The sequence below is a fragment of the Spea bombifrons genome, chromosome 9 (assembly GCF_027358695.1).
Source record: "Spea bombifrons isolate aSpeBom1 chromosome 9, aSpeBom1.2.pri, whole genome shotgun sequence".
NCBI classification, from domain to species: domain Eukaryota; kingdom Metazoa; phylum Chordata; class Amphibia; order Anura; family Pelobatidae; genus Spea; species Spea bombifrons.
In genome coordinates, this window is record NC_071095.1 from 22,588,414 (window position 1) to 22,649,361 (window position 60,948).

The 60,948-nt window shown below is 44.4% G+C and overlaps 3 protein-coding genes across 3 annotated transcripts; all 3 read left to right on the plus strand.

The window, feature by feature from the left end:
* Positions 1 to 26,828: 26,828 nt before the first annotated feature.
* NDUFS2 (NADH:ubiquinone oxidoreductase core subunit S2) lies at positions 26,829 to 32,167 on the plus strand. Its single transcript, XM_053475083.1, has 14 exons — positions 26,829 to 26,975; positions 27,320 to 27,423; positions 27,654 to 27,844; positions 28,170 to 28,290; positions 28,449 to 28,561; positions 29,628 to 29,702; positions 29,983 to 30,060; positions 30,247 to 30,332; positions 30,615 to 30,734; positions 31,026 to 31,155; positions 31,328 to 31,423; positions 31,637 to 31,720; positions 31,828 to 31,885; positions 31,971 to 32,167. The coding sequence occupies exons 1-14, from the start codon at positions 26,890 to 26,892 to the stop codon at positions 32,006 to 32,008; spliced, it is 1,380 nt and encodes a 459-aa protein (XP_053331058.1). The 5' UTR covers positions 26,829 to 26,889; the 3' UTR covers positions 32,009 to 32,167.
* Positions 32,168 to 33,496: 1,329 nt separating this feature from the next.
* FCER1G (Fc epsilon receptor Ig) lies at positions 33,497 to 37,816 on the plus strand. The gene is made up of 7 exons (XM_053474419.1): positions 33,497 to 33,836; positions 35,092 to 35,183; positions 35,309 to 35,353; positions 36,194 to 36,262; positions 37,032 to 37,058; positions 37,460 to 37,520; positions 37,710 to 37,816. Exons 1-7 carry the CDS (start codon positions 33,785 to 33,787, stop codon positions 37,814 to 37,816), a joined length of 453 nt encoding a protein of 150 aa, XP_053330394.1. The 5' UTR covers positions 33,497 to 33,784.
* A 10,874-nt stretch (positions 37,817 to 48,690) lies between these two features.
* On the plus strand, positions 48,691 to 59,532 carry MEX3A (mex-3 RNA binding family member A). Its single transcript, XM_053475082.1, has 2 exons — positions 48,691 to 49,032; positions 58,350 to 59,532. The coding sequence occupies exons 1-2, from the start codon at positions 48,717 to 48,719 to the stop codon at positions 59,423 to 59,425; spliced, it is 1,392 nt and encodes a 463-aa protein (XP_053331057.1). The 5' UTR covers positions 48,691 to 48,716; the 3' UTR covers positions 59,426 to 59,532.
* Positions 59,533 to 60,948: the final 1,416 nt, after the last annotated feature.

The window sequence follows — 60,948 nt, forward strand, 5'->3', positions numbered from 1 at the left end:
CATTCAATATCACTCAACTTTATACTCGCCCGACGTTGGTACCCCTTGCTAGTACTGGGTTGGGCCCCCTTTTGCCTTCATAACTGCCTTCATTCATCGTGGCATATTTTCTACAAGGTGCTGGAAACATTCCTCAGAGGTTTTGGTCCATATGGACATGATGGCATCATGCAGTTGCTACAGATTTGTTGGCTGCATATGATGCAAATCTCCCGTTCCACCGCATCCCAAAGGTGCTCCATTGGATTGAGATCAGGTGACTGTGGAGGCCGTTGGAGTTCAGTGAAGTCATTGTCATATTCAAGAAACCAGTTTGAGATGATGTGAGCTTTGTGACGCGGTGCATTATCCTGCTGGAAGTAGCCATCAGAAGATGGGGACACTGTGGTCATAAAGGGATGGACATGGTCAGCAACAATACTCAGGTAGGCTGTCACGTTGTAACGATGCTCCATTGGTACTTAGGGGCCCAAAGTGTGCCAAGAAAATGTCCCACACACCATTACACCACCACTACCAGCCTGAACCGTTACACAAGGCAGGATGGATCCATCACTTCATGTCATTTACACCAAAGTCTGACCTTGCCATCTGAATGTGGCAGCTGGAATCAAGATCAGACCAGCCAACGTTCATCCAGTCTTCCATTGTCTTGCGACTTGTAGCCTGAGTTTCCTGTTCTTAGCTGACAGGAGCGGCACCCGGTGTGGTCTTCTGCTGCTGTAGCCCATCTGCTTCAGGGTTCGACCAGTTGTGCGTTCAGAGATGGGATTCTGCATACGTTGGTTGTAATGAGTGGTTATTTGAGTTACTGTCGCCTTTCTGTCTTCTCGAACCAGTCTGCCCATTCTCCTCTGACCTCTGACATCAACAAGGCATTTCCGTCCACACAGCTGCCGTTTTTTCTAGAGATGGTTGTGTGTGAAAATCCAGTAGATCGGCAGTTTCTGAAATACTCAGACCAGCCCGCCTGGCACTAACAACCGTGCCTCGTTCCAAGTCACCTAAATCCCCTTAAATTCTCCATTCTGATGCTCGGTTTGAACTTCAGCAAGTTGTCTTGACCACGTCTACATGCCTAAATGGATTGAGTTGCTATCATGTGATGAGCTATTTGTGTTAAGTGAGCCAGTGTCACAGTGCATACTCCCATGCCACATTACACACAACCACGTCTATACCGCACTGCATACTCCCATGTCACATACAAACACCCATGTCACACTGCATACTCCCATGCTGCATTACATACATCTATGCCACGGTGCATACTCCCATGCCACATTACATACATCTATGCCACGGTGCATACACCTACGCCGCGCTGAATACTCCCATGCCAGATAACACACACCTATGCTGTACTGCATATTTCCACGGCACATTACATACTGCCATGCTACACTGCATACAACTACATCTATAGCGCATTGCGTATTCCGATGCTGCGCTGCAATAGAATGTGTTCTGAGCTAGTTGTTGGTTTACTGTTTGGGGTTCACTTAAGTGAGCAAAGTTAATTCATACCCCTGGTTTCAGAAACCGTATAACATGCCCCAGACAGTGAACACCCAGACAAAAGGCTGAACGCAGACAACAGGGTGATGACTGCTATTTGCTTCAAGGGAGGCAGCTTCTAAGCAGACTATAAATCAGACAAAGAAAGGACCTCCATTGTTACTTTCCCTTTATAAATCAGAGGCCTTCGGTTAACGTTGGCTTATTATGGTCGCGTAACTCTTCACTGTCTGGCATCCCTGAACTTTTAAACGGTGCTTTCATTAGGGAAGCAATTAAGTTTTGTGAAGTCGTCCAGGTGCAAACCGACTCACGCCTATGTCATCATACATTGTAACCCATCTCATCAAAAACCTCCAGAGCTACTGGAGCCAGACACTGCTTACTAGTTTCAGCAGCAATGCAGTGCAGGCGCAGTGATCATGTTTGCTCTTCTTTTAATATCAATGTCTTCCTCAGCACCTAAGGGTCTGGTGCATTTGCTGGATTCAGAGGATTCTCTTGGCCCGTCATATTACTGGAATCCAGTGGCTCCAGTAACTATGGTGCCCATTCATCCGTTTCGGATGCCCCCATTTTATAAAATATAACTTGACTTGTCACACGGATGTGTCCACTGATCCCGCCATGATTAACATTGGCTTAGAGACCAAAGTTTTTATTAAACAACTATGTATGCTGGACGTGCCTGTCAGATACCAAAATTCCTAAAAACCCAAATCCTAAGACCAATAACAATGTTCTTCCTGCATGTGAGTTTGGAAAAGGAGATAAGGGAATGCTGGACATTAAAGGCTGAATTTCTGTCCTCGATGATGGCGTACGTGAGTCCCGCTAGACATTTTCTGCCCTAAAGACATTAAATAGTCTGGTGTTTGTCTCTGAGATCTGCAGTTAGTTAGCATGGCTCTAGATCACGTGATTGCGACCTTGTGTTCCTGACCAATCCCTCCAAACATCTGTAATCACAATACACTCCCTGATTCCAGCTGTATATGTATTTTTGTTGTTTCTATCTCTTTTTTTTTTTTAAATAAACCCAGACAGAATAGCGGGAAATGTGGTCGAGATTCTGCAAAGCCTGCAGTTCATTAAACATGTTTGATGATTTGTGTTGCATATATACAGTGGGATATAACCCCCAACCCCCTAGACTGTAAGGTCACTTTCCGGTAAGAACTGATGGAGCCAGCTGGAGTTTGACCCGGAGGTCAGAAAGTTTAACCCTTCTGTTGCTGCTGTTTATGAAATGGGGGGGGGCACGCTGCACACTATGTTGCAGAACGACATGTATGAAGTATAGGCTTCCAGGCCACTGAGGAAGTGGATTTGTTTGACGGCGCCTGAAATCGGTGCCAATATAGCTGTAGATTGTAAGCTCCCAGGAGCAGGGCCCTCTGCGCCTCTATCTGTTCATCTACCACCTTCTCATTAAAGTAAAACTTGTGTCGATCTAAGTATGAAAAAACTTTAAGGAATCTTGTCAGACTTATCACCCATCCATGATAGGAAAACCTCTTTCAACAGCTACGCCGTGCAGACTTCGCATAACATTGGGCCCCAAAGGCAACTCAAAGCAGATTTCTGGAAAACCCTCTCCATGTTTGCCATCCCAGGAAGTGAAGGGAAAGCTTAAACCTCTAGGCACCAAGAAAGTTGTGTTTTAATTAGCAAGTATTTCTTACGTTACTATGTATATTCCAGTTGTTACACACCGATTCTAAGAAAATCTTCTGAGAGCTGCTTTAAACTTTTTCTGAGCATTTCCCTTTAATCGTCTTGTTTTTCTTTAAGAATTAATCCCGGTATCTCCGAATTTACTTACTTTACATCTCCAGCCGCCCCCCTCTTCTGACCAACCTATTTAATCCCAGGTTGAGGTAATGGGAAAGTACGTTTCAGCTTCAAGCGACTGATACTAGAGAGCGCTGAGCCCACGGGGTCACAATCACAGCCTATGGATTAAACAGGAGCCTGCCCTGTCCTTGTTCAGTTATACCTCTAGGGCATAAGCTTGTAACCGTCAAATCAGGGCGAATTAGGGAGAGTTGGTATAAGGAAGTGGATGGTAGATACAGACGTGCGAAAAAGAAAATGCAACCTCTTTGAAATCTATGATTTTACAAATTAAGACATAACAATCATCTGTTCCTTAGCAGGTCTAAAATATCATACCATGTCATGATTGATTCAACAAAAATAAAGCCAAAATGGAGAAGCCATGTGGGAAAAATTAAGTACATCTTATCATTCAATAGCTTGTGGAACCACCTTTAGTAGCAATAACATGAAGTAGTTGTTTTCTGTATGACTATCAGTATCCCACATCATTGTAGAGGAATTAAGGCCCACTCTTCACACAGTGCCATGTTTGTGGAAAACTAAACACGGTATATCAGCACAAAGACATCTCATCCAGACATCTCCACCTTGGTCTCGTCTGTCCGAAGGATATTGTTCCTTTGACATGCTAAGATTCTATAGAGTGCCAAGGAGGAAAGACTTTGGCTTCTATATGGGTGGTCACACTGGCTGATGATTAATCAAGAGCATTTGATTAGCAGCACCTGTCACATGTTACTGTTCATCTGAAGTTTTATTTACCTCATTTTTAAATCTGCTAAGGAACAGGTGATTCTTATTATTATGCCCTGATATGTAAAACCATAGAATTCAAAGAGGTTGCACTTTCTTTTTCGCATGACTGTACATGGCAGAGGATGGTAGCTACATTGTATGAGATAACCACACATTATATACACAACATACTAAAGCACCAACATAAGAATGACATTCACACCCCATGCATATGTGTATTAAAACCCCCTTAAGTTTAAACTGTTTACTTTTTCCCCAGCTTCTGCCTCCTTGAAACATAGAATCTGCCGGCAGATCAGCCCCATCAAGTGTCCCTTTTCTCTTGCTGTAAAGACTCAAATATTAATCAGTCGTTGGTCTTGTCTTAGATTCAGAAGCCATACGAAGCATGAATGCTTAAATTCCCTCACTGTATTAACCTCTACCACTTTTCCTGGGAGGCAGTTCCACTTATGTACCACTGTCTCAGTACAGTAAAACTTCCATTCCAGCTAAGCCTCTGACCCACTTGCCCTCTGCCCCTCTTCAGTTAGACAGTTTAGAAACGTAGAATGGAAAATGTATCGCAAAAATTAGATTGGAACATTTATTGTAAAAATGAAGGTTTTAGGTTCAAGTCCTGTGAGACCGCGTGACTCACTGACCAGTTGTTCATGACAGCCTATCAGTCACATCTATTAGCGTCCATTCGGAAGCCACCCCCCCCACACTATGATTTGCAATCAGTTAATGATTGTAGCCTCACCTTTTTCCTTTTGAGATCCCATTACTGAGAGCGCAGCCTTCTTCTCAGAACAATTCTCTGACTTCTTTCTTCTTCCTCAGGAAACTGGAAATTAGGCCTTTACTGAATACAATGAGTAAGAACCCACCTATGAGTTTTTCACACCCCTTTGCTGCGGACAGAAATATACGTGGTTTGACTTATAAACCGGGTAAAAATTTCCACAAAGTCTGAAATAATTATTAAAAGGGAAATGCAAAAGTTATTCTTGTCCCGGGAGAGAACTTTATCGGAAAATGTAACACATACAGATTGGTTGGGAAATATTACATATACATACCAAGGCTTCCAGCTTTGGGAACAGTTTGGGGAAGACCCTTTTCTATTCCAGCATGACTGCGCCCCAGCGCACAAAGCGACCTCCATAAAGACATAGTTGGATGAGTTTGGTGTGGAAGAACTTGACCGGCCGCACAGAGCCCTGACCTCAACCCCATCGAGCACCTTTGGGATGACTGAAACAGAGATTGCTAGCCCCGCATCTCATCCAACATCAGTGCCTGACCTCACGAATGCTCTAATGGATGAATGGACAAAAAGTCCCATAGAAACTCTCCAAAATCTTGTGGAAAGCCTTCCCAGAAGAGTGGAAGCCGTTACGACTTCATATTAATGTCTATGTATTTAGAAAGACCCTCTTGGTGTAATGGCCAGGTGTCCCAATACACAAGGATGGAACTTGTGGATTGGGAACAAAGGATCAGATACCCACCATTGTCCTCTTACACTCATTTGTCTTCTGTAATGGTCATATAGGTAGTTAAATGCCTTCCTTCATATGGAATGCTGTCTCGCATCAGTGGCCCCCAGAACCAAGTGGAAGGACCACTTGGTCTTTTGTCTTGCGTTATTTCTTTTCTGTAAGCCCCTAATACATGGGCTTCTGCATATTCGACCTCAACAAATGCCATAATGGGGAAATCTGTTGGGCTCACAGCTTGCCCTACAGCATGAAAATGTTGAAATGGAGTCTGAAAAGCACATGGTAAAGGATTCCTGCGTCTCTGGAGAGCAAAACGATGATCATATCTATTCGAAAATACATATTACCAAGAAAAAAAAATTAAAACGCCAGTGAAAATCACAGCGTTTAACTCCAGACGTTCAGTGGAAAACTTCACAGAGAAGTCATCTGCTGGAAAGAATAACCCACCGCCTTGCCAGATAAAATTACAATGTTTCATGATGAGATGTAACCGCTCTCCAGTTTACCCAGAAAATAGCTTTAGTGTCGCCACAGCAAAGTTGGGATTTATTTAGAGCTTAATGCTCATTGGAAAAGTACCACGGGGGCACCAGAATCGGGGCAGATACTTTGGAGAAGCCCTAAAGGGGGTCAAAACTGGCCTGATTGCAGCCAAAATTGCATGCTCGTCCTATGTGTGGTCAATGGAAGGTCCTCCGTTCAAGACAAAGCCATGGGAACTTGTGGTAAAAGCCAGCCTTTGATTAATGGGCACTCAGGGCACGGTTACCAGTGTGGGAGTAGGTGAGTGAACCAAAGCTCATCTTTATTCTTCACTGACTCACTCCTTGTATGCTTCGAGTATATATTTTCCTTCCAGCTGCAAGTCTTCTTAAACCCCCCTCATCCAGTCTCCCTGAGAAAGAGGAGGGGTGTCCGTCCAAAAGACGAGAGACAGATGGACATCGGGGATAAAAACAAACAGGACCGTTCCAAAAAGGATTTGCCTTTGTATACATCCAAAGCCACAGAAGGCCCACCAAAGACATGTTCCCATTTTTCAGTGTGACTCGGGGTTATTTAGAAGACCAGGGGATAATGTACAGGCAGTTAGGGCAGGACAGGCTTTTTATCAGTTAACAAAAGATAAATGGATGTTCTGTTGCGTTTACTGTTAGAAAAGTCCACAGGTCAATTGGTGGACCGTTCTTTGGGAAGAATAGTAGAAAAAGAAGAAAAAGAGGGCTTATATGTGAATTCTGCTCCTCGTAGGTCAGTTTGTGGTATCGGCGGTGGTGGTAATGTGAGTAAGAGGACCAGCTGCACTGTGAGTCACTACTAAAGCAGGTAATGACACAAATGTTTGGTGAGGTCAATGGCCTGGAGACCATGAAGGAAAACCTTAGATGTTTTAGAAGGATTGATATCTTCCACTGTTTTAAGAGTCAGACGTCTTTGGCCAATTTCTGAACATAAGGCATCCGTGCAAGGAAGTAAACAAATTTGATGTACTGCGGATAGAAGTCTTAACGAAGATTAGCAACCACCTTCCGCTAGACGAGTTTTGAGTGAGGGCCTCGGAGTGATTCAGCTCAGAACCTCGGATAAAAATTGTGTTTCGTTATGGAGAATTCTACACAGAAAGACGCTGGGATTCACTTTAAGAAAGCTTGCTCTCTCCTGTATTCTTGCATTTTAATATACATAGTGAGCATCTTCAATATATTTATATACATCTTCAATACAAACAGGTTAAAAATTCGGATCATTTTTGTCCACGGTAGACTCAGATGATCCCTTCAAATTATGCATCATGTGAATTAACTGCAGCGATAACTCATTCCTCACGTAGGAACCGTGTCCGATCAGCATCTACATCCCTGCGCTCCTGGCAAACGGCTCCGGTCTATCAGACTTGGCATGCGCCGTGTGGCTCGGCTGGGAACGCCAAAAAGCCTACACTGGAATCCAAGACGCTACTTAAAATAATGAACTTGAAGCTAAAACAAATGGGTTTCATGTTACAAAGTCTGGGATTTTCTCTGACAGGTCTCTCTAGGGCATCCGAGAGGAATGTTTTAATACTGCTTAGTTTAGCTGTTTGGATTTCTGAGGTTAGGATAAAGGTTCATCCAAGACCCGGCTGCATGAAGCCGCAGTCCCCGATCTCTCTTATTGTTGTTATTCTGCACAATTGAATTAATGAAACTCAACAGAGCAGATGCTCCAAAATGTTATTTGCCTTGTTGGCTAAAGGTCTTGAAACATTTCATTGGAGACCTGGAATTGGCTCTTTCGATGGGGGCCGGGGTGACCATGTGTTGTGAGGTCACCTTAAACTTGTCTGCCTGTCTGTTAAGTCGGGACTGGGAAAATTCTGATGTTTGACTCAGGGGAGTGAACCGCTGAGGTCTGCCAATCCATTGTAGGAAAGTGTATTTTCTCCAGTAGATATCGTTCTACCTATATCCATCACTCCTTACTGTGATTACAAGCCTGCTATATCAGCTTCTCCTTTAATACACAACTGCGCAAGTGAGCGTTTAAACATGGCTGTAAAAGTTGGGTAACGGTGAGCATCCTCCTATTAATTTTCATTACTGAGTCAACATAAACACTTACTATTGGAGCAGATTGCCTTTTTCATTTCACTTGGTTGACCCAAGCGATGACGTCTTTGCTTTATCATGTCTGTAGATGACTTGAAGTTGTGACGGGCGTTGATACAATGCGTCTTGCAGACCTCTTGTGTTATCATTGTATCAGCCCTGTGTAGATGACTTGTGACAGGCATTGACACAATATATCATGCAGACCTCCTGTTATAGTTGTGTCTATCGTATATATACGTGACTTATATGCCGTGATGGGCATTGATACAATGTATCTTGGAGCCAGAGGCACTGCCTGCGCTTCAAAAGCTTTGACCAGAGCAAAATGTTTTTTAACCGATTTCCGAACTTCCTCGTACGTAGCCACTTACCATAGATGAACCGTAATCTCACCCTACAACCGGCATCCCCTAACGAGAACCACATGTCAGCTGCGATACCTAGACGCTGTGGGGTGAAGTAAGGACGTTGCCGAAGCCCTAAATGTTAAGCCCCATGGCGTTTGCGGGATTCTTTTTGCGTTCCTACCGCCCCTGTTATTTCAACATGTGTTTCTTTGGCCATACTCCCGCCGAAGAGGAGAGACGCTCAGAGGTAGAAATGACTGTATTTTGCTTGGTTCAGTCTGTTTTTCTTTAAAATGAAAAAAAAAAAAGAAAAAAAAAACATTCGGCAGAGCTTCAAAAATGCCCAAGTGCAGTTCTACGGGGGAGATGGGTTTCAGAGTGCATGCGGGGACAGCGAGGGAACTCTCACACTGTTACGAGCATGTTTCAGGCCGCGCAGGTTAATACAGTTCAATGTTGCAAAGCAAGTGTTATTAAAAGCCATTGTCATTTATAACAGAGTAACTGTCTGGAAGCGCCACGGATTCCAGGATTGGACAAAGTCTCAGCGTTGTGATTGGTCGAAAGAACAAAAGCTGGCCTGGGAGATTTCGGGACTAAATTAAGCATTGGATGAATGTGTATGTATTTCTTTGTTTCCTCTTCTCGGTTTCACTTAGACTCTCCCATCTTTTTTTTTCTGTTTTTTTTTTTTCTTAAAGGGGAATGAATTGGAAATGTGAATTTCATCCGTGCTGCAGACACCCAGACAACTGAATCTCCTGTTTCTTTCCAAGTTTATCAGCCGCATTAATTGTGAGCTTTTTCGCATCAGTTGGGATGACAAAACCCGACGCCGTTTAACTCTTTCCCGCGATTTGGTGGCTGGGAAATCTCGGTTCTGTAAGCATCGATTTTTTTTGAAGGGATGTGGAAAAAAATGATAAAAGATACACAAGTGCAGGGATTTGGGGTTTAAATAAAAGAAGGAAGCTAGGATCTTCATGTCCCAAAAATAGATTTATAAGAGAAGCATCATTTGGACGCCCGTCGCAGTAATCTCAGCCAGGGCCGGTCATAGTTATAAAGCACACCATGAATAAACCATACTAAAAACACCCTCCCCCACACGTGCGGCACCGCTATGCGGGTCTCGTGATTCAGCATCATGGTGTGACACGGGTCTTGCTCCCACCTCCTCTGGCATAACCCACAACAGACAGCTGCCCCCAGCCGATAGCGGGAGACAACATAAACGCATGTATCCAGCATGGCCCCATCCAGGTCCTGCACGGCCCCACTGAAAGATGGGTCTCAACCCTAGAGTGATGGGGAGACCCGAAAAACAGGCAAAACCTCAGATAAACGTGGGGTAGGATTCCGAACTCTTAAATCCACTCCTGAGATGTAACATCTTAGTGCACCCATGGGCATCTATCTCTATCACAAGTTGGTTTGGACTCGATGGTTCTGTAGGAGTCAAATCGGTATTTAGGCTGTCCTTGCGTATGATTTTCTCTCTGAGATACATCGCGTTCTGTTCACCGGTTGGACCTGTTTGATTAAAACTATAAGCAGACAGGCAATCTGACCAGCCTATCGAGTCAAAGCTCCTGCAATAGAAGATCTTCATCACCTAATAACGGAGATGTTCATTTATCTGGAGTCTTTCATAGAGTGAATCCACCACTCCTCCTATGGTCCCAGTTCATATGCTGGTGGCGCTTAAAGTTGCCAACGGAAGCAAGGAACCTCAATAAGCATAAACAGTATCCAGCTTGCCATATCTTGCTTGAAGTAAGAGGACAAGAAAAGGGATACTTAGTCCGGTAGGATGCATTTATTAGTAGAGTTTGGATAACCGCCGTTGGAATAGCTGTAACAGAGACAGGACATGTCTGATCTGCTGACATCAAACACAAGCAGACCTGTATTGCAAATTGCTTATACTACACTCTACAGTCACGGAGACGTAATTACTAATAAAATGCCAAGGTCATAAAAGGTTGGGAATTCCGTCGCACTATATGGGTCCCATCTTATTTTTCATGGCTGTACCGCTTACCAAGGAGCTGAATCAGTCTTAACCCAACGAGACTCTAAATCCATTTAAATCCTTCTCTGGACGCCATTAATGAGGCTCCTGTGCGGGTGAGGGGCATATACGCAAATACGAAAAATACATAAGGTATAAGCAGTACATTTTCCTCTGGGATGGGATGGACATTCTGGAACAAAATCCAAGATTTCTGTAAAGACATTCTTCATAGCACATTAACCGTTATAAACAGAGATGCCCCTTTGTCTTGAGAAGGTAGAAACCCATCTATGGATTGGGGTATTTAAAAAGAGAGCTGCTCACTGGCCTCTGCTTTGTTTTGTTGAGTTTTTAGAAGACACAGCTCCTGGTGGAGCCGGTAAATCCAGTGGCCAGTGGACCACCAGCCATTAGCCCCCCTTATACTTTGGACTGACCCTTTTCAGAGTGGTGTTATACTGTTCACCGACATGCAACCCGTCCCAAACCTAATGTAATGCCACAGCCAGTCGGTTCCACGTCTTTTTTGGTGGCTGTCATAACATACCCTGCTCCTTTCTCATGTTCTCCTTTTTGTTTTCCTTCTTCCCTCACTCCCCTTTCCTCTCTCTTTCTCTCTCTGTATTTTCTTTTTTCGATTACATTTATTTTGCTGACACAGAGTTAATGCACATATGGAAGTAATTGCCTTGTAAATAGAGATAATTCCTGCCTTTCCAACAGAGTTTGAGTCAGAGAGCGTAGGGGGTGCTGGGAGTGATGGGGCTGTGGGTGTGTGGATGGGGACCCTTGAAGACAGTTCAGACTCCATACACAGAATATATATATATTTTATTTTTTTTACACAAATTGCTTGGGCCAAACACAGACCGTATTATGTGTTAGACTTTTTTGTTTTCTTTGTAAAGATAAAACACGGATCTGAGCTGAGTACAACCATAAGCAGCCCTGTTTTGCTGACATATAATGTCCTGTGGGGGATATGTATCATCTGTGTCTGCATATTATATATGGAGCATATGGAGATTTCTGGGAGGGGTCATAGGAAAAAAAGAGGAGTGCTATACAGAGTAATAGGATGGGTTATAGGGATGGTTATATTGAATAAAAGGGGTTATTGGGAGAGGTACATGGAGTAACTGTTGGGGTTATAGGGCGGGATAGGAGGATGGTATATGAAGTAATAGAGGGGGTTATAGGAGCATTATATGGAGCAATATGAGTATAGGGAGTGTTGTATAGAGTAATACGAGGAGTATAGCGAGTGTTGTATGGAGTAATAGGCAGGGTTATAAGGAAAGTTGTATACAGTAATAGGCAGGGTTATAAGGAATGTTATAAGGAGTAATAGGCAGGGTTATAAGGAATGTTAAAAGGAATAATAGGCAGGGTTATAAGGAATGTTGTATGGAGTAATAGGCAGGGTTATAAGGAATGTTATAAGGAGTAATAGGCAGGGTTATAAGGAGTGTTGTACGGGGTAATATAAGGCTTTATAGGGAGACTTATAGGGGGTAATAATTAGTTATGAGCTGGTGAATTGCGCAGCATCTCCATCGCCCCCGGCATGCTTTGCGCAGTAAGGGCAGGCCTTGGACTGCTTGTGAGGGCACTGAAGCTCCGGATATCCTTTACCATAACAGCATAAGACAGGATCTCCTTACACGAGCAGAAAGAGCTGTCCTGTGACTCCCAGCCAGATGTGAGGAAGCTGCAGAGCATCTGGAGGCTATCAGGAGTTGGCCAAGGAGAAGACCTGGGCCATGTCACACTTCCCTCTGTGTGTATCTGTCTGGGGGGCTCAATGAAACAGCCAAGTCTCGGGGTCTGGTGAACAGCGCTCCCAGAAACTAGTATGTCATAGCCGGACTGGTGCTGGAAAGCAGCCCTGTCCTACTCCATCACCACCGGACATCCCAGAGCTACACTGGCGAGTAGATCTGGACCGGTGCCTTCATCCATACGCAGCTACCATATTAGATCCCCAGGGATGGATCCTTAGGCCCATTATTCTATGCATGTAAACACAAAGGCTTTATACCGATCTATGACACTGCTTTTATACACTACTTCCCCAACGCAACAAGCAAGGCGATCTGTGCCTATTTATTGGCCAGGTAAAGACACGGGCTGATTGGTGCAGAGATTGTATTGAGCACCCCTGGGCAGTAAAAAGAGACGCAGTTTGCGTTAAAATTCCAACGGGAAATATATGAAGTTAATGTGTTGATTTTTGTAAGGAAATTCAGACAATCTGCATAATCAGGATATTTTTAAGGATTTACAGCACATGTGCCCTATGGAAATGAAAAGTCCTTGCCAAGTTGGGAACGGCTTGTGGCTGATGCCCAAAAAACTCATACTTCCACTAATCAGCTCTTTTTTAGATGAAATGGGATGTTTTTTTTAGTAAACTTCAGAAAAATTCAGAAAAATTGAAAATCTCATATGGGCCGAAGAAAGCTTGATCCCATTGGCCAATGCTGAATCCAACTGCCAAAATGGCTGCTCCCTTGGCCCAATACAAAACATACAACTAGTTGTACCCAGACAACTGTCTGTCACACATACTATAGGTCAGGAGCTGTTTGACTGCCTGTTCCCCAATGCCCATAATGACCAGGGGCTTTTTAAATCCTCTGCCCCCCAAACACCTCCTGTCCCCATGCTGTGCAGGTGGCTGAGCAGGTACAATGTAATTATACATTGTTCATTACTGGTAGTCGCTTCCCCTTCAACTCAAAAACAGTTTTCAATGATCAGGAGGACACAGTGGGATCAGGAGCAAGATGGATACAATGGAACAATGCGCTATTATTAAATGGCTGAAAGGCTGCAGTGTTCGTACAGACGTACATTGTTTACGGCTTGTAACTTACTTACTTGCTGGGAATATAGGATGTGCCTGGGAGTCTGGCAGCTGTGTATGGAAAACCATATAGCCAAACGAGGTTAACTGAAAATGTAAATCCCCTACTATAGCTAATCCCAAATACTCCCATCCTACCTTCTGCATGGCACGTGTACGCAGGAACACAAGTTCCAGTAATGGGCATAAATGAAGATAAAAAGGGGGCATTATTGGTATGCATGCTCCCCCATGAGGCAAGAAAACAAATGACCAAAGAACGTTCCATGTGCGCGTCCACATAAGTTTGCATTCTGAGATAATTCGTATGTATCTAATGTGTCAGCAGAGCTATCAGGCCTTTCTCCATAAAGTTTACAGTTTGATGGCGGAAGGAGAAGGCCTCCACGCAGCTTACATGTAAAGGTGGCATTTTCCCAATGGCTGCTATCACCAAATTCCCTTTGCATTGTTTATTAAAGTGACATTCATAGCTTTGCAACACGACGCCGGTAGCCAGGAAAACTGGCTGTGGTTAGAGGGGAAGCTAAGATAAATACAGGTCGGTCCACCAGCAGACACTTCACAGAAGTAATAGAGTAATCTAGGCAACGAACCAAAAGGTCAGAGGCAAGCTGCAGGCAAATAAAATACTCAGAGTCACAATCTGGGTAGACATCGCTACAAACGGAATTTTCACCCTTCCTGCTCACAACCGTGCCACCCTGCTGCCCCTGTCCCCAGCTCCCTGCAAGAACACTAGGAGACATGGAAGACAAACGTCGTCATCATGAGGAGGATTGCCGCATACCCATGACCCCCTTTCTCTGACTTTCTGGAGGGACCGGCCACTAGGTACATATGCCTGAGAGGACCCCCTGCTCAGGAGAACCCTCGGGGGATGCGGATGGAACGTACGTACTAAGCAAAGGTGTCAGGAACCCATGGTTTCACGAGTGAGACATGCAAAACGGGATGGATTAGATATGTCTTCTGGAGTACAGAAAAGGGACCAATAAACCTAGGACCAACTTCTTAATAGGACAGGAGAGTCGGAGATGGAAAGTAGAAAGCCACACTTTATCTCCTGGCTGGTAAGATGGGGTTGGAGCGTGACATATGTCTTGTAACCTGTAATGCGCTTTCTGTAGGTGTCCGCGAATGATCCTATAGGACTGTAGGAAGTGCTGGGGTCATTTGGTGGCCTCAGCTGCGGAACAGGCTATGGGAACACCTAGGAGCATGCTTAGATGATATCTGTAATTGGCGTAAAAAAGGAGAAGAGTCGATTTATGTAATTGGTTATTGTAGACGATTTCCACCGTAGGTATAAGAAGGATCCAATCATCTTGCTCATGTGTAATAAAACACCTTAAATACTCCGTTTGTCAATTGCTTCGAGGGTGGAATGCAGAAGATATGTTAACTTAGATCTGTAAGCCTGGGCAGAAGGCACGCCAGAATCACGAGGTAAACTGGGTACTACGTTATGAGGTGACAGTGTTGGGAAGGACACAAAGTCAAAAGATCTCTGATGAACAGAATGGTGGTTTCTGATGCTGTAGGCAGTCCTATAAAGTATGTCATTTTAGTGAATCCACAAAACAGATGGTGGTGTATCCTTGAGCAGGTGGTAGTTCTAAGATGAAATCTATCGAAATGTCTGTCTTTGGTGGACTAGGTACCGCAATGCAATGGTTGCAATAGACCCACCGGTTCTAATCGTGACAGACTGGCGATGGCAAAGGTCTGTCACGCAGAAACATAGTCAATGACATCCATACGCATGGAGGGCCACCAGAAGTTCTGTTTAATAACATCTATCTTCCTAAAGTCACCCTGTCCAGGTACATGTGGTACATATACTTTAGCATGACGGTCTAAAGCTTCATTTTGGAAGAAAACTTATTTGCGCCCTTCAATCCAAGATCATTCCCAGAAATGTCAGCTTTCTGCTGGGTAGAAATTGGGATTTGTGTCACATTCCCAGGCTGCGGAGCTGCATATCTGTTTTGCTTCAGTTTCTCTGTTTTGCTTTAATCCATTCCTGGATTTCCGTATGCTCAGTTCTGATCTTCCATTCCTTGCTTCTGCTTCAGCTCTTTGCTTCAGCGCTGTTTCCTTTATAAGGTGCGCCCCACCTGTGTGTTCTGTTTATCTCAGTCTGCAGTCTAAAGGTATGTCTCTCTGATATGTGTTTGGATTACATGTTTGGTTTGTTTCGTACCTCTGTAATCAGGGATTAGCGTTAGGACCAACCGTCATTGAAGTACTTTGGCGTAGTGGTGGGCTAAGCATACTATGGCCATAAGATTTGACGGAATCTCCAATAGTTATCAAATAGTCCTAGGCTAGTTTCTGTATTTATGTGTGTCAGTCTGATGTAACCTGTCTCGTATCCCCGGCAGCGGAGTGTCATGTCTCGTATTCCCGGCAGCGGGGTGTCCTGTCTTTTGCCCTGTATGATGTATGTCTTGTCTGGTTATGTTTCTAGCTTGGTCTCTCTGTCTCTTGCTCGCTCTGTCCCCCTTGCTTGTTACGTTTCTGCTATATCCTTTGCTTAGCTTCCATACTCCCAGCCTGCAGCATCCTGCACGTGATTCTAGTGATATGTTTCATGCCTGCTCCAGGGTGCCTGCAGGATATCACTTCGTTTCATTTTGGACTACATCTTGCCCTGCACCAGGCCCTGTCCAACTCCACTACTGCACTGTGACTCCTGCACACAATCTTTGGGCGCGCTGGGTCAATGCAGTCATCTGTACGGTCCTGGTTCCGTGACAATTTGTCCCGTTGATCAGGCAGCCTAGATGTTGTAGTAATTCCAGGGTTGTTGTCAGATGAGACTTTAGCAGAACTTCTGAAGGAGCTGCGATCAGTCGTCTAAGTATGGGATTACGTTTATCCCTTGTTGCCTGAGAAACGCTGAGACCGCTGGCATGATCTTGGTAAAGATCGGTGGTGAGGATGCTCTCCTAAGGATAGGGCCTGATATTGAAAATGTTGAATCCCTTTACTTGATGGATAAGCCAGACGAAGGAATTGTTGATTGTTTTTGTGGATAGGAATATGGCGGTAAGCATCTTGGAGGTCTATTGATGCCATGTAGTCTCCCTGCGAAAGGATCTCTGTGGTTGAGTTCAAGGTTTCCATCCCGAGCCTGTAATAAGCACCTGTTGACCAATCGTAGGTTTATTGTTAGCCTGTGTTTTCCTGAAGGCTTTTGTACCACAAACACGTGGGGGTAGGTACCCTTTCCCCTTTGAGGAGGGGGTACAGGGATCAAAGCGCCCTTTCTAATGAAATCCTGAATAGATAGGGATAGATCAAAACATTTTTGAGGATCTTTTGGGGGTTGAGAAATGGGGAGGCTTTGAGGATCAAATAATCCATCAAATAACCATGATGGATTACACGTAGAACCCATGGGTGTTAAATAATTTCTGTCCAATATGGGGAGAACTGGGTCAGTCCCCCCCCCACTTGGGTCTGCTTGTAGTCAGAATTTCTTGGACTTGTCCTCTCTTTCCCTTATATCTTCCTTTGTATGACTGAAGACCTTCTTTACCTGATCCGTATGATACCTTATTCCTGTAAAGTCAAAAGGTGTTGCACCTAAAACGAGGCGGTGCTCTTCTTTGGGGCAACCAATTTTTATCTGTCATCTTGCAGGGACAAAACAATTTCCCGGTACACAGCTCATGTAACTGAACTTACCTTTACCTCCAGCTTCAGTCTTTTAAAGGCTTCAGAATTTAGATTTGGTGTGTTTCCTGGTGTTTGAAACCGGAAGTTTGCCCATGGGAATTCCCGTTACACAGGAAGTGACACGGGCCAACAGCGCCATGCTGGAGCTGTTATCCCAGACATGCTTTTTTTGGAAAGACATTTAATTTGCAATAGGATAACAGGTAATTTTTTTTTTCTTTTCTCTTCCTTCTTTTCTTTTCTAACACTTACTGCACTATATGACTATGCATACTAATTTACACATTATATAGCCATCAGGCTTTTCTCGTTCTTCCTACACTACTATACACTCACTTATTTACCTATTTATTTGCTGATTTTTACACATTAAATTTATGACCAATTTGATTTTTACATATGAATCTATAACTAGAGTGTAATCTACATAAATATGAACATGGTTCTATTCACTTTAATGCATTATATTATTATGCACCTTAATTCACATCATACACATGACACACACCTTAATCCCTCTTAATCCGTTTTTTTTTTTTTTTTTCTTTCTTCCCCAAACGCAGAGATGAATGCTGAAATATATTATGCTGCTTCCACCTTTTTTTTTCGTGCACCCGCGAACTCAGAAGAGGCGACTTGTATGGTATACCACATAACCTTGGTGTATATATGTGGTTCAGTTTAAGTAGGTCTAGGAAGAGGGGAAAGACCTTAAGGAGTTCTCCAAACTGGATATAGGATGTAGAATCTCTATATCCTGTCTTTATGTATCTTTTAGATAATGTCTATGTATTTGTTTTTTTTTATTGTGCGTGGTATTATGTGTGTTGTTTTGTAGCACGAAGTGAGGAATATGAGCTGTCAAAGTTTATAATAGAATGGTACGATTTTTATCACTAAACTCACAGGGTGTCAACAGTCCATATAAGAAATCTAGAATAATGAGGCTTATAAAAAAGGAGAAAATTGACATTTGTTTCCTTCAAGAAACTCATTGGCTTAATTATGATGATAATTATATAAAAGGAAGATATATAACTAAAGTTATAACTGCCTCCTTAGCAGAAATTATATCACTGAATATTACAACACAAACTAAAACTATAATACAGCAGGAATATAATTATAGATGGAAACTATCAGAGTTAAATTATCTAGGAATAAAAATCACACCAAAATTAGAAGATATGGTAGAAAGAAATTTTACAACCCTCTCATCTGCAACTAATTACACACTGAATAAATGGAAGAATATGCAATTTTCTTCCGCGAGTACATGTACTATTATTATTTTTCTTTCTGTAGATATATTTCTTGGGAGGATATGAAGAAGAGCAATCTTCATATTTTTCTCAATATGAATATTATCAATATGAATATTATCAACATGAATATTATCAATTGGGGGCTTGGTTGGCAAATAAAAGGAAATAAAAAAAAAACTGCATTGTTCTCAATTTTTTATTAAATATGAAAAAATAGTTAACTTGTGAATATTTACTAGTAAAACTTTTTTCCGGGACGTACTAAACAGCATATTGGGGATGATGGGATGATGGGATGATTGGCTGCAATGCTCAGCACTATCAATAGGTGTCAGTATACTTTTTACACTCATGGTAAATCATAGTATGTTCTTTTTGGTAGTTATTGATACTAAGTTGCAACGAATACATTGCAAAAAGAAGCTGCAAATGTTTAACTGTTTACTTGCTGAAATATATACAGTTTTATAACGGAATTATGGTAAATTATATAGAAGTAATAGAAACAAGTAATCAACATATTGATATAATATGGTACATGTATGTGCAAACACCATATTTTACCTGTTTTGATTGGCACAATATGGGAATATATATTATGATTTTTACATGGGGATTATGGGTGGAATATTATATTTTCACATGCCAAGGAACACATTTGACCCATTTCTGATAAGAATATGGGAGTATTATTATTTTTACATGGGGAATATGGTTGGAATATTATAGTTACATATGCTAAGTAACATATTTGACCCATTTCTGATAAGAATATGGGTATAATTATTTTTTTACATGGGGATTATGGGTGGAATATTATAGTTACACATGCTAAGGAACATATTTGACCCATTTCTGATAAGAATATGGGTATACTCATTTTTTTACATGGGGATTATGGGTGGAATATTATAGTTACACATGCTAAAGAACATATTTGACCCATTTTTGATAAGAATATGGGAGTATTATTATTTTTATATGGGGATTATGGGTGGAATATTATAGTTACACATGCTAAGGAACATATTTGACCCATTTCTGATAAGAATATGGGAATATTATTATTTTTATATGGGGATTATGGGTGGAATATTATAGTTACACATGCTAAGGAACATATTTGACCCATTTCTGATAAGAATATGGGTATAATATTTTTTTTACATGGGGATTATGGGTGGAATATCATGGTTACACATGCTAAGGAACACATTTCACTCATTTCTGATAAGAATATGGCTATAAATATTTTTTTACATGGGGATTATGGGTGGAATATTATAGTTACACATGCTAAAGAACATATTTGACCCATTTTTGATAAGAATATGGGAGTATTATTATTTTTATATGGGGATTATGGGTGGAATATTATAGTTACACATGCTAAGTAACATATTTGACCCATTTCTGATAAGAATATGGGTATCATTTTTTTTACATGGGGATTATGGGTGGAATACCATGGTAACACATGCTAAATAACACATTTGACCCATTTATGATAAGAATATGGGTATAAGATTTTTTTTTTTTTACATGGGGATTATGGGTGGAATATTATAGTTACACATTACTTGACCTGTTTCTGATAAGAATATGGGTATAATATTTTTTTACATGGGGAATATGGGTGGAATATTATAGTTACACATGCTAAGGAATACATTTGACCTGTTTCTCATAAGAATGCGGCTATAAATATTTTTTTACATGGGGATTATGGGTGGAATATCATGGTTACAGATGCCAAAGAACACATTTGACCTGCTTCTGATAAGAATATGGGAATTTTACTATTTGTACATGGGGATTATGGGTGGAATATTATAGTTACACATCCTAAGGAACACATTTGACCTGTTTCTGATAAGAATATGGCTATAAATAATTTTTATATATGGGGATTCTGGGTGGAATATTATGGTTACACATGTTTAGTACCTTATTTAACAAGTTTCTGTTAAGAATATGGCTATAATTATTTTCTACATGGGGATTTTGGGCGCAATATCAAGGTTACACATGCCATGGAACATAATTGACCTGTTTCTGATAAGAATATGGGTAAAATCATTTTTCTACATGGGGATTATGGGTGGAATATTATGGTTACACATGGCTAGTGATGTATTTCACTTGTTTCTCGTAAGAAAATGGGTATGATTAATTTTTTCATAGATATTATGGATACTATGATATGATTGCATGTGCCATGTAACATATTTGATCTATTTCTGTTAAGAAAATGGTTATAAATGTTTTTCTACATGGGGATTATGGGTCAATTGTCATGGTTACACACCCTTAGTAACATATTCGACCCATTTCTGATAAGAATGTTGGTATATTTTTTCTACATAGGGATTATGGGAGGAATAGAATGATCAGAGGGACACATTTGACCTGTTTCTGATAGGAATATAGTTATAGATATTTTTCAACATGGGGATTATGGGTGGAATATCATGGTTACACGTGCCCAGTAACATATTTGATGTGTTTCTTATAAGTAAATTGGTATAATTATTTTCATATAAGGGGATTATGGGAGGAATAATATGCTTACACATTCATAGTAACATATTTGACCAGTTTCTTTTAAGAGTATGGTTATAAATATTTTTATATGTGGGTTGAATATCAAAATATTTTGTTTGTGTACATTGCAAAAAAGAATAGCGCAAAATTTTACCTAATGTATTTTCCTTTTTGTTTGCCATATTTGGCATAAACCATGAAAATCATATTCTTTTTATCTGTGTGCAAACACCATAAAAAGAATAACTTATTGAGGATACCAGAGGTGGATGAGCAGGAACACATGGTTGAGGTGCTCTGATGGGAAGTATAGTAGGGTGAATAAATAGGGAAAAAACTCAGGCTGTTACTGAGACCAACAACAGTAATTGCAGAAGGAGATACAGGACTCTGTAGTAACCAGCTGGGAGCAGATACTAGACTCAGTAGTAAGCAGTTGGACGCAGTCGCTGGACTCCGTAGAGTAGAGGTGCGTGGTATTAAGCCGCAAGAGGCAGGGTAGCTGTGCAAGGTACTCAGCCGCAAGGGGCAGGTTAGCCAAGCGTGGGAGTCAGCAGGCGGCGGGGTACAAATGAAAACGCTTGAAGAAATAAATAAGAAGTGTTGGCCATATAAAAATACATCATGGACAATGATTCCATCTTAATTAGGTAAGTAATGAAACTGGTGGAAATGGTGCACAATGCCACACCTTGGACACTATTTATTTACCGGCATAAGAAAAGGAATAAACAATCCTCTTTAGAAGTGATGGCTTAATGGCCAATTGCATTGAAAAATATATCAAAATATCATAGTGCAACATCTCAAGAAAAGAAAACAGTCTGTGATAAGGGTTATAGAAAATACCCACTCGCTTTTTCATGAGTTAGCAGAAGACCATCAGCTTTCTCTATACCCCATGAAGTAATACTCAATTCCAACAAAAAAGTATAAGGAGTCCTTGCATATAAAACACCAATCAACGCCCCAAAATGAAGGTAACAATACATGACTGATCCTACCTTCCCTATATGAAAGCTTGTAGTCTATCAGTGATTCCCATATATAAGAATCATACCCAACTATCCATAAAAAAGGACAGATGTGTTATTTGGCATGTGCAAACATGCTATTTCACCATAATCCCCATGTCAAATAATTATAGCCATATTTCCATCAAAAAAATCTCCAATGTGTTCCTTGCCATGATATTGCACCAATAATCCCCATGTTGAAAAATATCCATATTCTTATCAGAAAAAGGGTAGATATATGACTTAGCATGTGTAAGCATATTATTCATAAATATGTTACTGGGCACGTGTAACCATGATATTCCACCCATAATCCCCATGTAGAAAAAATATACCAACATTCTTATCAGAAATGGGTCGAATATGTTACTAAGGGTGTGTAACCATGACAATTCACCCATAATCCCCATATAGAAAAACATTTATAACCATTTTCTTAACAGAAATAGATCAAATATGTTACATGGCACATGCAATCATATCATAGTATCCATAATATCTATGAAAAAAATTAATCATACCCATTTTCTTACGAGAAACAAGTGAAATACATCACTAGCCATGTGTAACCATAATATTCCACCCATAATCCCCATGTAGAAAAATGATTTTACCCATATTCTTATCAGAAACAGGTTAATTATGTTCCATGGCATGTGTAACCTTGATATTGCGCCCAAAATCCCCATGTCGAAAATAATTATAGCCATATTCTTATCAGAAACAGGTCAAATGTGTTCTTTGGCATTTGTAACCATAAAATTCCACCCATAATCCCCATGTAAAAAAATATTTATAGCCATATTCTTATCAGAAACAGGTCAAATATGTTCCTTAGCATGTGTAACTGTAATATTCTACCTATTATCCCCATGTAAAAAAAATGAGTATACCCATATTCTTATCAGAAACGGGTCAAATATGTTACTTAGCATGTGTAACTATAATATTCCACCCATAATCCCCCTGCAAAAATAATAATACTCCCATATTCTTATCGGAAAAAGGTCAAATTTGTTCCTTGGCATCTATAACCATGATATTCCACCCATAATCCCCATGTAAAAAAATATTTATAGCCGCATTCTTATCAGAAACAGGTCAAATGTGTTCCTTAGCATGTGTAACTGTAATATTCCACCCATAATCCCCATGTAAAAAAATATTATACCCATATTCTTATCAGAAACAGGTCAAATATGTTCCTTAACATGTGTAACTATAATATTCCACCCATAATCCCCATGTAAAAAAATAATTATACCCATATTCTTATCAGAAACAGGTCAAATATGTTCCTTAGCATGTGTAACTATAATATTCCACCCATTATCCCCATGTAAAAAATGAGTATACCCATATTCTTATCTGAAATGGGTCAAATATGTTACTTAGCATGTGTACTATAATATTCCACCCATAATCCCCATGTAAAAAAATAGTATACCCATATTCTTATCAGAAACAGGTCAAATTTGTTACTTTGCATGTGTAACTATAATATTCCACCCATAATACCCATGTAAAAAAATATTATACCCATATTCTTATCAGAAATGGGTCAAATATGTTACTTAGCATGCGTAACTATAATATCCCACCCATAATCCCCATGTAAAAAAATAGTATACCCATATTCTTATCAGAAACAGGTCAAATATGTTCCTTAACATCTGTAACTATAATATTCCACCCATATTCCCCATGTAAAAAAAAATATTATACCCATATTCTTATCAGAAATGGGTCAATGTGTTATTTAGCATATGTAACTATAATATTCCACCCATATTCCCCATGTAAAAAAAAATATTATACCCATATTCTTATCAGAAATGGGTCAATGTGTTATTTAGCATGTGTAACCATGATATTCCACCCATAATCCCTATGTAAAAAATGATACCCATATTCTTATCAGAAATGGGTCAAATGTGTTATTTAGCATGTGTAACTATAATATTCCGCCCATAATCCCCATGTAAAAAAAATATTATACCCATATTCTTATCAGAAATGGGTCAAATGTGTTCCTTAGCATGTGTAACTATAATATTCCACCCATAATCCCCATGTAAAAAAATTTGTATACCCATATTCTTATCAAAAATGGGTCAAATGTGTTCCTTAGCATGTGTAACTATAATATTTCAACCCATAATCCCCAAGTAAAAAAATAATTATACCCATATTCTTATCAGAAATGTGTCAAATATGTTCCTTAGTATGTGTAACTATAATATTCCACCCATATTCCCCATGTAAAAAAATAATTATACCCATATTCTTATCAGAAATGGGTCAAATGTGTTCCTTAGCATGTGTAGCTATAATATTCCACCCATATTCCCCATATAAAAAGTATTTATAGCCATATTCTTATCAAAAACAGGTCAAATGTGTTCCTTAGCATGTGTAACTATAATATTCCACCCATAATCCCCATGTAAAAACATTATTATACCCATATTCTTATCAGAAATGGGTCAAATGTGTTCCTTAGCATGTGTAGCTATAATATTCCACCCATAATCCCCATGTAAAAATAATAATATTCCCATATTCTTATCAAAAATGGGTCAAATATGTTCCTTAGCATGTGTAACTATAATATTCCACCCATATTCCCCATATAAAAAAGTATTTATAGCCATATTCTTATCAGAAGCGGGTCAAATGTGTTCCTTAGCATGCGTAACTATAATATCCCACCCATAATCCCCATGTAAAAAATAATTATACCCATATTCTTATCAGAAATGTGTCAAATGTGTTCCTTAGCATGCGTAACTATAATATTCCACCCGTAATCCCCATGTAAAAATCATAATAATATATATTCCCATATTGTGCCAATCAAAACAGGTAAAACATGGTGTTTGCACATACATGTACCATATTAAATCAATATGTTGATTACTTAAAATGTTTCTATTATTTCTATATAATTTACCATGATTCCGTTATAAAACTGTATATATTTAAGCAAATAAACAGTTAAACATTTGCAGCTTCTTTTTGCAATATATTCGTTGCAACTTAGTATCAAAAACTACCAAAAAGAACATACTTTGATTTACCATGAGTGCAAAAAGTATACTGACACCTATTGATAGTGCTGAGCATTGTAGCCAATCATCCCATCATCCCCAATATGCTGTTTAGTACGTCCCCTTTTTTCCTATAGGGTAGTGTGACGGATCGTCCTGTGCCCCAGACTGGACACATCCGCCCGTCAGCTCCTTCCCTCTCCCAGTAAGCGGACACGCTGTGGCTGTCCGAAGAAAGCAGTCACAGACCAGCACTTCCCTCATGAGACAGAACTTCATGCTTTGAGGTTAAAAACAGAACTCTCTTTATTACAAACACACAGAATTTATATACAATCTCTATTCACTGTGCACCAAACCCAACCCCCAATCCTATCAGCCACATCCCATCAGCCACATCCCATCACAAATCCCATCGGTATACAGGGGATGTATTAGGTGAGGGGATTAAGGGATACAATGGGTTTCTCCCACCTGTGTTATCCCCCCCTGTAGTGCGGGTGCCGTCTGGGCAGACAGGGCTGTGCTGGCTGATTAAGAGCCCCAGCCAGATTATAGGATCGTCTCTTTGAAGGCTGGAGCTGCAGCCACATTCAAACCGGGTACACATAAATATAATAATAATAATAACAGTGAAGATCAGACAGGGTTCGTCACAAGTAGTATTATATTCAGTCTTTTTTCCTAAATTAATATTCACATTTTGGGGGGTCATCTTATTATCTAACAAATATGGTACATTCTGAAGGACCTTACCTTCGCCTCCGGGGGTCCCACCGGTTCTGTCCCGAAGCCCCTCTCGTGCTGAGCTTCGATGGAGGTGGTTGTGCCCGTTGTCCGCGGGACCACTGTGGCTTAATGCTCTATGTTGGGGTAAGGACCCCGGCCCGGTTCTGATGCTCACAGTTTCAGATCCACTTCTCCGGTCTCCTCAAGTTGGCGTTGTGGGGTATCTGTGATTCTCTGCCCCGTTAAAACTTGACGACGGCCAACTCTTGGCAGGGAAACCGTTTTGCGTGATTATTTGCGGCGGGCAATAAACGAATGCACGGCAAGGCCATGAAAACTAAAAATTAATAGATAAATTGGGCTGGTAGCCGCCGTGTGTCTCTAGAACCAAGGGTTCCTGGTCTCCCAATTCACATATGAGCCCACCAAAGTCTAGGCCCACAACAGAACTTCTGCCACAGGGGCTACACAAAATGGCCGACTATCAGTAGGTGTTGAGAGGGGATCAGCCGCCTCGTCACGAGCCCCCCTGCTTGGACCAGGAGAGTCGAACACAAAGCAAGTCTTCTTTCCACTTCTCAGTATACGTCTCTTCATTTCAAATCGGCGACGAATGAGGTGGGCAGCAGACACAAGGCAGGCCCAAGATGGTGACATGCTTGGCTGCCTCACTGCGGTTTTCACGCTTTGGCCCACCAGGGTTGGCACATTAATGAGTAATAAAGGCGTTTCTGTTTCCCTCATGTTTTTACTTCTGACTCTTTACGGTTTGCAAGCATTATTTGGAGGCCCCCAATCCTCCTGCGGGAATGTGAATTCAAATGTGAAGCCCCCTTTGCTAAATAATATAATACGTGGTATTGTAACAGTTCTGTTTAAATGACCCAAGCGCGTTGTTAATCGGTGGGGTGCGTGGAATCGCCCTCCAGCAGATTTACTCAACTGCCATTCCTGTAAAATATTAACTGGCGCGAGTTCTCGGCTGACGTGAACTGCGTTCCCGCAACCAATATGTCTCCCACGGGGCTCGGCAGCAGCGGAAGTGCGTCACGGCGCCCGGCTCCGTAGTCAAGATGCCGGCAGGTTACACATCATTATATATAGGAGTGAAGCCGAATCGCGCAGCGGAAGTTCCCAGCTGACAGTTCGCTTGGCTTGTTGGGGAAAAATGGCGGCTCTCAGAGCTCTGGGAAGACTGCGGGCACCTTCAGGGATTTTTGCCGGACGGTGGACGACACTGCCCCAGCCAGTCAGGTGAGTTCAGCCCCTGGGATGGAGTGGAGGCTGGAGTGGTGAAGTGTTAGAGGTGTCCCTGTGGTTTTGTCCTGTGTGTCAGTATACAGAGCTGTGACCTGTGTGTATGAGCTGCAGACAGGGCACAGGCAGAGGTAATGTGTGACACCTGTATGCATGCAGTGACATATGTGCTTTTAGGGGTGTATATAATGTCATGTATGTGCTTTGGTTGGGCTACGCGGTGCACTGTTGTGATGTATGGGGTATATGTCATGTACATGCTTTGGTTGGGCTATGCGGTGCACTGTTGTGATGTATGGGGTATGTAATGTCATGTACATGATTGTTTTTTCTTTGCGCAGGGGAAAGCAATGGCAGCCGGACGTGGAGTGGGCCGAGCAGTATGCGGGCGCCGTCATGTATCCGAGTGCCATCACGGAGAAGTGGGTCCCGGCCCCGTGGAATGGTGAGAGCCGATTGTGGTGCATTCGCTTTGGTGTTCTTTTTATGCCCCTATGTGAACACTGCAGCTACGCAAAGGAGTCTCAGATTTTGAGACCATCAAGCTGTGCCCCACTTTGGCTGGTGAGGGTAAGCTGTCAGCGGTTTCTGGGGGCTCCCTGTCCTTTGAATTGGGACATTAACCATTTTGAGCTGCAGCCATTAACTCATTCTAGCTGTTGCACTTTCTTGCAGATAAGGACCCTCCAAAGGAAAAGAACGTCTCCAACCTCACCATTAACTTTGGACCCCAGCATCCCGCTGCCCATGGGGTCCTGCGGCTTGTCATGGAGCTTAGCGGGGAGTCTGTGAAACGCTGCGATCCACACATTGGCCTTCTGCACAGAGCCACGGAAAAACTGATTGAGCACAAGACCTACCTCCAGGTGACGCGTCCCTTTTTACAATCTCCTCTGGGCCTTTATTGCCTTCAGATTTATTCAGATAAATGGATGGATTTTGGTCAAATCTGTGTTCTTGCTGCCAGCAGGATCTTCCACGCACCTGTTAGTATAGGTTCTTGTCAGTCACTCTCTAGACCATGCCTGTATCTGGTGCAACAGGTGCTTATTACTTATACATGACACCTGCATGTTATGAAGTCTAGAGAACCTAAGCAATTCCTGCATTAGATGTAAACCTAATGGAAAACCATTATACAGCAGGCAGGAACATGTGTTTTGTATAACTTTGATGTGTTCTCTTCATCAGGCCTTACCTTATTTTGATCGCCTGGATTACGTTTCCATGATGTGCAACGAGCAAGCATATTCCTTAGCAGTGGAGAAACTGCTAAATATCACTCCTCCGCCCAGAGCTCAGTGGATCAGAGGTAGGTTCTCTTCAATTCTAAGGCTCACAGTGAAGTCGGCAGGCTTTATGGTGAACATGTCGCTGTAATAAAGTAACATCATGATGGGGATCCTTTTTTTTTTATTTATTTTTTTTAATTTGTGATCGGTTCTATGACCAGCTCTTTATTCACAACAGTGCTTTTTGGAGAACTCACTCGTGTTATGAACCACATCATGGCTGTCACCTGCCACGCTTTGGATGTTGGAGCAATGACCCCTTTCTTCTGGATGTTTGAGGAAAGAGAAAAGGTACGTACCCATCTTCCATATTTTGCTTCTCTTTCCCCATTAAAATGTTGTTTTGTGTCCTTGTGTGTCCGTCATACAACGGATTGTATTGATGCATAGCTAGCCAGACATTTAGGTGTAGCACTTAATGCGATGAGGAAATGTATGAAATAGGGCTGCAACTAACGATTATTTTAATAATTGATTAGTTGGCTGATTATTTTTTCAATTAATCGGATAAAAAAATGCACATTTTTCTTTTATTTAAAATAATGTAATAAAAAACTTACAATTTACACTTTCATTGCTTTATTGCAATGGCCTCTCTCTATTCACCTTCTTATTTTACTGACATAATAAAAGCTACAAGAACCCGAACACGGTGTTTCTCAAACTAGATTTTAATACAAAGTTATTAGTAAATATTAATTCATATGTTAGCCGTTTTGTTGTTTTGTGAACCCCTGTTGCCGACAGGCACTTTCACTGCAGCTTCATAGAAGCCCCGGCGGAAGTGAAGGTGAGTAACGGAGGCTGTCTGTGCGATGCAGACCCCCACCATCTGACAGAGGATGATCCTCTGCAGGAGACCTGGATTCTCTGTCAGCTGGTGGGGGTCTGCACGATGTGCACAGACAGCCTCCGTTACTCACCTTCACTTCCGCTGGGGCTTCTACGATGAAGGTCATGTGATGCTGGCGCTGCATTGTAGAAGCCCCAGCGGAAGTTGTCTGACGCAGCGTTGCAGGGGATCTGGATTCTAGCATTATAATCTGATCTCTGTTTGAGGTTGGATTATAGAAGGAGAGGAGTTTTTCCAGAGCATTTGCTCTGAAAAAAAACTTTAATGGATAAAAATCGATTTGACTAATCGATAATGAAAATCGTTGACTATTTTCATTATTGATTTTATCGATTAGTTGTTGCAGCCCTAGTATGAAAGCTTTCTACCTGATTTTTTTCCCCAGTGTTCTAAGCTTTACTTGGTTCAAAATTACAGAACATAGTTTAATCCCCATTGTGTGATTTTGTTTTTTATTTTTTTTTATTTCTGGATTAGCTCACAGATTTTATTCTTTCCACCTAGATGTTTGAGTTCTATGAGAGAGTTTCGGGGGCCAGGATGCATGCAGCTTATGTTCGTCCAGGAGGAGTGCATCAGGTAAGGAGCTTCAAACAAAACATTAATGGAGAGATCTTTTATTTAACAGAGGTGTTGAAATTTATGTTTTTAAAACAATTTTATATAGATTTTTATTTTCGTTGCATAGATGCTTTAGGGTAGTGGAAAGTACATCTTGAAGGTAAAGGCAGTAGATGCCTTGTATTGTAGCAGGGGTAGTTATAGAATCGGAGAATGAATCGGTGTCACTTTCCACTGAAAGATTCTGTATTTTCCTTGAATTTCTAGTGCTTAGCTTTTTTTTTTTTTTCCTCCATAGGACATGCCTCTGAGTCTGATGGATGATATCTATGAATTTATTAAGAACTTTTCCCTTCGTATTGATGAAGTGGAGGAGGTGAGTTGTGGTGTTAGAGACACTCGGATGTAGGTCAAAGTAAATTGATTATCAATTTTTGAGCAGTGATTTGAGAAATGATATATCATATGCAGAAGAGAATACATATATATAATGTGTGGTGACACCTTGTTACACATCCTGGCAGCATAAGCCCAACTCTTTCTTCGTGTCTTTGACCCTCAGATGCTGACAAATAATCGTATCTGGAAGAACCGTACTGTGGATATAGGAGTGATCAGCGCAGAGGATGCCCTGAACTATGGGTTTAGGTAACGTTAACGCAAACGATGTCACTTTGTCAGGTCTCTCTGATCAGCAATGCCACCCCCTTTATGGTTGGGGCTGAGAATATATTTTCATGACACTGACCACCTTTCACTATCAACTTAACTGCTGGAAAAAAGTCTTCTGTTTTACTACTCCATGTAGAGATGCGATGCATGTTTAGCCTTTGGACCGCATTTCCATGGTGTGCTGGCGTTGGCTACTTGTGTATCATGGGAAGTGGCATCTCTGTTTAGTAATAACAATTATCTCTTGCTTTCTGTCAGTGGGGTGATGCTGCGTGGATCCGGCATCAAGTGGGATTTAAGGAAGTCGCAGCCCTATGACGTTTATGACCAGGTGGAGTTTGATATTCCTATCGGCTCCAAGGGAGATTGTTATGACAGGTATGTTTGAATGAAACCGTGTGCGCCCACACGGCTCCCCACATGGAGTGGCTGGGCATTGGGTTATGCAGCACTGCTCCTCTTCTTGTGTAGGGCGAGAGACGGATGACTGCAGCCTGTATTTGGGCACAAGGGTCAGATAGGGCTCTGCCAGTTATGGAATGGCCAGAGGTGAAGGGGTCCTTGGGTGGGTTTGGCATGAAAATAGCCTTTTTGTGGCTCCTGTAAAACTAGAACTATTTCACAGCCTCTAGCCCACTGTCAGTTTCTGATCCTTGAATCCTCCACTAGGTATCTGTGCCGGGTGGAGGAGATGCGCCAGTCCTTGCGCATTATCCTCCAGTGCCTCAACAAGATGCCCGAAGGAGAGATAAAGGTAGACGATGCCAAAGTGTCTCCCCCTAAGAGGTCTGAGATGAAGGTGAGTTTGCCTGAGGGTCCATGAGCTTGTGTTTAAGCTAACAATGTCATGTGTTGTCTTGTTGTGATTATTGTGCATTTATTGATTGCATTAGTCGCAAATCAAATTTTTTTTCCTTCCGCTAGTGCGTGAAATATATTTTAGATGTTTATGCAATATCATCTTCCTGCAGCGCTCCATGGAATCCCTGATCCATCACTTCAAGCTTTACACCGAAGGTTACCAGGTGCCCCCAGGATCTACTTACACCGCCATAGAAGCTCCCAAGGTAAGGAGGCTACCTGACACCATGCCCATGCAGTAGTATCTACAGCACCGGGGGCAAAGGAGTTGATACTAGCGGACACTGACATTTAACTGGAGGAATTCTGACGACTGGAACCCGACATGTTCTGAAGAAGTTTTGTAACCTTTTAAGACTGAAGACATGTTCTCTGATGGGTTTTCTAAACTCATACTCATGAGATGTATTTCCCAACAGGGTGAGTTTGGTGTTTACCTCGTTTCTGATGGCACCAGTCGCCCCTATCGCTGTAAAATTAAAGCCCCCGGATTTGCTCATTTGGTAAGTTCTTATGGTTTGATATACATTGGGTTCTGCACTAGTTGTGGGAGAGACGCTGTCTCGTATACCTTAATGTTTAAGATAACAATCGCTCTTCTCCTTTCCAGGCTGGCTTGGATAAGATGTCACAAGGTCACATGCTTGCTGATGTGGTTGCCATTATTGGTGAGTTTTCTAGCCTTTCCTACTAACAATGTATATTATCCTCTGTACTTGTGTTTATTGAACTCTCAATCTATACTCGCTGCAGGAACACAGGATATTGTCTTTGGAGAAGTCGATCGATAAACTCGCAAGCGCAGGAGGATGTCTGATCCTTGGTCCCTCCATCTGAAACACGCGTGTCCTGATGTGGCTTTACTATCCAGAATACAAACTTCATGCCTGTTTTATTTAAATATGTAATTACTTGTCTTGAGCTGAGAATAAATTCTCTGGTTTGTCTAAGGACACCGTCTGTGTTAATGAATAAGAGGTGTTTGTGGATCGGGCGTATTCTTGGCCATCCGTGCTACAACTTTTTCTGAATGATGGGTGCATATTCTGCGTTGAATGCTCTGCATGACGTTTGTATTTTAATCTCCTGATTTCTAGGCAGGTGGGTATTAGGGATGGCATCCTGCACCTGTTCTGCAAGGGCTGTCCTGGATTCCTGATGTCTTTAGCATGAGCTCTTCTGCATTTGCCACATGGAGTGGGTGAAGTAACCCACAACACAGTCTGTGGCCCATGGAGATACGAAGTAAACTGTTAATAGCTAGTGGCACCCTAAAGAGTAACTATTCTGTTATTCTTCAGCCTGGTCACCAGAGGGCAGCACTAGATATTTAAACTTTTTCTAAATTCGTAATATAAAAGGGCAGCAGAACCTCCCAGGACTGGCGGAGGACTCAGTGTGAAAACAGTTTGTTGCTAGAGGGGAAGCAGCTTCCCAGGTGGCTGATATGAGAACCACTATCCTTTTAAACTGATGTTGGGTGACATCAGAACTCTTGATGATTTCATGAATCCATGGTCAACCCCAGCCAAGACCTGGGCTGCATGGAAAAACATGCCGGGGCATATCCAGTTCATTATACCCCTTCTGAGTGATAAGGGCTTTGCCGTTTCATTAATGAGGGGTAAAACTATACCCTGATTCTTTTGTAATACGTTCTTATGACCACTAAATCACAGATTGGTTCACACGTGTGTTCTGCTTTGGATATTTAAGTGCTAGCAGTTCATGCTCTCTTTACCAAAGCAATTACTTAATCTGATATGACGTGATCCCATGAGCTAACAGAGAATGTCCGTGTTCGTGGGAGTCTGTGTGCTGAGTGTATAAACTGATTCTGCTGTTTCATGCTTCCAATTAAATACGGTACTTCCTCTTCTTATAAATGAGTTTTATGAGTTACAGGGCGTACTAAAGATCAAGCAACTAGCCTGTAGCCACCAAAATCCATGCTTGAAACGGGGGGCTCAAGCACCCCCTCGAATTCCCCCTCAAACTCGTAAGAGCTTGGCCCTCTTCTCCTTCTCGTCCTAATGTTTGTTAAAGGGACAGTTTAATGTTCTGGGCAGTATTTTTTTTTTTTAGGTCCAGGGCATTGTCTCCGTAGTTCAGCGATTCTCAAACTGGCTGCTTGTGCCAATCAAACCACAATCGGCAACTTCACAGGATCTCTCTCGGAGCGTGAGTGAGGACGGCTGCTCCCCTGGAAGACACATTACGCTTGCATCGTATTTCCCGTATTGACACTATTTCTATATATATTTTTTTTGTCGTTACTTGTGCCAAGAGGTTTTCTGTAATTGGCAAAAGAGGGAAATAAGCCTTTAATCTTTAAGTCCGTTCTCCGCTTGCAGAGGCGTGTGCTGCAAAACTGTGTAGAAGTTAAAAGGGAACATTATGAGAATTTTGGTATGAGTAGATAGGGGCCGGGTAAAGGCAAAACCACTCTTCCTGTGGTTTTGGACATAAGCGTCGGCACTCAGACGAGGGACCTGCGAATTCTGAGAAGAGCGAGTGAGAGCGGACGCCTAGGGCTCGGCACACTGGCCATCGGCTCACCAACAGCCATGCGAATACTCACATTCCTGACGCTCTGTCTTCTAAGAGTTCAGATGGCAGGTAAGAAAATCACTTATTTTTAAAAAATAATAAAATGGCGTAGCTAAACGAAGTTCTAGTTTTTGTAGATGAACTATAAATACAAAATAGGTTTTTTTGAGGTAGAAAAAAATCTCTTAAACTGTATTTTTCCAGATTAATTGCCACTTAAAATTTCCTATCTATGATATTTCCTATGACCTTCAGCTACAATATGACTTGGGAAAAATCCTAATTATATTTCTAACGTTCTTTCCTTCTGTACATTAACCTTGAACTGCGCTGTTCAAAACGTAGTGTGTTTTGAACCGCGTATAGAGTTGTTACCCAAAGGAAGTTATATTGACCTAGTCTTGGTTTAGTAGGGCGCGGGCTCCGTTTATCAGTGCGTTCTTAAATACGTGTGTATATATATATATATATGTATGCAAGTATATATGTGTATGTATTTTTTATTTTTTTGTGTAGAGTCTCCCATGTGTATGAAACAGTAGAAAATATAATACAAAGCTGAATAAATCTGGTGCTAAGAGGGCTTCGTCCTTTATTTATTTTTGCTAAGGAAGAATAGAATTTTAATAGGGCTGCAACTAACGATTGTTTTAATCATCGATTAGTTGGCTGATTATTTTTTCAATTAATCGGATTAAAAAAATGCAATTTTTTTTCAATTTAAAATAATGTAATAAAAAACTTACAATTAACACTTTCATCTCTTTATCGCAACGGCATTTCTCTATTCACCTTCTTATTTTACTGACATAATAATAAAAGCTACAAGAACCCAAACACAGTGTTTCTCAAACTAGGTTTAAATACAAAGTTATTGGTAAATATTAATTTATACGTTAACTATTTTTCATATTTAATAAAAACTGAGAAAAAAGCCTTATAATGTATTAAAATGGATTATTCCAATAAGAAACACAAAAAATCCTTTTCTAGACAACGAGTTGTGCTATATCATGCTGTGCAGTCTCCGCCGTAGCGTCTGTTCTGTTTTCTGTAGAAACCCAAAGTAGATAAAAATAGGAACTAAAATAACTGGTTCTTCTTTTTTGTTTATTTTGTCAAAAATATAATATAAGAAATGAAATATAAACTATTTTTAGCATATAATACATGCCGAATATTTAAATACATAGCAACCATAAAATCATTTTATACACGTAGGTGACAATTTCCTTAAATATAAATATGTCGTATGCCCATTTATATTTTGTAATGATTATTATAGTATATTAATATATTTTTTTACCTCATTCGCTGGGAGCAGCTGCTTTACAGGAGCCGGAGACTTGTTATATATTGGATGCTCTCCTTTTCCTCTATGGTATTATCCTGACGGTGCTCTACTGCCACCTCAAGGTGAGGATAAAGCATTACAGCATAACGTTTCCGGTGGTCTGCACGCGTCTCTTTGATTAGGACCCTCTATGTATATCTTTACATGAGATGATTGAAAAGGTCTTCTGTGATGTCTCCCTCTGCAGATAAAAACAAAGAAAGAGGAAAGTGAGAGAGCTGCTTTGTACGAGGTATTAACCACTGGAGCACTACACATTTCATTGCTTTGGGATCATGTTGAGACACTTTGATCCCCCACTTACTTTTCAAGCTCCTTGGGACAGGGTCTCCCATTATACCGCTAGACTGTAAGCTCCTTGGGACAGGGTCTGCCATTATACCGCTAGACTGTAAGCTCCTTGGGACAGGTTCTCCCATTATACCGCTAGACTGTAAGCTCCTGGGACAGGGTCTGCCATTATACCGCTAGACTGTAAGCACCTTGGGACAGGGTCTGCCATTATACCGCTAGACTGTAAGCTCCTTGGGACAGGGTCTGCCATTATACCGCTAGACTGTAAGCTCCTTGGGACAGGGTCTGCCATTATACCGCTAGACTGTAAGCTCCTTGGGACAGGGTCTGCCATTATACCGCTAGACTGTAAGCACCTTGGGACAGGGTCTGCCATTATACCGCTAGACTGTAAGCTCCTGGGACAGGGTCTGCCATTATACCGCTAGACTGTAAGCACCTTGGGACAGGGTCTGCCATTATACCGCTAGACTGTAAGCTCCTGGGACACGGTCTCCCATTATACCGCTAGACTGTAAGCACCTTGGGACAGGGTCTGCCATTATACCGCTAGACTGTAAGCTCATTGGGACAGGGTCTGCCATTATACCGCTAGACTGTAAGCTCCTTGGGGCAGAGTCCTATTATTCCTCTCAATGACAGTCTCTGGTGATATTGTCCCGGTGCCAGGTGCCCAATCACCCTGCGTCACATCCATGGTGGATCCTCTTGTTGTTATACACACTTTATAACTACCCCAGGGTATTTAAGCTGCTTTCCTGTCTCCTTTACCACGCAGCGTCTCAAACATCCTGAAGCGCAAATCTACAGCGAGATCAACATGGGACCGGGGGGCGTAGAATCCAAGGTAAGAGCCAATAATGGATTCCTTCTTAACCCTCGCACCTTCTTGGACGTGTGAAGAACAATGAAAAGAGAGAGGTCTTCCGCGGCAACGTATTCGATGAGTAGAACCTCGGGGTACTCGGGGGCATCCGTTGGAACGGTCTTCTCTTGTCCTTTAGACAGCCCAACATGCAGAGCGGAGTTTTTTTTTTTTTTTTAAATGCTAAAATTTAAAAATTAAATTTTTGTAAAAAATCTTATTTATAGACCAGTAACCGTAACAGAAGCCTCTTAACGTCCCATTTTTATTTGGGGGGCGTTTTTCCTTCCTGCTGTGAGATTCGTAAGGTCAGCATTATCCGCGCAACGAAAGCAGAACTCGCTATTTAAGTGACAGGGGCCGAGTGACCACTTCCTCCCATCACATTATTGTGCAAAAGTGCTATCTTTATCGGAGACTTCCGTGGCTTCGGTGCTTGCATTTATTCCTCTGATCGCACCTACGTCTGATGTGCGAGCAAATTCCTCATTTCACGTTTGTTCTGTATGCAATCTCATGCATATTGTAAAAAAAAAAAAAAAAAGGTTTACTTTTAATGAGAGGGTGGGGGTTAAATGCAACTGCTCCCCAGCAGAAGTGGTAGAGCCTTTTTTTTTTTTTTTTTTTTTTAGCTATATGTAATTTTTTTATTTATATAAAATATTGAATTATTACTCACATTTAAACAGTGTGTGTGCGGGGGGAGCATTTAATAAAATATTTCTATTTTTTTCCTTTTTTTCTCTTGCAGAAAGGAGCGTGTGAAGGCGTATACACCGTGAGTATCCCTCCCATATCATAATAAGTACAATTCTAACAAATGTCACACGTTCCCCATCTCTCCTTACCCCGTCCTGGCGGGGCAGAGGGCAGATGCCCCAAATAAGAGCAGCCAGCAGCAAAAAGTGGTACTTGCAGTTTGATTAACAATCAATCGTCAATTGGTGGCCAGTCCCTAGACATTAAGCCAGTTTGCAGGTATGTTTGATGGTACGTTTCGTTACATTTATCTCTATAGCGCCAGCGGGTTCCGTAGCGCTGTGATAATCAGTGGAATAATGTAGAATCCGGGGTTGATTGAGCCTGTTTGGTTAGTCTGGGGGTCTTTAGGTTAGTCTGGGGGCAGCCCGTCAGCCGGCTCTTAGCTCTAATACGTTTGTTTATCCTGATCCGGCGCAGGGTCTGGGCCCCGTGGAGAAGGCAACGTATGAAAAACTCAACTTGAAGGGAATGGACGCCGGTAACCCTGAGGACAAAATTGGCTGAGCGGCTCTTAAATGGTCTCCAGCATCAACCCCCTAAACACCGGCTATGGCGAATCTACCCCGCAGCTGCTTCTTCGGTGTTTGATCACCAAAACGTCACGATTCGGAGCTCACTGCAAAGCCCGCTTACGTCTTCTGCAGTCCCCCGTTAACCCTGTTTGTAGGGATCACTGGCACAGACCAGATTCCACCGAGCTGGATCTGTGCACGAAGAGATTTCCGACGCGCTCGCGTGTTCACAAGCGGACATGCAAGATCCACGGTGCATTAACCCCCTACGTGCCACATAGTGTTTAAATACGCTTACGTTAGGCTCTGGCTCACATGACAGCCTTGTCTTCCCTCTGTGGGAAACGTCTCTTACGCTTTAATGCGCAGGTGTGCGGCGTCTGTATATTATATATGAAATGAATATAGTTATCGTTTGCTTGCTTCATAAAAAATTTTTTTTATCCATATAAAAATTATTGCTAAAGGTGGAGGAATCTGCGTCAATAAGCTTAACCCTTTGGTTTGCACAGCGTATGAGAAACTGACTCCTTAACATCTGCTCGGGGTGACCAGTGACCCGAGCTCTGCGGAAGAGTATTTCCATCACTCGGATTGCAGTACACACAAAACTTTTAGTTTTTGTTTTGTTTTTGTAATGTCTGTTTTCACAAGTAAAATTAAATGCTTTTATTTGCTCGTCTATTGGTCCCCAGTGCTTAATGATGGGCTTAATGTCTGTGCTCTCTGTTAGAGTATTATGATCAGTTCTATAGAGCAGATCTCCAGGAGGACACAGATCTAGTGATCCCACTTTATAGATCGTTGGTAAGATCTCCCTGGAGTATTGTGATCAGTTCTATAGAGCGGGTCTCCAGGAGGACACAGAGATCCCGCATTATAGATCCCTATAAATGGAAGAAACTTTTAATATTTGGGGTGGACTCTGGGGGGGGGGGGCAGTTGCATCCTGCCATTCCTATCTTGGCCATGGGTTCGGAGAACTGTGGGCACAGCGACACCTACAGGCCGTGAGCTTAAATACGCGCTGTGGGTCTTGGCATGCGCAGCTTTGGGACTCTCAATCATCTAAGCTTCCTTGGGTATAAGCGGCAGTACTTTGCACCCTACTGCTGGATACTTCGCTTCTGTGCTGCGTCTCAGGACCTATTGTGTTAAATGATGTAGTTTAATATAAATATTTCAATAAAAAATTCATTTAGGACAATGATAGAATTCCCTGCTGTTTCTATACACATTATCGGGGCTTTTAGGGCTGAAGAACCCTGCGATTCCCTCATACCCAGCAAACATTCTGACCTCCTAGAAAAGAGGGGCATCATTTTTTTATTTATTTGTATATATAAAGCAAACCAGGTTGAGTCCCAGCTTTACCCTGATGCTTTTATTATCACACGTGCCAGGCACACAAGGTCAAATCCCAAATCAAAACTACTCTATGGGAAAGAAGTAGATTGTGAGCTTTTGGGGTCAAGGCCAGCTGTCTTATGATACACGAAAAGGTAACTTAGGAAACATTATGCGAAGAAGAATCGGATGAGAGGGTCACTGCTCGAGTCCCCCGAAGATAATGGAGCTCAGCGCGCTGTCCTCATGATTATTACTTACTGATTTATGTAGCGCTGGAGGGAGCCTCGGGGTTCGTATGAAACCCAGCGCCGTTTTAGGGGATCTAGTAGATTTGGAATAATAGATGCATTTATAAAACACAGAAAAGCTTGGAATTCAAGGAAAGCCAAGGAACCGGAGACATCGCCGGACTGTGAAGGTGAAATTAAATACATTTTAATTCTTTGTGAGTATAGTGCTGGAGACGGCCTATTGGCAAAGTGTTTTTTCTTGAATTTTAGAGAATATCTTATAATATAATATAGTTGTGGTTTTTTAATGTTCACTTGTTTCTCAAAGAATAAAATAAAACAAAAAAAATAGAAAATTCTTTATTTTGAAATACACCCCAATATTGCATCCATTGCCCTGCCAGTGTGCCCTTAACAATAGTGATGTCCGGATCACGAACGAATCGTTCATTTGATCCGGTTCTTTTTAGTGATCCGGATGAATCGGTTCACTAGACTGAACGATTCATTTGTAGCGGTTCAATCTGTGAATCATGCAGCTGTAACCTGATCCTAGAGCTGTGAGTCATCTGCAGAGCACTCAGACACAGACTCTGGGGTCAGGTTACAGCTCATTAATTCACACAGGAACGATGACTCTCATAGAGTCAGAGACTCGTTCAAAGAGTCGAATGAACCGAAGAGTCGAATGAACCGAAGAGTCGAATGAACCGAATCTTACAGAGATCCGGATCTTACAAGGATCCGAATCTTACAGAGATTCGAATCATTCAGAGAATATTACTGATACCATACTTTTATAAATAAATACATTAACAATGTTCACACTGCCCCCTTGAGCTGAACCCTGTCTTTGGCACACACCAACACCATACACACACACACACCCCAACACCACCATGCACACACACACCCCAACACCACCATGCACACACACACCCCAACACCACCATGCATACACACACCCCAACATGCACACATACACCAACACCACCATGCACACACACACACACAACCATGCGCACACACACACAACCATGCGCACACACACACAAAACCATGCACACACCCCAATACCACCACCATGCGCGCACACACACACACACCAACACCATGCGCACACACCACCATGCGCGCACACACCAACACCACCATGCACACACACACGCACACCACCATGCACGCACACAGGGAAAGCAAAATTCTCATATGGCACAACAGAAAGCACCGATTGGTTGTTGCCATTGCAACTGACAACATGATGTTTGCTTAACATGCTAGAGAGCTCAATTGATGTGGGTTAATAAACCGTTATCTCCCTGCATAGACCCCTTAAGCCTTTTTGTTGGAAACAATGAGTTGTGATAATTTGCGTCCATTTAAAATCTCGCTTCTGTCCCCGAGCCCTTTTAAAATAACACATTTAAATAACCAATTCATAAGAAGCAACACTGCCACCTACAGTTCAGGCCGGGTACTACAATTACCAGCTCCGGCGCATTGATACCTTCCATGTATTTGGTTTAAAATCTATACCCTCGCCCCATCTCCCCTCCTAACATCCGCATCATGCGAATAAGCATTCGGGGGGCCATGCAGGTCAATGTAAAGCGCTATATAATCCTATACATCGTAAAGGTGGGGGAGGTGCATTACATACCCACCATAATGGGTTAAGGGGTGTGTGAGGCTCACAGCCCCCCTAATACCGCCGCTCCACGTCTGAGGCCAGTGCGAGGGGTGTAATGTGATCTGTGTCTAGGTTGTCGAGGGGGGATTATAGAGCTCTCGACAAGGAGGCCCCAATGGCAAGGTGGAGGGGTGGGTTTATTGCCACGGGACACTGCACTTCTATTCAAGAGCCGGGTCTCTATGTCGCCCCTCATCGTTATTCTGCTCTGCTCTTTGTGAAACGGGAATCGCAGCCCCGCTCCCTCCCCTCCGCCTGGTTATTAGGCGTTGGTGCTCCCAACAAAGCTTTACATGGCTTCCGAAGCCACAGGCCCAGGGGCGACCAACGATTAACCCCAATATAGTCCGCCGTGACGTGGCCTTGTGCACATGAGCAACGCCACACCATAAAACGTGATTTCTCAAGACTCATCGGTCTCCTGCTCTAAAATATCTCCCAGTATTAAAGATCTTAAAGAGACACAAGCGGTCCCCAAATTGGCTGATTGCGAGAAAACGCGTTGGTCCTCCCCGTGAAACGTGTCGGCCCCAACTGCCACGTGCACCGGCTGTATGATCTTTTCCTTTAACTCATAGCCTGTAACTCCTACATTAAAGGGGAATCCAAAGTCAATGCTCCTGCCCGTACTTCCTGTGGTGCCCGTACAGTAACCTCCTGCTCAGGAAGTGCTCGCAGAAATAAACGCGACGGGAAAATGTTTCCCCCATTGTGTCAAATAACGCATCATTTCCTATGGTTTTCTTCGTTCTGTCGTATAAAATCTCCTCTATACCTTCTCTTTAAAGCCGAAATCGAACATCACATTAACAGAACTCCTCAGACTGAGAAATATTAGAAATTAGAAAAATGATAATCACCGGATTTTTCCTAAACACACTAAGTGGCCAAAAACTACCAGAAAAGCAGAATAATTTGTTCTACGGTTTGTGCTTCTCTTTGGGAAATGACGGTTTAGCTGTACATCCTTCTGCCAGTAAAGAGGTTAATGTATTAGGTCATGGTCAGATGTGGCAGGAACTACAAGCCCCACAATGCACCTGGGGGTGAGTGGGTACCAAGATATCCACAAGCATGGCCTCAGGTGGCAGTAATTAGCTGCAGCCATCTGGCACGCACTCCGAGGGCCAGTCCAGAGGGATCACGTTATTGATTATCAGTTATTAAGGGGTCGGGTGGGGCTGGGCCCATCCCTTCTCTGTTGGGGGGGCATTAGGGTGTGATGAGATCATACCACTGATGAGGTAAGCAATGAGCTAAGCAGAGGCCAATCGGGTGCCTCGCTTGTCAATGGGATGCCGAAGCTGGCTTATCTCCGTCTGACAGGTGATGAAGAGTTAAAAACGCCACTGGCCCCTAGTAGGTTGCCAGCAAGGGTTAAATCCCAAACATTCATTCGCTTTGTACCCGGTTACCCCAGGACTGTGTTTCCAAACCCGGTTTGCCCACGTTTACTTTGGTTATGTTGCTAACCTCAAAGGGTTAATCTTTCAAACAAAGGCTATCCCCCCCCCCCCGGTACCCATTCAGGACCCATTAAAGATGGCTGCCAGAAAGTGCGGCACCTTCTCCTCCTCGCCGTACAGCGGGGCGCTGCACTCTCTCGCCCTGATCTTCATTCTTTGTTCTCCTGAGGACGAGCCGCGTGTGCTTTTGGGTTTGCGGCGGAGGTGCGAGGGTGACCCGCTGTGCTGTATGGGTCCGGCGCTGGGGAGTGACGCATGCACGCGGGCCGTCCACAGTTCAGGGTGCGGGGCCGCCACGTGCATCTGTTTGGTACCCCGTTAGTGATAGGGGGAGTGGTGCCATGAAACAGATTGCAGTGTCACTGACTGAGCCTGCATCCCCCTCTAATCCCCCCCTGCCCCCCGCCGAACCCCTCCTCCCTCGTTTTACCCAGGGCCGAGCCACGGCCGAGCGGGGCATTGACAGCTCTTGGTGAGGGACGGGGCAAGACAAAGGCTCGGTGGCTCTAATGGCTCCTCACTAAGTCAGGTGCACGCGATTACTGTCTAGACAGCCACCCGGGAACGAGCTGCTGCGAGATCCCACGGGGATACTCGGCACTGTCCTATACGGATGCAACGCAGAAATCAAGTCAACCGTGCAACAACTCACTTCATACATGTTCCTCCTGCATGTCCGGGTCATCACGTCACCCCCCGGAAACATATATCACCGGGAATATACAGACCACGTACTGGCCTGTCCCTAGGAGCTTACAGTCTAGCGGTATAATGGCAGACCCTGTCCCTAGGAGCTTACAGTCTAGAGTTATAATGGCAGACCCTGTCCCAAGAGCTTACAGTCTAGAGTTATAATGGCAGACTCTGTCCCTAGGAGCTTACAGTCCAGCGGTATAGTGACAGACCCTGTCCCTAGGAGCTTACAGTCTAGAGTTATAATGGCAGACCCTGTCCCAAGGAGCTTACAGTCTAGCGGTATAATGGCAGACCCTGTCCCAAGAGCTTACAGTCTAGCGGTATAATGGGAGACCCTGTCCCCAGGAGCTTACAGTTTATGTAATATTGTTCCTTTCCCGTAAAAACAGGAGGAATTCCATAAAGTGAAATAGAGAAATGAAGCCGATGATGTGATAGATGATGGATTGCGCAGATTGCAGGGTTAACCCCGCGGCCGGGGATTTGCTGTCTTCTCCCAGGGCTGGATAGAGCAGTAACGAGATACTCTGTATCAGCAGATACCGCTGCGTGTTCCAGGTTAGGAGCCCCAGGTGGGTGACCACCTGCCAAACTCTCACCTGTTATTAAACTGACGCCGGCGGAATTCCCTGTGGGACGCGCAGGAGACAGGAATCCTGTGCAGAGGGCCTCTCTGGGGCGGAATCAGGATCCTCCCGGCGCAGACTTCACTTCTGTCGCGTTAATCAAGATCTCAAACCTGGTGACTTCCGCACTAAACACATTGCTGAACCTCACACCCCAAAAACACTCTGCCCTCATATACATAAAGGGAGAGGAGTGGATACATGGAAAGTCCCACCAACACAGCTGGCAATGGTCTCCCCCTGGGAGGGACATCAAGCTTTCTTACATTAAATACACCAAGGACACCCCCACTGCCATTAAAACACTCAGAGTCCCTCCTACAGAACCCCTATTAGAAAATGACCCCCCCCAACCTGCTGCACGACGCGGGCGATGTCACCCATATCCCACATATCGGAGGGGAAACAGATGACAATTATTTCCAAATCTGTTCCACGCTCTATTTTTTGCCGGATTCTGTCTGCTCCAGAATAACTTTTTTTTATTTATTTTTTTCGCTGCAAAACAATGACTCCTATGAGAGGAAAGAGCAGCTGTTGTCTGCGCTCTCCGGAGAGGCGCTTGCACTCCCACCTAACCACCTCCTTTACCCTGTAGCTGCTAAGCCCCGGCGAGGTGTAACCTGCACCTGCCATCATGGAGGAGGGAGACAGAATGCTGCGGAGGAGAGTAACCGGATTCCAACAAACCCAGAGAGAGAGAGAGTGAGAATGAGAGAGAGAGAGTGAGAGAGTGAGAATGAGAATGAGAGAGAGTGAGAATGAGAGAGTGAGAATGAGAGAGTGCATAAGTGTGAGAGAGAGTGAAAATGAGAGTTAGAGTGAGAATGAGAGTTAGAGAGAGTGAGAGAGAGCGCACGCAGGCCGTGGAGCAGAGGAAATTACTGCTGTCACAGAATCAATATCACCGTATCCAGGGCTGGATGGGTGTAATATTACTGTATGCAGCGCTGGAGGGGTGTTACATCACCGTATGCAGCGCTAGAGAGGTGTTACATCACCGTATGCAGCGCTGGAGAGGTGTTACATCACCGTATGCAGCGCTGGAGAGGTGTTACATCACCGTATGCAGCGCTGGAGGGTGTTATATTACCGTACAAAGCGCTGGAGGGTGTTATATCACCGTATGCAGCGCTGGAGGTGTGTTATATTACTGTATGCAGCGCTGGAGGTGTGTTATATTACCGTATGCAGTGCTGGAGGGGTGTTATATTAACGTATGCAGTGCTGGAGGGGTGTAATATCACCGTATGCAGTGCTGGAGGGGTGTAATATCACCGTATGCAGTGCTGGAGGGGTGTAATATCACCGTATGCAGTGCTGGAGGGGTGTAATATTACCGTATGCAGTGCTGGAGGGGTATAATATCACTGTATGCAGCGCTGGAGGGGTGTTATATCACCGTATGCAGTGCTGGAGGGGTGTAATATCACCGTATGCAGTGCTGGAGGGGTGTAATATCACCGTATGCAGTGCTGGAGGGGTGTAATATTACCGTATGCAGTGCTGGAGGGGTGTAATATCACCGTATGCAGTGTTGGAGGGGTGTAATATTACCGTATGCAGTGCTGGAGGGGGTGTTATATTACCGTATGCAGTGCTGGAGGGGGTGTAATATCACCGTATGCAGTGCTGGAGGGGTGTCATATTACCGTATGCAGTGCTGGAGGGGTGTTATATTACCGTATGCAGTGCTGGAGGGGTGTAATATCACCGTATGCAGTGCTGGAGGGGTGTAATATCACCGTATGCAGTGCTGGAGGGGTGTAATATCACCGTATGCAGTGCTGGAGGGGTGTAATATTACCGTATGCAGTGCTGGAGGGGTATAATATCACTGTATGCAGCGCTGGAGGGGTGTTATATCACCGTATGCAGTGCTGGAGGGGTGTAATATCACCGTATGCAGTGCTGGAGGGGTGTAATATCACCGTATGCAGTGCTGGAGGGGTGTAATATTACCGTATGCAGTGCTGGAGGGGTGTAATATCACCGTATGCAGTGTTGGAGGGGTGTAATATTACCGTATGCAGTGCTGGAGGGGGTGTTATATTACCGTATGCAGTGCTGGAGGGGGTGTAATATCACCGTATGCAGTGCTGGAGGGGTGTCATATTACCGTATGCAGTGCTGGAGGGGTGTAATATTACCGTATGCAGTGCTGGAGGGGTGTAATATCACCGTATGCAGTGTTGGAGGGGTGTAATATTACCGTATGCAGTGCTGGAGGGGGTGTTATATTACCGTATGCAGTGCTGGAGGGGGTGTAATATCACCGTATGCAGTGCTGGAGGGGTGTCATATTACCGTATGCAGTGCTGGAGGGGTGTAATATTACCGTATGCAGTGCTGGAGGGGTGTAATATCACCGTATGCAGTGCTGGAGGGGGTGAAACCCTGCAGCCAGACAGAAAGCTGCCTGTGAGAGGTAAGCGGGGGCGGTATGTATGTATGTATTTATGCATGTTTGTAAGCATTAATGTGCACGCATAAGTGTGTGTGAGCATGTATGTGTAAGTGTGTGTGAGCATGTATGTGTGAGTGTGTGTGAGCATGTATGTGTAAGTGTGTGTGAGCATGTATGTGTAAGCATGTCTGTGTGTGTGATCATGTATGTGTAAGCGTGTGTGTGAGAGCATGTATGTGTAAGTGTGTGTGTGAGCATTCATGTGTAAGCGTGAGTATGTAGGCGTAAGTGCGAGTGTGTGAGCATGAATGTTTTAAGTGTGTGTGTGTGAGTGTGTATGTGTGGGTGAGCGTGTATGTGTAAGTGTGTGAATAAGCGTGTATGTGTAAGTGTGTGAGTTTGAGCATGTATGTGTAATTTTGTGTGTGATCATGTATGTGTAAGTGTGTGGAGTGTATGTGTAGTATGAGGGAATGTGTGTGTTAGCGAGTATGAGTATGTGTATTCAATTTGTGTAAGTGTGTTTACATATGCATGCAAGAGTGTATGTTGGAAGGGGGGCAAGGGGCAATGGTGGCACGGATTAGTTGTTTGGGGGCACTGACATGCTGGAGCAAAGACCACACAGACAGGCTGTTAGGATGGCACTGACAAGCTGCTTGGGGAAAAGGCACTCACAAGCTGTTTAGGGCAAAGGTGGGCCTGGGGACATGTCACTTGGTGAACTTGGGGGGCCCTGGGGCAATTTTCACAACAAGGCCCTGTGATTTCTAGTTATCTTCCTGTATAGAATACTTGGGGGGGTATTAACACATACAGCGCTGGGGTGAAATTATATAACTGCATATATCACTGGGTGGGCTGTTACTGCATATAGCGCTAGAATTAGCGGGTGAAATTATATAGCTGCATACAGCGCTAGGGGGAATTATATAGCTGCACACAGCAATGGGATGAATTATATAACTGCATACAGCCCTGGGGGGCTGCTACTGTATACATCCCGGGCGGTTGTTACTGTATACATCCCGGGCGGTTGTTACTGTATACCTCCCGGGGGGGCTGTTACTGAATGCGTCCCTGGAGGTTATTATTTTATATATTTTGTGTATTCAGTACTATGACAAGCTTCATATAAAAAAGGTAAGTTAACCCTTTATAGCACACAATCCAAGCAGAGGCGTCACAGAAAAGAGTCTGACCGGCTGCGGTGCAAAAGCCAAAAATCGGTTTATTCACTAAACGCTGAGCTGTAGCGGAGGAGTAGAGAGACGCACCTTCATATAATAATCCCAGCACGGCATACCTGGGAACTATTAACTCTTTAATAGCCCATTGTGAAGATTCTATATAGTGATCTGCCAAATGTATTGCCCACATGGCTGTAATACGGGTCATCTACTTACATACACTATACACTATCACCTGAATTCAAGCAGGGATATCATCCTTAACATACTGGGAGCAAAAGCACCAACTTGGAGTCTTGTATTTGATCAAAGCGGGGTAGGAAAGGAAGGACAAACTGCCCCATCGTTCTAAGATTGGGGCAAAAACGCAGTTCCCAGTAATGCAGCACGGGCACAAGTTACCTGCTTCTCTTGGTTCGGACAGTGCTTGGAGGGGGGGGGTCTGGGAATATCTGCGGGTCATGTTAAATATGTCACTTACCCCATCGGGCGCTCTCCAGGTGCTGCTCCTGCTCGATACGGACGCTCAGAGCGGCTGCAGTTCTCTATAAACCCAGTGAGTAGATGAAACATGCGCGGAACACGCACATAGCTCCGCAGTCTAAAATGAGAATTATAAAATGTTAAAATAATGAGATTTTGTGGCGCAGCCCTTCTCAGCGCTCCCCGTTAATAAACCCGGGGGTCTCTGTGCAGAAATGTCTTCACTGCTGGAGGTGAGCCTGACGAGACCTCTCATATCTCTGAGAACTCCAGACACTAGAACTCTAGGGCAAATAATTCATAAACTTCCATCCTGAGCCCCCAGACCCCAATCTCACCCCAAATCCGCGACCCGCCCCATGAAGTACTCGCCCTAATTTCATCACTAGCCCACTCCAAGCTACCCCAAAATCCTGTCTTCATCCCCCCACCCCTCTAAATCTTCAGAACCTCATTAGGAATCCCCCCAAATCCTAACTCAGTCTTTACCCCTCTATTCTAACTCTTCAGACCCCATGAAGCCCCCCAAATCCTAACTCAGTTTTTACCCCTCTATTCTAACTCTTCAGACCCCATGAAGACCCCCCCCCAATGCTAACCCAGTCTTTACCCCTCCCCATCCCTCCATCCTAACTCTCTTGTTCAGGACATTATTAAAAAGCCCCCAAACCTAACACTCAGCATCCTCAGCATCTGGAGAAGTAGGAGAAAGGGTTCTGAGAACTACAACTCCCAGCATGCTCCAGCGCAGCCTGTCATGCTGCAGACCCAGCCAGGGAATTTAAAACAAAAGAGTTCCCCTGCATGCCGGCTTAGCCCCTCCCCTGCCAGATCGCAGGGAGTGGCCAAGGGGCCTGGGTCTGTCTGGAGATCGAGTTACAGAGACAGAGAGGGGGTGGCCACCCGGAGGAGGTGGGCACAGGGGGAGGAGGGGGAGGGCCGGTACCCCCCTTCCCTCTCTCCCTCTCTCTCTCTTCTGGTTCTGTCTCTCTTGCCCCTCTTTGTTCGCGAGTCTTTGTTAGCCATGCCTAGCCTGGTGGTATCAGGGATGATGGAAAGGAATGGGGGCATGTCAGACCTGACCAAGGACAGGGTGCTGGAGGATGACAGGGCTCTTCAGATTGCCCTGGACCAACTCTGCCTGCTGGGTTTAGGGGAGACAGAAGAGGACACCAACAACAACAACAACAGCAGCAGCCACCCCCAGCACCCCCAGAAAGGGGACAGCAAGCTCAGCGTCCTGTACAAGGAGGCAGAACTCCGGCTGAAGAGCTCCAACACCACGGAGTGTGTCCCGGTGCCCAGCTCGGAACACGTGGCTGAGATTGTGGGGAGGCAGGGTAAGTGCCCACCCTTTGTCCACCCTGCCCCATGCCCCTGGGGGGCACCCCCTGGCACTGCCACCCCCCCACAGGGATAGCCCTGTCCCAGTGCCTGTACTGGTGGCCAGCTTCCTCCACTGGTTTCCCTGTTGTTTTGGGGAGTGTTTTTAGGGGCTTCTCGCCTTTCTCCGGTGGGATACTGAATTGAATGTGTTTTGGGGCAGATACTTCTTCCCCCAAAATAAAAACAAAGGAGGCACTGGGGGGGGGGCTGTATAAACTTCGCCCCCCCAGATAGCTGTCTGTCTCAGGGGTCCCCGCACTAAGGCCTGGGTCCTTTTGTTTGGGAAGATGGGACCTTGTCACACCCCCGCCAGTGATGCTGAGATTCATCGCATGTGCCCCGGCTTCTCCCTTTGTGTTCTTTTAAGCGAACGCTGGCTTTCGACGGGCAAAAGGAAAGCTTTCATTGTGATAAAGGAATCGGATAAGTTATTGTCGCCGAGAGAGGTGCTCGGCGGGGCGGCTGGACCCGTCTCCACTCCTCCGCTGCTCTGTGGCTTTGAGGACGAGCGTGATGAGCGAGATAAAAGTTTATGTGAGGATACGATTGTGTCTGGGCATACAGCTCCCCGTCTGCCCGTATACCGTCTGCACTCGGCGTGCGAGCGAGCGAGAGACCTGCGCGCTCATCCCCTGCAGACCTTTCCAATTCTCCCTGTCTCCCTTTCATATCGCCCCTGAGGACGGTACGTGTTGGCATCTATTGCCCTTTTGTACTGCGCTACACCGTATGCATGCGCCATGCGAAGTACCGATAAGGATGCTTGTCTTTGTTTTGGGTTCTCTGAGGCATGGGGGGGGGTAATTGCAGGTGGGTGTGGGGGGGTGGCTGCATTAATGGGGGGGGGTGAGAACTTTTTTTAGGATGAAAGTTTTCGGGTGTCGAGTACCGAGCCCCGCTGGCTGCTGTTTTTGGGAGGATTGCTTTGTTCTCTAGTGGAAGGGGGGGTTATAGGGTTAAAAAGTGTAAGACACCACACCCACCCCTGCCGAAACGGGGTTCCGCGGACGGAATTCACCCTATCCCTTCGTGGCCACTTTATCTTATTCATGTGATAACCCAACCGCCACGGCTCGTTGCCTGCAAATCACCAGGGACGCTGAGCCCGAGTGGCATCCAGATATCTGTTCGTGGGATGTCTTTGTAGTCTGAGGGATCTGTCTGTCTCTCCGAGCCGAGGGGTATTATTCAATCCGCACAATAGCCCCTCGAAATCGGGAACAGCGTGCTGGCCCCCGCAGAGATTACTCTCTAAAGTCCGATGAAGACACTGAGGGTCAAGACCACGGAATCCACCGAGAAGTACTTTAGGTTCTTGTGAAAGAGACTCCCAGTTTGGGTAAGCTGGACGAGGGAACTGGGGGGGTGAATGGGGCAACAAGTAATAAACCCCATTACCCCCCCAACAAGCGACAGGGTGAATGTGGATGATGGGACTGTTAGTCCGACGTCGACTTGATTTTGTGGTGGGCTTGGCGATCTTCTGCAGGTGCTGCTGGTTGTAGGTGGGTGTGTGCGCCGCCAATACCTCTGGCGTAGACGTGTAATAATAACCGAAATCCTGGCGTGTTGCATCTGAAGTCACGGTTCCCCCCCAAAAAAAACCTTTCGGTTAATATATTGGGGAGGTTTTGGGGCAGATAATAAGGCAGGGGTATCATACCTAGAACTATTCATGTGGGTATGGAGACAATGGACAGGCCTCCCAATAAAGTGGGTGTGAGGGTACGGAGGAAAAGAATCCCACGAGCCCCTCTCGTTCCAAAATATTATTGTGCACACAATGAGCAAAAAAAAAGGCGTATTCCTATGACATCATTAGTTCTGCACTGTACTCAAAAAAACGTGAATTTTAGAGAAACCCGAAATGCCAAACTGACCATTTTTTGTATGCGTGTTATTTTTTGTTTTTTTTTTAATTGTTGCCAACTGGTGTTTGGGGGAGTTTGACAGATGGTGCCAATTAGAAGCTTAGGAGGAGACATCTGAGATCGGGGTGGCAGATTTCGACCAAAAATCGGCCATTCCAACTCCAACTTTCACCCTTTTCACCAGGCTGCCCCTCTTTGTAAACACAAATAAATGTAAAAATGTAAAATCGTGACCTCCTCGGTGTGGAGGCTGATCTAGGAACCTCCAAACGCTCAACAAAGAACTTGAAATATGGTCCACATGGCCGGTGAAGTTCAGTCTTTGTTCCCGGCGGCACGTGGTGAAAGCTTTTGTTGTAAATAAAGTCAGAGCTCTGTTACAATTAAATCCGGCCAGCGGCGAGTTACCCCGCTAGGACTCCTTCCCGAGCCGGGTCGTCTCCTTCATGGAGGAAAATCGGTAGAGCGCTGCGGGCAGAGAGAGAGGGGCGTGAATGGCGTCCGGGTACCAAAAAAAAAAGATGAGTTTAGCCACCGTCTGCACGAGGCAGAGGTAGAACCCCAGCACAAAGCGTTTGTTTGTCTCTGCATTGACACTGCGACTGGGTTCATCGCAAGCAGACGAAATCCACTCAAAATTTTCACTATTTTGGGGGGGGAAATGCGTTTTGCCGATTTTGAAAAATGTCAAATAATTGAGAACAATAATAATAATAATAAAAAAAAGAAAAGAAGCTGTCGAGGGGTTTTGAAGGAGACGGGGAAGACGGTAACGAGCGCCTCCGGCCGGAATGTTTTTGTAAACAGCCCTTTGTTTTGGTGGCGCGTGCGATTGTCCTCCCCGGCAGGTCTCTGGCCGCCGGCAGGTCTCTGGCCGCCGGCACCTGCGCCTCGCCGGCCGGACCGTCCGGGTCGCGGCGCTGCGGCTCGCTGGAGAGCGGGACGCACGCTTCCCCCCTCGCAGCTCTTTGTCTGGAGCGTCGCAGACTTTCCGTGCACACGGTGGCATGAGACATGTCGAATCTCTCCTCATGTCTGCAGCAACAACAGAAACACGCGCCGCGCGTCTACCCCGCCGCCGCCGCGTTCAAAGAAACAGCGCACGGAAACATTTCTGTAACGTTCTCTTTGTGAGCGTGTGTGGGGTTTTTTTTTTTTGTTTTTTCCTCCGTCCTTCCTTAATGATTAAATACTTCAACTTAAAAAAAAAAAAAAAGCAGTGTGTTTAACCCTTCGTTTCCACTGGAAATGCAGTGCGGAAAAAATCATCATTTCTTACCGCTCGTCGTCAGAAATTCGGTCCTTTGTAACAAAAAAAAAATGTGCATTTTTAATAAAGTATCGCGTGCCAACTCTCTGCATATCAATTTCCACCGGGGGAGAAAATATTCACATATTTAACGTTTTATTTTTTGTGATATATATTGAGGGGGGTTTATTTTTCCGTCTTTTCTGCCTAATTTTGATTCTCTGGTTTGAAGAAGAAGAAAAAAAAAATGTAGAAAATTTTTGAAAAATAACTTAAGGAACATTCGGAGGGAGAGGATAGGTCGGTTGGGATTTTATTTTTCCCCCGCCGCGATATCGTAGCTATTGCCGCAGATACGGGATCAATTCGGTAGGGAAGGCGAGAGGCTGCGACGCGCATGTTGTAGCCAAACAGTTGTCGGGGGGGTGTGGCACTTAATTTCCAGAGTACCATGCGTGTTTTACAAAGCAACCGCACAATGCGGACCGCGTGCGCGCTCTGACACAACGAGGGGGCTAACAGCCGACCCCGTTCTTCTCAAATTTTTCCCAAAAAAAGGGGAAACAAACCCAAAAATCTGGAGGTTGTAAGAATTTGGGGCCTCGCACAAAGATACAAAGCACGGTATGGCTGCGCCGAGCCATGAATGAAGGTGGGCGTGACGCACGATGCGCATTGTGCACCCTGTTTAAAAATAGAGCCCGTAGAGAAGAGCGGAAGACGTTATATGAGATATTGTCAGATCTGGTCAATTATCAGGATTATTTTTAATTAAAATATATATTTTTAAAAAATAAATTAAAAAATGTTTTTTTGATGCCCTAAAAATATTAGTGAAGATGACGGGAGGACTTCAGGGTAACAAAGCGACTTGTGGGCATTTCTTTGTTACATTGTAATGCTCGGAATCGTGTTCCTTTTGTCGGAAGCAGTGGCGCGCACGTGCTGTTGTGCTGCGTTTACAGATCTGCATGGGTCTCCGCAGCCCGTCTTATAAATCTAAGGGCTCGTCCTTGTATCCGTTATCTCCATGTGGCATGTGAAAGGCCATTGGTGTTTGAAACGGGGCGGTGGCGCTTTGGGGCGTGCCAACCGCCGGCATTGGCGGTCTCGGGCGCAGACGCAGTCTTGATAAACACGCGGCATGCTTGGCGACAAGAGATATAGTAACAGGAAGAGGGGGCCGCAGGCCGAGTTATCTCCTTTCCGCCTTTAACGAAGGGGGCGGGACAACGAGCTCCTCCTACTTCGTTAATAATTAAAGATGCTATGACAGTGCTGAGTACCTCATCTGAGTATCTACGGGTGCTTCTTTTAATTACTTAAAAAAGTTTTGGTTGTAAAGCGGCCTTTGCTGGAACGCCCTGCAGTGTTGTAGACCCAGTTGGGTGTATGTATCTTTAAAAGATAGGCAGCGGATGGGGCAGATCACAAGTAACTGCCCTATCAGATCCACCCACCGCTGTCCAAAAGCCTGCTTCCGCAATTTCATTTCATACCATGGCCGAGCCTATACAAGTCACAACTGCTGTTGCATCCCAACTCTGCTGGATAGCTGTGCCATGCAGACCTGGAGGGGGAGGGGGGGTTGAACGTGCCAGGTACAAGACTTGATAGCCATGTTCATAGGGTATGAATAAGAAGTGACAGATGTTGGCTGGAGTACTATTCCCATGATCCTCAGCTGGCACCATAAAAAGAAAGGATATTGGGAAGGGTCTTATAGTAGTTGCCCAACATGTGGAAAGCTTCCTGTTGGGCGCGCCCCCTGTTGGAGCGGATTTATGTTCTTGAAGGTATATGCGGTCAACAAGCCACGCGTCCATCATCTTGGTCCTGTAAGGAACAATGGGGCTTAATGATATAGATACTTAGTACCCACATGGACAGCAGGCTCTTATCGGGGGGGGGTCTCAAGTTCTCCTCCATACTGGGTGAAGTATGGTACCTATGGTTATGCGGTTTCATCTCCAGATTGTATAAGAGAAGGTTCATGTGACTTCTTTGGGATCCCCATACAGCGTTCCACCCGTTACCTCCCCGGCGGGAAGGCCGCTTGTAGAGAGATGCCGCAGTGAGTGTGCGTTACAGCCGCGCAGGACATCTGCCGGACGCCACTTATCTTTTGCCATATGAGAAGTGAGTGCATCTGGCCCCCTGTCTTATCTGTATCTCCTCGGGATTCTGTTACTTTTGAAAGTGTCCAGGAGGTTTCATCCATCCCGACCCCCCCCCCGGAATCCCGTCGGAGCTTCCCCTTTGTTTTCGGAAACATTTTCAGTAGATTGAAAATGAAGATTCCATTCCTGATAAAGGTCGTTAAAATGTAAGTTCAAGACGCTTTTAGTAAGACCGGACGGGTCAGGTATCAAAAAAACATTTTCTTTAATGACTTTTTGGGTAAAATAACTTTTTTTGTGTATCCTTGGTGAGGGTTTTGTCGGGTCCAGCTATCAGAGATTAGATTTTTGCACAAGAGATCTTGATACTTTCAGACAAAGGAATTCCCTTTGGAATCACGAGGCTCCATGCCTCAAATTCAAGAGACGGTGGCCAGCTTGATCCAGAACGGAGGGGGGGTGGTCGGAGTTGAAGTGAGAGGGTCACCCGTTGGGACCCAGCTGTACGGGGCCCGAAGGGAGTAGATGGAAGGCGACAGGTTGGGAGCTTTCTTTGTTGTGGATTGGGCAACCCCACCCACCCTTGCGCCTCTCCATATTCTCCTCTCGGTGATGATCTCCTGGCAGCCGGCCAGCTGTAAGCGATTCAGATTTAAGCGTTTAAAAATGACATTCAACTGGGCGGTAACCGGTAAAGGGTCCTCAGAAGCCGACCAGGCCACGCGATTCACGGTCATCCAGCAGAACGAGCATTTGCTCGCAACGTCGGTCCCTTCTCCAACCCAAGACTTTTCATCACTTTGATTTCTGTCACCGGCATTAGAATTTTTAATTCACCAAATTTAAGATGCCAAACTTAATTCCGCTCCACTCCGAGCTTCTCCCCGGGTTCACATTACTAGAGAGGACATGGTTAAATATTCCTGTCGGTAGTCGTTCTCGCCGGGGAATAACGTTCTTAACGTGCCGCTTGCGTTGTCAACTTTCAGAGATTTTGTATTCTCCATCCGATCGTTCTTCCATTGTCTCAGGACGCAGGGCGGCTCGGGTGGGTGGTGGCGGTATTGTTACAAGAAGCTGGTGGGTCTTCTTCAGAAGCTAAAGGGGACATGGTCCCTCGGACGCTAGCCAGTTCTGTAACAGAACCTGGAACCAAGAAAACGGGTACATTGGTTGATGTTCTATACATCTAACATTCTTCAGTTGGAATGCGGTTGATCTCTCGGTTGGAATCACATCTGTAAGGGATGGTAATACCTGTGTTTTGGAGAAATAAGTTGCCAGATGCATCCTCCCGAGACCAGTAAAAAAAAAAAAAAAAAATCTTGACGTCCAACATAATCCTGAAATGCACTGGATTCAGGACAATAAAAAGAAAAATTACCCCCCCCCTCCCTCCCATAAAGGGCAGGGAAGACAGAACAAGATTCTCATAAATATGAAAAAAATACATTGAAATATTTTAATTTCCTGTACATAATGAAGTCATTATTCTGTATGCTGGATACATTCGTGTCTGATTAGGAATCTACATGTAGGGGAGATGTGGATACATTTAAAAAGCCCCCCCCCATTTAGGAGAAACAGCCCCCCAAATTTCCTAAAAGTGAAGAAACTTTAAAGTTGGGAAAAAGAAGGGATTTTTCTTGCATGTTCACCTCCCACCCGGACATCGATAGAACAAAAAACGCCGAAAAAAGAATCCGTAAGATTCCAGGGTGAAAATGGGAGATTTCTGTTAATTCTTCCACGGTCTCCCTTTGCTTCTAAACACCCGTTGGCTGTGCGTATATATTATATATGGGGGTATCGCATTACAGCGAGGTTCGGACTATCCCGACACGCAGCGTTGCTTAGAAAGCCTTTTGTCGAAGGGCCCAAAGCCCCTCGCGCCCTCCCCAGAGAATGAGGCCTTTTCAGAAGGGATTATTTCAACCTCCTTGCAGCAAGTGTGAATCGCAGGCCATCGGATTTAACCCGCTCGTAGCCCAGACAAACCCCCGCCCCCCCCCGATTTTGGATGGCCTTCTGGGGCTGGGGACAGCTCCGCCATGGGGGGCTTGTTTGCAAGTGGTTTTACTTTACTTTAATAGGGGAAAATCCAGAGGGAAATTAATTTGTTTTTAATTTGCCGGAGGGGGTTATTCTACGCAGGAGAAGGCAGGGGGGCACAGATAGGAGCAGCATTTGGTAGCTGGATTGGTTCATGGATAACGATTCCTTCTTTTCTAGTGGTATAATGGCAGACCCTGGCCCAAGGAGCTTACAGTCTAGCGGTATAATGGGAGACCCTGGCCCAAGGAGCTTACAGTTCAGCGGTATAATGGCAGACCCTGGCCCAAGGAGCTTACAGTCTAGCGGTATAATGGGAGACCCTGGCCCAAGGAGCTTACACTCTAGCGGTATAATGGGAGACCCTGGCCCAAGGAGCTTACACTCTAGCGGTATAATGGGAGACCCTGTCCCAAGGAGCTTACAGTCTAGCGGTATAATGGGAGATCCTGGCCCAAGGAGCTTACAGTCTGGCGGTATAATGGCAGACCCTGGCCCAAGGAGCTTACAGTCTGGCGGTATATTGTGAGACCCCGTCCTGTGAACGTATGAGACCTTCCTCGCAGACACAGACTTCACTAGTTCTGAGTAGAATTTATCTCCTATATCCTCGCAGTTTGAGAAAAAGACGGGGTTCCCCAACCCTCCGTTTCGGAAGCAGAACTGAATTTTTGAGGCCATTTCACCAAACGCAGTGATTTCTAGCCTATTAATTGTAAAGTAACCGTGTTTACTCGGCGTCACGACACACGTCCCCCCGACACGCGCTTCGCTGCTTAATTATTTTGCGAGTTTATGAATGTAACATTTGAGACGTGGGTTTATGGGGCAGACTTTACGATTCTCCCCCTTTTCCTCCCCGCTCTATTAACAGCTGTGGGGATTGTGTCCACCTTACAATAAAAATCTCAATGCTTTTAGGAGGCCATTAAAGCAGGCTTCGTATCCTTACAGCGGGGGGACCCTTGTAAGACTCAGAACAATGGGCTCTTTGTTTCGATCTGAGAGACCTAGGTAGTGTTCTGGTGAGAGGGGGGGGGTGGCCTGTAGATTAATAGCCTCCCAATCAGACTTGATATATATACACCTATTAACCTATTCCATGCAAGAATATTGAGTTTTATCGTTACTTTACTCAGAGGGTGTTAGATAAGTGGAACAGCCTTCCAGCAGTAGTGGTAGAGGGTAATACAATGGGGCCGATCCGCCAGCATAGTCTACGTTTACTCAGCACTCTTATTTTTTAAGGGGCAATAAGGGTGCCAATGTAAACTTAGCGCTGGTGGCGATGTTATACGCGCAGGGTTTATATTGGAAGTTGTGGGTAAAAGTTGCCTTTGTTCTTTGACGTAGAGACCGTTCTAGTCGTTCTTTGCTCTGGAGCAGCAGTAAAGACACCTGCCCTCCGGCAGCTGCGAGTCGACACGTTGCTGCATGCGCAGACTGCTGGAGGGTAACTGCTGCCCAGCCCTGATCTGAAGTTCAATTGCGAAGAGTACGATAAACGCAGCAAAAGAACCAATCGAGACGTTCGGCCGGTTTAAGGAACTTCCCACATCCAGGGTTTCTTGTACAAATAAACGTAACGGAACCGAGATAAGACGTTCGTGGTCCAAGACAGACCTGTAGCGAGGACCGGCTGGGTCCTGTCGCAGGAAATCTCGGCATGCGGTCTTTCCGGGCAGATGTGATTCCGAAGACCGCTTCGAATTAGAATAAGAACCTTAATCATTTTTCCTTAAATTACATAAACTGTCTTTGTCCGATATTCCGAGGCTTCCTCGATCATTCTTCTACTTCCACCAAGACTCGGGTTGGTTACAGTTGTTCTTGGTCTGGGACGATGATGGTGGAAGATAAACGACTTGCTGGGCAGAATGGGAACTTTAGTCCACCGCAGTTGGAAGGTTGAAACTTTCTAGTAACCGTTAAGAAGTACGCTAATCTTCTCTTTATTTTTTGTCCTTCTGTCTTCCTAGGCTGCAAAATCAAAGCACTGAGGGCCAAGACAAACACGTATATCAAAACACCGGTAAGAGGAGAGGAGCCAGTGTTTATGGTAACCGGACGCAGGGAAGACGTAGCTATGGCAAGGCGCGAGATTATCTCTGCCGCCGAACACTTCTCCATGATCAGAGCTTCACGCAACAAAGCTGGCACGGCTTTTGGCAGCGCTCCCACCCTTCCCGGCCAGGTGACCATCCGCGTGAGGGTTCCCTACCGGGTGGTGGGTTTAGTGGTGGGACCCAAAGGGGCCACGATCAAAAGGATCCAGCAGCAGACAAATACCTACATCATTACTCCGAGTCGCGATCGAGACCCCGTGTTTGAGATCACAGGGGCGCCAGGGAACGTGGAAAGGGCCCGGGAAGAGATAGAGACCCACATCGCCGTACGTACGGGAAAGATTCTGGACTACAACAACGAGAACGACTTTCTTTCGAGCAGCCCGGATTCCGGCATGGAAAGTCGGTATCCAGAAAGCTGGAGGGTGCACGGGACGGCAGCCACCTGCAAACCCCTCTCTACGTTTCGACAGAACAGCTTGGGGTGCATCGGCGACTGTCCCCCAGAGCCTGTGTACGAGACCCCACGACTGAACGATCAAAATGACTTCAACTACGGCTATCTGTTCCCCAATTACAAGCAGGAGGTCTATTACGGAGTGGCGGAGTCCGGGGGTCCCATGTGGGGCGGGCAGGAAAACAACAGTCCGGCGCCGGGCATATTTCCAAAGCAGCAGCGCTCCGGCAGCAGCGGCACTATCCAGACCAACTCATCGCAGCGCTCTCCGGATTCCACTCTTACCAGCCTGCCGAGAAGAAGCCAGGGGGAGGCGATGCCGGGCTTTACCAAGCTAAGTGCCACTCGAAACTCCATTTCTGGGAGCCGGGAGTGCATGGTGTGCTTTGAGAGCGAAGTCACTGCTGCGCTGGTGCCGTGCGGCCACAACCTTTTCTGCATGGAGTGTGCCGTCCGCATTTGTGAGAGGAACGAGCCAGAGTGCCCCGTGTGCCATGCCTCCGCCACTCAGGCCATCCGAATATTCTCATAAGAGAGACATGCGGGGACAGGGGAGGGTAACGGGTGCTGAACTCTCGGTTGCACAGAGGTCAAAGACGGTATCTAAACTTCATCGACACTTCTTCAAGTCGTGGGTACCACGGCCCCCGCCCCCCCCCGAATCTTACGACGGCAGAACTTTTTTTTAAACAAAGCCTCGGGAACAACTCTCGGTGAAGAGGGATTCGCTACATTGTATCCCTTCTGTCGATACTCATGGAACTGGGAAACGAACGTCTCGATAACAGGTTACATTTCCAGAGCTTTCCAAGAATTAGGGAAAAAACTGCAAATTGAAACGGCAGATAAGATCTGAGCGCAGAACACAAAAAAATCTGGTGACCAAACGCACCTTTTATGTTTTTGTTTTTTTGTTTTTTTTTGGATTGTCCGATCAGCATTTACAAAACCGAAAAAAGAATTTTATCGAAGGTCTAAGGTTTCATCTCCAAAACGTCCCAAAAGACGTTTAACCTCAATCTGGTCTGTCATTCACACGGACTGCAGGAAAAACAAACAAAAACAAACAAACAAAACAAACCAGAGGAGGGTACCGACGGCAGGAAGCAGCAGGCGGCGGCTCTGGCTGGCAGCGGCAGGCACTCAGGGCTAATATTTCAGGTCACACGCGTGTGGCACGAGCGGGTCCCGCGCTCAGAAAACACCTAACTACCTGAACACGGAACACCTGTTATCATTAAACCAAGCAAAAAAAAAAACAAAAATAACTGTATTTATCAATCTCTGGGAAACTGCGACACGAGGATACAACAATTACCTCAAATTCCATAACAACGCAGCTAAATCTACCACGTGCAGTTTTTATTCTTATGGACTATCGTTTCCGTACATAAAATGTCCTGCCCCCCCCCCCCCGTGGCAAACAGAAACACGCGACGCTCTAGGCCTACCTGGGGTTCTTTTTCATTTAAATTTTTTTTACTGTACACTGATGCGGGGGCTCCAAGGAGTCCGGCACTCTGAAACTTATCGATGCCAACCAATATCCATTATATACGTCCACGGACGGTGTCTCTGGACCACCACGTGATACTTCCGACTTTGCGAGCGCATTAACGCTTCTTCCCGACTTCCTCCTAACCGGAGCAGACACAAGACGCAGATACGTTGGACCAAAGCTTACGGGCTGGAAATGATTTCCCCAAGGAGCCGGTTCCTACTCGTTGGCTCCGTTCTAGAACGTTAGATATTTTTTCCGTCCCGTTAGGTCGGGTTCTGGCGTCGAACATCGCGGCAGACGCTCCTTCCAAGGAGATGTGATACTAAGGACGGCTTCTCGTTAAACAAAGAACCTTTATCAGCCATTTCTTTTCATCTCCGACGACACAAGTTTTCTTTGTCCGATATTTTGGTGCTTCCTTGATCATTTTTTCTATTTTATTTTTTTATTGCCAGGCCATCCATCCTACTATCTAAATATCTTCCGCAAGAAAAGAAATTGGTTTTCTTAAGGACATTACAGACACTCAAAAGTCCGCAGTTCCAAAATATTTC

Coding starts and splice junctions, on each gene's coding strand:
- MEX3A (XM_053475082.1), top strand. CDS start 48,717: ATGCCTAGCCTGGTGGTATCAGGGATGATGGAAAGGAATGGGGGCATG. Junction 49,033..58,349: donor TGAGATTGTGGGGAGGCAGG/GTAAGTGCCCAC, acceptor CTGTCTTCCTAG/GCTGCAAAATCAAAGCACTG.
- NDUFS2 (XM_053475083.1), top strand. CDS start 26,890: ATGGCGGCTCTCAGAGCTCTGGGAAGACTGCGGGCACCTTCAGGGATT. Junction 29,703..29,982: donor GTCCAGGAGGAGTGCATCAG/GTAAGGAGCTTC, acceptor TTTCCTCCATAG/GACATGCCTCTGAGTCTGAT. Junction 30,735..31,025: donor AAGGGAGATTGTTATGACAG/GTATGTTTGAAT, acceptor ATCCTCCACTAG/GTATCTGTGCCGGGTGGAGG.
- FCER1G (XM_053474419.1), top strand. CDS start 33,785: ATGCGAATACTCACATTCCTGACGCTCTGTCTTCTAAGAGTTCAGATG. Junction 33,837..35,091: donor TCTAAGAGTTCAGATGGCAG/GTAAGAAAATCA, acceptor CGCTGGGAGCAG/CTGCTTTACAGGAGCCGGAG. Junction 37,521..37,709: donor CTTGAAGGGAATGGACGCCG/GTAACCCTGAGG, acceptor CCCTGTTTGTAG/GGATCACTGGCACAGACCAG.